Source organism: Lagopus leucura, unplaced genomic scaffold, assembly GCF_019238085.1.
Source record: "Lagopus leucura isolate 7727_CA_CO unplaced genomic scaffold, USGS_WTPT01 Super-Scaffold_100157, whole genome shotgun sequence".
Taxonomy (NCBI): Eukaryota; Metazoa; Chordata; class Aves; order Galliformes; family Phasianidae; genus Lagopus; species Lagopus leucura.
The window spans coordinates 23,607,057-23,679,145 of record NW_024962334.1 but is presented as its reverse complement, the minus strand read 5'-3'; the positions used below and the strand labels follow the sequence as shown (position 1 = coordinate 23,679,145).

The 72,089-nt window shown below is 35.6% G+C and overlaps 1 long non-coding RNA gene across 1 annotated transcript; it reads right to left on the bottom strand.

Annotated features, from left to right (window-relative positions):
• Positions 1–25,630: 25,630 nt before the first annotated feature.
• LOC122189612 lies at positions 25,631–54,079 on the bottom strand. The gene is made up of 5 exons (XR_006181884.1): positions 54,061–54,079; positions 41,515–41,660; positions 39,701–39,754; positions 28,269–28,354; positions 25,631–25,967 (listed from the first exon to the last, which is right to left on the bottom strand). It is a non-coding gene; the product is annotated as an uncharacterized LOC122189612 (long non-coding RNA).
• Between the last annotated feature and the right edge of the window lie 18,010 nt (positions 54,080–72,089).

The following is a 72,089-nucleotide window of genomic DNA, read 5'->3' as shown; positions in this document are numbered from 1 at the left end:
GTGAAATTGCTCATGTTTTCTTGTTTATAAGGAAATATTTCTACAAAGAAAAAGATTGTTTACTATATCATGAATTAATTCAACAGCCAAGGGCTGCATAGAGTAGCCAGAATTCATTTACTTCAAAGAAATATTGTAGTGACTTATAGCAAAATAGTTCTCAAGTGACAAACCGCACGGATAATGTTGGTAAGGATAACAGATTCTCCCCACAGTTGCTCTGGTATCACCATACTATAACAAGCAGTACTAATAGAATGAATATATCTTCCTTAAACTCCGCAGCTGATGCACTACTATTGTTGTGTGTTAAGCATATAATGAGTTTTACACTGTTCCTTGCAGTGAATTTCCATCCACAGCACTGTATAATAAATATGGCTGGCTTATAGTTTTTTTATTTATTTTTAAATGATCTTTTCAATTTTTTTCAAGCTCAGTGAAGAAAGCAAACACTTTAACAACAGCTATCCAACTTGTGCTAACATGACATATCTCTCCTGTATATCAGTTTTTCTACACAATTCTCTAGTCAGATGTTATTCAAGACTAATTATAACAAAATGGAATGTGAAGAGTGTGAAAAAGATCCTGCATGGGAAGAGAAAAAGCCCTTGGACTCTTCACCAAGATATTCAGAGCTACTTCTAATAATAAGTTTAATGCAGACTGTTCCACATCTCTTAAACCGTCTGATACAATTTAACCTTAGTAAGCTGCTATGCAGCACACAGCCACACGTTCACTCATTCACCCTTCCCACCTGGATGGGAGGGTGAGGAGGGAAACAGAAGGACAAAAGTTAGAAACCTTGTTGATGGAGAGAATGAAAGCAAACAAGTGTCACAGAAACCATCTGCTCACCTGCCCGGCCAGCTCCTGAGCAATTGCCTCAGCCAACTTCCCCATTTTATTATACATCATATGGTATGGGATATCTCTTTGGGTCACTAGTTCTGGCTCTTTCCCCTCTCAGCTTCATCTGTGCCCCCAAGCCCCTTACTAGCAGTCAGCTTAAGAAACAAAAAAATCTGTAAGCACTCAGCAACAACTGAAACACTGGTTCATTATAAGCACTGTTTTTATTACAAATCCGAAACACAGCACTCCATGAGCTACTATGAAGAAAATTAATTCTATCTCCGCCAAACCAAGACAGGAAATCAGTGCTCTCAAGTATCCAACCAAAGCATCTCCAAAACAGAGGTTACTGCTTGGTAACAGAATTACCAGACTAGTTCCAGTATTTGAATTTAATTCAACAGTTTATTATGAAATGAGTAATCATTCTGTAGATATTGGTTAAAAGTTATACTTTTACCACAGAAGATTCAGTTCACTATTTAGAAAAATGGTACTGCTGACCTCATGAGGGTTAATTTAACTTTTTAATTCTTTCCACAGCATGGGTGGTGTTTTCATTGGGTAAGTATGGTTATACTAGCTTCTATTGCCCTCACTTTGAAGTGTTGCCTGTATTGATATCTATGGGATTCTACAGATGAATCAGTTGGTTCAATAGTAGTGATAAATACAACTCACCTTTATTTATTGTGACAGACTTTTGTGTTTTTTCCTATCTATATTTTAATTTGGTTTAGGTCATTTTTAGTCCATTCATGATGTCTTGTTGCTTGGTACCAGTGTTGCCTTTTCTATTATGAAAGGGCTTACCTAGACAAGTGTTCCAGCAAGATTCCATTCTATAATCTGGATATTGCATGACTAAACTGGTTGGATTTTTGCTCCTGCTATAAGACATATTTAATAAAAAGTACAATCCCTCTAGCCCTAGCATGACTGGAATGTTTTCTGCTAATTTGACCTTACTGCTCACTATTAGTTTATTGATCAAGTGAAAGATCAGAGTGACTAATACTAAAGTATGCAAAAATGGACGGCTACCAGTTCTCTAGCTGTGATGGCTCTGCTAACTTCATTGCCTCCTTTTGAGGATCAATGGATATAGTGCCAAGAGCTCTACATATGTGGGTACAAGGAGAGTTCAGGATGCATATCTCAGACTGTAATGATCATCCTGAGAACATCTGATGCTGACAAGTCATGCTATGTTGAGGCAGGCAGGTTGAGACACTGGAAAGAGACACTACTGACAGGCATTGTAATGCAAGACATTGTTTTGAATTATCATCTTTTACAGCGGACTGAAGTCCAAAATCCTGATGGTCAAGCATATATAATGAAAAACTGTAAGAAATATACTCCAAATAGAAGGTTTGCTGTGTTCCCTTTCTGTTGTTTTGTTAAAGCTTGAATAATAAATGCATGTACAGATCACACTGGTGATTGATTTTCCTGCCATAAACACAGATTGTAACCCATCACTCCATACTTTCAATCAGAATCATATGCTAGACACGACAAATTCTTCAATTCCAGTTTTGGTACTGGAGTTGGCAATGAATTTAAATTCTACCTCTTTTATGTTCTGATGGCCATACTCCAACTATCACAAGACATATTTTCTCTACTCTGTTGAACAACTTCATTTATTTTTTAAATATCATTTAGATTTTAATTAACTTTGTATCATTTAAAATTATCTTGTCATTTCATCTGTGTTGTTTTAGTAAATGTGCACATATAAAGAAATCTAGGCTATGATTTCTCTCATCTTCCCAATGTATTTCACAAAACAGCCCCTATCCTTTTGTAAAAAGAATTCTCGGCTAGAAAAACCTACGTTCTTCAGAATCATAGAGATCACTTAAGTGATATTTTCTTATCTCCAACATCTTCCATTACACAGCTTAATTTTGTTGACACTGATTCTATATTTTTGTTTTAAAATCTATCTTACTCTCTTTCATTGCAACTGCAATGCTCCTTTAGCTCTGCAAACAGACCTTTCAAATTCAGAATAAGAAGCAAAAGTGATAATTTTGCTGAAAAGTTCTGTTTGTTTGTTTGTTTTACTAAAATTTATTGTTATGCTTAACTCCAAAGTGATCTTTTCCTCGCCTTCCTAGAATATTTATTGAAATAGAATATATTCTCTGGATAGGAGAAACTAAAAATGTTTTCAAGATTTTTATCTTCTCAAAATTAACTTCTTTTTTAAAGAAAACGTTTCAGATTTCTGCATAAAATATCTATGAAAGTCTGGAAATTGATCTAGTCATACAATTATAAATCAAGCCAGAAAATCAAGGAAATCGAGCCTCAGCCTTCCTAGGTGACTGGACAGAGTGATGACAGATAGCAATTGAGGTAATACAGTCAATAAATGATAGTGGACTGAGGCTGAATGTCTTAAATGGCTACATAACTGTCGGTTACATAAAGCACAATATCCTACAGTGACCATGAAAACAAACTAGATGTAGTAAAAAAAGGAAATAAACCCGAGATTAATATGTTAGTCAGTATTATCATTCTCAATCTCCCTCTACATTTTTCTTCACAACTTCAACAAATATTGCAGTAAAAAATATTTCAGGTAGACAACTGTTATTAAACACAGGAATAAAACCCTTTCATGTCAGGAGGTAATTAAATATATCTAGACTGTATATTTTAAAAATATGATGCATAACAGAACATAAGAAAAAAGTAGATGCTTAAAATGAATTAAGAGGATATCCCACTGACACACAAGTTCAGAAGTAGAATGCATAGAATACGTGACTTCAGAAGAGATTTTGCAATTGGAAAAAAAACAGTATATATAATAAGAACAAGCATACTCCATTAGCTACAGTGAAATTCAGGAGGAAACTGCTTCAATTTTGCTTCAGTTCTTATCATAGAAACCAGAATTCCTTCCTGAGTTAGAAGGAATCCACAAACAACACCAGGTCCAACTCCTGGATCCACATAGAAACACCTCAAAATCAGACTATGTGTCTGAGAGCACTGCCCAACTGCTCCTTGAACTCTAGCAGCTTGGTGCCATGACCACTCCTCTGGGAAGCCTATTCTAGGGTCCAATGACCTCCTGGTGAACAACTTTTTTCTAACTCCTTACTCCATCTTTGATGCTCTTCTTGGTACACTGTTTACTCAGATTCAACTTGCCATTGTCCAGAATCCCCATATCACTTCCCAAAGGGCTACTCACCAGTCTCTTGTCTGCAAATCTATACATTCGTTCTGGATTTTCCAGTCCCAAATGCAGAATCTGTCACTTCATTTGTTAAATTTCATGCAGTTGGTGATTGACCGGTCCTCTAGTTTGTAAAGACCTCTCTGCAAGGCCTCCCTATCTTTGATAAAGTCAACTCCTTTGATAAAGCTCCTCCCAGTTTAGCATCATCTGCAAACTTAGTTATTCTAAATTTGAGTCCTGAATCCAAGTAATTCATGAAAACATTAAAGAGAACTGGCCCTAAAATGCGGCCCTGTGAAACCTCACTACTAACTGGCAACCAATAACATGTAAGCTCATGTTCTATAACCCTTTGAGTAATTCTTAATTACTTGAAGCATTTTTCTATTTTGTAGTACACTGTAATTTCTTTTTAAGTAGCCAGTGCTGTCAATAATGAAACATAGTTATTTTTGGTACAATAAAACATGTTATGTCTTTGGTTGCTATAGTTTCTCACCTAAAAAAATACAGTTCCAAATTGCAGTGAGTTCTATGATTTAGGTACTCAAGAAACACATGATCTATTCACATATGTTTATAAAAGAACTCCCTCAGAATGTGACTTATGAAATTGTACTAAACAAATAATCTCTTGTAAAGAGAAAAAGACTGCCTCATTTAGTGTTCCTCTTCATGATTGCACTGACAAATATATCACAGTAGAGAACAAAGAGATGAAATTAGCTCTTTTTCTCCATCATACAATGAAAACACAAAGAGAATACCCTTTCTGAGATACCAGGATATGCACTTGATGGAAGATATTTGAGGTTGGTAGAAGACACATAAAGCTTGGGACAGAAGGCATTGGTTTGTTTTTGTCACAGGGGTCTCTTTAGCCAAAGTTATAGCAAGATCACCTTAACCAAGAGGTTAACGTAAGCCACGTACTGGAAATGCACACTGTGTGACTACAATGGATCACTGTTCTTCTTGTCTTTACGTAGAAAGCATATACAAGGATACACAGCCATCTAGTGAGTGCTGTAGGATGCTGGTGCAAATTGGCAGATGGTCAGAGCAGTTTAGTTTGCCGATGAGAGTTAATTAATCCCAGATCTTGAAGTCAGTAACTTTGTGCACCCTCACATTTTGTATGTATAATACTTTATGATATCTTTAGACATAAGTATATTATGGGAGAGTATTATGAGGATGAAAAAAAGCAATCAAATTCTCTTTCAAACATTTCCTCATATGAAAACGTTTCTGAGGAGGTTATGCTGTTTTTCATATCGAAATTTTGTTGCTATCACACCTAAGTACTAATCAGTATAAGTATCATTTTCACTTTATGTATGTAGGACACCTGGTTTATGAGCAGCTGCAAAAATAATGCAAAGACACCACTCATGCAGATACCCTTTAAAATTTACAATAGCTTTCAGCAATATTTGAGAACTACAAAACAAAAGCAAAATTAAATAGGACTGAACTTAGCAACTTTGAAAGAATTCATAATAGGCCTTTGGAAGTTCAGAAAGGCATCTTCTCACTGGTAACATGATATGTTGTCTTCAACAAATCTAAAGTAAAATGATTCATTTACAGAATGAGGTGACAGGCTCATAGCTTATTCAGGCAGCAGATCACAGCAGCTTCATTAGTGAACTATTTACTGAGTCGTATTTAATCACTGAGACTCAGGTTTTTCCTCTCCAGCCCTGTGTCAGAATTGGTTGAAATTTCTGGTGCAAAGACATATCTAAATATTTAGCAACATACATTCTGGTCTAGTCTGGATGAGCGTAATGGTTAATATTTCAAAACCGGTGAAATCATCTTAGCAGTCACTGAGCAAATTTTTAAGCTGTAATGTCTTGTTGAATCAAATTCCTCACTGAACTTGTCTTGACTTTGATTCCGCTCAATATTTTTACTGACAGAATGGTGATAAAAACTTCTGCATGATCCAATATCTTGGTTAATAAAATGTAAAAATAGGTATATATTTCTCAAATTGGCAGACAATACCATACAAAGAGAATCCTAAGACTTGTTGTAGCATGTTTTTAAGGCATAAAAAAAAAAAAAAGGAAAAAAATATTGAAAGCATGATTTGAACAATTAGAAAGTAGTTGTAGCATACATAAGGATACACAGCCATCACTCAGCGCTCCTAGTCATGACTGTACTGATAGATCCACCACAGTAGAGACAATAATGATCAAATAGATGTAAATAGCTACTTGTGAAATGTTCTGGAAGTAGAACTATATGCTACAGATTAAGGTAAGCATGGTTAACTTCATGTATTCTAAACTATATAAAGTTTACCTTCTTCCAATTGCTTAGCTTTAAGAACCACAAATAAAACCACTGGCTACTCTCCACTATTTAAGACAGTGGAACTATTTCTCAATACAGTTTCTAGCCCTTCCAAAAAGCAGATGCTGGGACGCTTCTCTAAAGGTACATTAAGATCAACAAAGTAGCTCTTTCTTCAGTGCAGCTAATTTAATTCAGCAAAATCTGCTATCGTGAACTTTAATTGCATATTAACACCTCTGATTTGAGCTGATAGCCATATTCTTCTGAGACACAGTGCTAGCCATGAATAATTCCTGACCTTTAACTATTGAATTAACGACAAATTTTTAATTAGTGAGCAGTTAAGCCAAAACTGTTCCTAACGAAGTTGCTTATGAGACTACTGTTTGGCTCATCTACTACAAAATACCCATTCCCTTTGGGAAGGAAATTTCTTTTCCTGAGGCTTTCAAAGTTTAGATCCTGCAGAAGTTACTCTGAAAATAAATAAAATTGTTTTTAAAGGAAAATATAAAGCCTTGAATATTAAGGAATGCTATTTGAGAAAAAATGTAGAAAGCACTTTTGGTGTTCCAGCTGTAGCTAATTTCTAATGCATCTTTGAGGGAAACAGAACTAGAAAAAGTTTTGTTTTGTTTTGTTATTTAATTGAAACAAGTCACAATTAATTTTGTATTCAAAAATAAGTAATATGAAGTGGTGAAATCCCTAAAGGAAGTACGCAGATTTCATCTTGTAGCCTTGGAGGTAGCACTACCAGAGACGCATTTCACAGATAATCTGAACCACTGAAAGCGTGCGCTTAGCATAATGGAACCAATCCAGAAATCAGTACTAACAAGGTAAGATAAAATCCAGTCACAGAATCAAATAATTGCAGGGATTTGAATGGCCCTCTGCATATCATTTATTCCATCCCTGCATTGCTAAAGCAGGTTTCCTAGAGTAGATTACACAGGAAGATATCCAGGCTGGTTGTGAGTATTTCCAGAAAAGACTCGACAACCTTGAGCTTGCTTCAGTGCTCTGTAACCCCCATTGTAAAGAAATTTTTCCTCATGTTCATTTGAAAGTCTTTGAGTTCTTGTTTGTACCCATTGCCCCTTGTCCTGTTGCTGGGCATCACTGAGAAGAGCCTGGACTTGTCCTCCTGACAACTGCTTTTGAAATAGTTATCAGTATTGATAAGAATACTCTTCAGTATTCTCTTCTCTGGGCTGAAGATTCCCAGGTCTTCAGCCTTTCCTCAGAAGGGAGATGCTCCAGGTCCCTAATCACCTTTGTGGCTCTCTGCTGATCTCTCTCTAAAAGTTCCATCTTTCTTGAATCACAAAGCCCAGAACTGCACATATAACTCCAGATGTGCCCTCACCAGGGCAGAGTAGAGGGAAACGATAACATCCTCTGACCTGCTGACTGTGCTCCCTTTAATGCACTCCAGGATATCATTAACCTTCTTGGCCACAAGAATGCATTGTTTACCGTGGTCAACCTGTTGTCCACCAGGACACTCAAGTTCTTCCCCACAGAGCTCCCTTCCAACAGGTAGTTCCCTAACCTGTACAGATGCATGCAGTTCTTCATCCTCAGACAGTGACTGGAGGGTTGGCACCTTAAGCACAGTGAAAAAAAATGCTGCTATTTTTAGTTTTATGTTTAAAATTTCCCCAGAGGTCATAAGAATATAATGAGGTCTTCAAGATTTTATTTATTTAAGAATCATCATTTTAGAAAACCTGTTGTGCTAATTGTGCTCTTGGCCCAGATCCAGTAACTACAAAAATGAGGCATTTGATACTGGTGAATTTATACTATGTTTTCTTGCGCTGAATTTCTCAGGCAAGAAAGGGAAAAGGGAATGAAAAACACCAACTCAATGTTTCCACTGTGGGAAATGAATCACCTAAAGGCTGAAGCAAATTTGAATCTTTGATTATTTTTTGTGGTATACTACATTACAAAGCTGAGGAATTTTACAGAAATAAGTATGATCTCGAAGTTTTCAAAAATATCCATATATATTCTGTACATTCTGTATATTCTGGTGAACATACATTACATTAAATTATTGTAATGGTGTTAATAAAAGAAGAGATTCCATAGAAATTTATAAAGCAGAAGCACAGAGATGGATGAAAAAGCTAGCAAGACAATGTCATATTATTCCATAAATCACCCCAAAATCACAGCAATTACTGTTTCTCTGACAGCTTATAACACCTGAAATATACTGAAGGTTTTTCTCAACCAATGAATTCCAATATTAAAATGCAGTCAAATACCCAAATATCTAAAGGCGTATGCTGTAGATAATGACTATTCTCAAGTAAATTCATCTGGATATGACAAAATTACCCACATAGCCAAGGCTTAAAAGACAGACTATGAACGTAAATGGTTTTTATGTTTAGTATACAAAAATCTGCAACAAATAAAGACTGATTTCATCTGCTTCAGTTGTGACCTACATAAATGAGTCACAAATCAAAATTAGGATAATCGATTCAATGGTATCTCAGTCTAGAGAAAGACACTTGAAGATAACTTAGTTACTACGACTGTAGGTTCAAAACACCTACATTAATTTGTGGACTTGTTAATGACTCATCCACAGTTCCACAAAAAATAAACACAAGGTTTATTCATTTTACAGCTCAGACTGAATCCTATCACCATATCACTTTGTTTTTTCATTAGCAAGTGAACCACAAACCACACAGATATTGAAAATCGTACTACGGAAATTACTGCTTTCACTTAAAAATAAGTTTTTCATCTACTGCAAATAAAAATAGTAGCTGCATTATTCAAGACAGTTATAGCAATTCTTCAAGCTGTAATATAGCAAATCTCATTCTGAGTCATTTTATTCATCAACTCTATCATCTCAGAGCTTATTAAAATGATGTAGGAAAAAAAGAAAAATAGGCCTAGTTTACACTCCCTTCCTTTTCATTTTTCCTCCACTTCAGAACAATTTACAAATATCTAGGTGGATAGGATTCTGTCAGCTATTTCCCTTCATACTTGTTCTCCACTCTCATCACACACTTTGTTTTCATCAGTCTCTCTGCCCTTCTCTGGCTGCGTTAACTTGATTTTTCTAGCTTCAATATCCTACCACAGACGTGCCCCAGGTACTTATTACATTTGTTCACATGTATTTCTTAAACATCAGCATATTGGGTTGAAGCCTGGACAACACATAAGAGATTTACCAAGCATCTTCTCTGCTTCCTATTTAAAATAATTGATGTCCTGTTTCTGGTCATAAAGATTTTAAGAAATTCCTCTTCGATTAAACAAGGATGTGAAAACATTCCTTAAGTGTAGTTTTTCAGACTTCAAAGTGTTAAAAGAAATTGAGGCAAAGTGTTCCTGCCATCTTTCTGCCTTCAACAAGTTTAGTCTAACAGCTTCTATGTATACCCTCAGCAAGGCTTCAAATTTCTTAATCTGGCTCAAGAGTTAAAAGCTGCTGGACAGCAATACACAAAGCTGGGGAGTGACACGTCCATGCTGAGTACTTTTACTTGCCTTCCTGTCTGCAGCCCTCTCCCCCACCCAGTGTTGTCATTAGTAGTGAAACACCTTTATTTTTCACAAGTCAATTCTTAATACTATTGATAAAATAGTGAGGGATTTAGCAGGACTGAAAATGTCCTGAAAACAGGACTCAACTCTGGATGTGAGGAATATGACACTAATCCCATGCAGAATCTGTTTATGTCCTAGAAGTTCCAGACAATTTGTCAATAGAGGAATAACAACTGTAACTGCCTGAAGGCAGAAGAATGGAGCTGAGAATCTTTTATTAATGCTGCTCCCTGTATTCATTACGTCCCCTTTGCTCAGTCAACGTCATGTTGGTAACAACGAACTGCTGCCTGACTGGTATAATGCACAGATTTTATTATCATAACATGCTAATATAAATACTTTTTAGACTGTCTTCCTAAGAGAGATTTGTATTATAATGTATGAATACATATTTATTTTTCCTTTCCTCCCAGCTGAATTTGCAGCTGATTTACCCCAATTTCTCAAGGAAATACAAACTCTAATAGTTTTATATCCTTAAAAATTTTGTGAAAAAAACGTGATTGAGTGGAGGAGGAGAAACTCAGTGATGCATCCCACTGAGCTAAATTCTTATTAGAAAATAGAAAAGATATGAAAACTCCAGTCATGGCACAGGTGGTGACGGGTGACTAGGACATCCTTTGAATGATAACTTTGACTATATTAAGCACGAGAGAATTCAGACAGGCAATTCATTACACTGCCAACAGAAGTCCTGTTGCTTTCTCTGTGCTGTGTCACTTAACACAGAAAAATGCTTCTGTCACAGTGATGGGTGCTTCAGCCTGTCCTGGGCTTCCTGACAAATATTGTCTATACAATGCTAATACTTCATGTATTAGCTAATACTTCAGCTCTTTGAAATCAAATTTCTGGTTAAGAACAACTCCAGAGGAAAGAGAAAGCTGAATAAAAGAGCTTAGTGAATGAAAATATGAAGATAAAGAGGGAAAAAGAAGATTAAAATAAAGAAAACCAGTAACTAGTAAACTGCCATTAAGAACTGTGATTTTCTTCAGTGAAGAAAACTCGAGGTGTAGAAAAAAAATTTAGTGTTTTGAGGCTACTCAACTATATATATAATTATATAAAATTAAGCAAAACTGTTTTTTTTTTTAATGAAGTAGAAATACTCCTTTTAAACATAAAATCTCAGTGTTATTTAATGTGGAGGTACTATTTTTACTTGTAATTGTAACTAAAGTTTTAAATTTACTTGTAATTATAATTAAATTGTAAAAATTGTAATTTACTTGTAATTATAATTTAAAAAAAAGTATGCAAATTGGACTGGATGATCTTAGAGGTCTTTTACAACCTTGGTGATTCTATAATAAATGATTTCTTAACAAAGTTCAGAGATTTAGTTAGGCCTCACTATTTAATAAACAACGTAGCATTCTATTTTTGTTACAGCTTTGAAGATCTGAATGTACTTCATATGACTTTAGTAGTAAAAAAAATGTGTTTGGACAGATAAACAAAGTCTTCACTTCCAAGTACAATATGGATTAAATTTTAATCTGATTAGATTTACCATATAATTCATGCAAATACATACTAGAAATTTTATCCTGACATTTTATTAAGGATCATGACTTGTTTTCCTCATATCTTTAAGACTGGCCTCTAATTTATTTGACTAAGTATGATTCATTTTATTTTTTCAGCACTTCAAAATGTGTGAAACATTTGCCTATGCAGATGTCTGAACATATTGCTGTACAAATGCAGTACAGCATAACAATATGGTACTGTTTTTTTCAGAGAAACATTTAAATAATGACATTTTTCTGGATATGTTATCATGTAACTGGTATAAATTACCTATACTCAGAGCAGTGCTAAATACTACTAAAGAAATCTGTGACTGTATTGTGAGTCTATCATCATGTAATTAGTATGCCTTACACTGTGTGTGTATATATATACATATATATAAATGTACGTGTATTTACGCTGGTTCATGTAACATAAAAGGAAGAAAAACAATGTGAAACTGCAAAAGGTAAAGCAGGAAGCTGGTAACAGTTAAATGAAGAATAACAGTGAAGGAAAAGGAAAGAAGAAAAGAGATTGGAGAACAAAAAAAGCATAGAAAGCGAAATATAACTTTGTCTAATATTTTTTACAAGGTTATATGTATATACACAAATATACTAGTAACTATCCTTACAATATTCATCTGCAGTGGATATTTGCTTCAGGAGATAAAATTGATTGGAAATGCTATGCATCTGAAAGAACATATAAAGGTATTAACACTCCTACCTGGTATTTCCAGGGACAATTTGAAGCAATAGATGAAGTGGACCATGTTGTTTCACTTGGCAAACCACTAAGAAAGCACCCCAGACTGAGTCTAGAGACAGCAGTAAGAGACTAAAATTATTCCAAATCAAAGCTACCTGGCATTCTGTCTGCCTTCAAGTACTGTTATTATTTCCTGTCACTTCAAACCCACGACAGGTCTCCAGTTCCTTCAGATGCCACACACAGCTTTATCTCTTCTTCCTACCATCAAGAGGATTTTCAGAAGAGATGTCATCATATATCATACCAATCTTCTTATTTGCTATTGGAATTTAAGCTTGATAAAACAAATCCAAGTCTACAGAGCTATGCAAAATCTTAATCCAAAAATCAAGGAAGCTAAGCTGCTTGGTTTAAAAAAGAAAACAAACAACTCTTCCATTGTGATTATTTTATGTCCACTTTTTAATTTCTTCACCTTGATTTGTAAAATGACAAATCTGTGATCTACAATACTATTGATGATGTTAAATTGTGAAAATTTGGTGATTAAAGCTTAGAAAACAGAATAACCTTACCACCAATAATTCTTGGTTTAATTGACTTCTTAAATATCTTAATACGGTAACAAGTCTTCTTACAAGTAATCTTCTACATGGATTATCACCTGAATCACTCCAGCATTTTTCTTCAGTAAATAGCCATATGAGATGCAATTTTTCTTTTTTTCTTTTTCTTTTTTGTAAAAGCTGTCCTTAATAACAAAAACAAGGACATTAAAGGAAAAGATTCAATTAGAGTTTTTCACTCCTTAAATACGATGTTATCTGTGAGTACAGAAGACTTGAGAGCAAAGACAACTTCCACGGCAAGCTGTGTTACCAAAGGAAAAGTTTAATAAGAGAGACTGAAAAACATGACCTAGCTGTTTCATTTTAATTTAATACAAGTCTCAATGATATTTTGTCATTCAGCTTTTACAGAAAAAGAGACAGACTACAGCAGAATTCGGTTCCTTTCCGTATTCTCTGATGGCAGATATTATGAAAGACTGAGTATACCTATTTGTATCACAACTCCCAGCTTGACAGTTAAGAATAAATGATGCCTGCCTGTGCTATCTAAATGGTATAAAAAGAGATTGCATCTAGTTTTAGTTCAAATAACCAGAAAAAAGTAGTTGATGGTTGCAGTAAGAGTTATTTCTTGCCCTTGTGGCTTAGGCAAGAGTAGCAATATAGTTTAGCATATGTTGTTTAACAGTGAATTACTATCTGATATGCTTTGGTAACAGTGTAAGTTTTAGAGTGAATTGCTTGTCTTCTACAGCAGTCTTTAGTCCTGCAGGGCTCCCAAAAGAGTAGGCATCCACCCAAGAATTTTCCCATTAATAGGAACTCATTCAGCATTACTTGGAGAAGACACTTTTTGGCAGCATTAAAATCAGACCAATGTTGTCACCAGACAGTGATGCATTTCAGAATTGAAGAAAGATATCTTCACCCTGCACCCCATCAGTATTACTAAAAGACTGAATGTTGTAACTATGAAAACAAAGGTGTGATAACATAAGCAACATAGAAGTCTTAGCACCACAATCCTACAGAAAAGCATAATTACTAATCTGAAGCGAACAGTTTTTGTTCAGTGTGTGTTTTGTTCTCCCTGTTCTTTCACTCCCCAACAGCTGAGCTCCTCATTGTAGCTCACAACCAATCTTTGCTTTTCTTCTTAAAGAGACACACAGGCAGTAACAGTAATTAATATATAGGCATAAACAATGCTACTGCCATTATAGGTTGTAAGAATTCAGTGTATGCTAGTTCCTTGCTGATGCTATTGCCCAGTTATTTACACAGGAAGTGAGAGTGAAGTGAAAGACACAAAAGTTAAGCACGTCACTTGTAATGATTCACAAATGTCTGTCAGAGAGCACTGCAACTGGCATCACCACTTGGAAAAGGTTACATATAAAATACATCCTCTCTACTTCTTCTGCAAATGTAGCAGTACCTAAGATTGTACCACCAGTAAACTCACTGGAACAGTGTAGGCATTAATTTCTAACACCAAAATAAGCACAAGAGTAGGTACTGTATTAAGTGATTATTTCACTGAAGATTCAGCTATAAAAGAAGTGTGAAACCTAATTATCAAGTGTAATTCACATACTGGTTGAACAAAATAAGTATTAGCGAAATGCTTGTCCTGCAATTAATCTTGGTGTTAATTTCCTGACTGAGTTGATATGAAATAATTGTATATGCAAACAATTAGAAGGACAAAAATAAAGTGAAATGTAATTAGAAATAATGTTATTTAGCATCCAAATATGTTTTAAAATGTTCTTATCAATTTTATAACAGACTATTTTCCTGTTACAGTCAAATCCTCTCACCAATAAAAATAATAATAATATTCCTATTGTCAAGTTAGGAAGGGAAAATTCATAAATTTCCCTCAGACATCATCACTAGCTGAGGCCAATAGAGAACCAGCATTATTTAGTTCAATTTTCATCCAGATGACTCAAATATAATTCACTTACACCTCTGAGACACTCTGAGATGTAAAATATATTTGGTGTTAAATATTTGATAACTGTGGCTTGCTCTTCTTTCTCCTTACCCAGGATTTTTAAGAGAACAAATCCTGTCTTGTATGATTAAAATTCTATCAGAGTTGCTGTCCATATTTTATATACTTGGGGCTAAAGGTTAAGAACTTTAAGAAGAAATAGCCTTAAATTCTAGGCTGTACTTGCAGATTTTAAATGCAAATTCTTTCCATCACAGATTTACTTAGTATCCAGCTTTTGAAATACACTGAGTGAAAGCAATCTTTTTTTTTTTTTTTTTCTTCTTTTTTTTTCTCCCCTCATTTTCTCCCCCCATTTGATCTGAGCCTCTGCACTCCAGGAATACAAAAGGCTGGGCTGTGTTACTTCCTCCCGCCCCCCTTCTTCCCTTTTCTTCTGTATCTCTCTGATTGATCAAAATCCCTGGAATTTTTTTTTTTTTTTTTCTGTGATTTGGGCATGTTTGCTTTCAGTGCAGTTTTTGCATTTTATTTCAAAGGGAAAAGGAGAATTAAAAAAAAATGAAAAAAAAAACCAACCCCACAAACAACAAACATTCCCTCAATATACTGTTGTCCAAATATCACCAATCACAAGAGCCCTTGTTCAGTAGTTAAGCAAGGAGGACTGAATTGAAGAAGAGATGCTTGCTTTCTCACTGAGCCAAATAGATCCATATGCCTTGCTGTAGTATAACCTAGCTTCAGCAGGAACAAAGGAATAACTTTGCCTATTCTTATTTTGCATCTTTGATAGCTCTCAGGACATAGGACCTCTAGGTTCAAGCCCATGCATTTAAACAAATCTAGAAATGAAGACTTGCGTTCATGAATGCCACAAGCCACAGATAGGGCAAAAGAGTATCAAATATTTCCTCCTCTGACACACTCTCAGAAGAGTGTGTATTAGCTCAGTATTAAGACTAAAGGAAGAGATTTGGAAAAGGGAATCCCCTAGAAATACTTATAACTGCCGTGGTCTACCACATGCCTTCAGGCTGCTTCTCACTTGGACACAGAAAGTCATTTTCCAGGGGAATTCTAGCTCTCTCCCTCTCCCATGAAAGAAATAAATGGTAACTTATTTCTGTGCTCTGAAAGCCTCTCTCCAGTCACTTGTGATGAATCTATTCTCTTAATCCAGGTTCACAGTGTTCAAAGGCAATTCAATCATCTTAATTTCTGATCAGCTGTAAGAATAACCGCTGTCAAATTGGCAACATCTTCCTTGTCCAAATGATCACGAAAGCCTCTAAGGTGAACTGAACATATCAAGCTTGGGATGAAAGACAATCTGTGTCTATCAGTTTCTAAATTACATTTATCTGCTCAGTTTTTCTATTCTCTGAAGTTTGTTCCCTGAACTGTCTTACTGTTAAATTAGATTAATAACCATGCAGTGTGTGAATGGCAGTCTTGAGTTCCAAAGTTAATGGCGCTTATTTCAGGCCTCATGTTATTCTGTATTTTACTTTGCTCCACATTCTTAAGAGACGCTTATCTAGAACCCTTGCTTGAAGAAATCAAGTCCTGTGAATTTAATACTCTATCCACAAAACCCACCTCTAATTCCATGTTCAGCAAAACTACCCGTAACATAATCCTGAAGTAAAACAAATGAGATCTTTCAATATGCTTGCTTACATTTGCTAGAAATGTACAAAGTGTCAATCAGTCATGGTATTTTACAATTTCAATTATTAGTAGTCAGCTGAGATTAAAAAAAATTAATAGTCAAAACAATTAATGAAGATACTGTAAGAAAAATGTGGAAAATTTGCTAAAGATGGTTTTCTCTCATTTCATGCCTTTTAATTTGAAGCTTCAGTGCCAAAACAATTTAGAGGCAGTGAACCACATGCTTTTTTCTCTTTAGCATTAGGCTTATGCTGAATATTCATACTTCTCAACTGCCTGAGATTAATCCACATTATGTCATTACACATCACTTATACCTCTGAAAATAATGAAAACAAAATATCTAGCATTTCTTAGGCCTTTAAATTTAATATTAAATTAAAAAAAAAAACAAAAACAAAAACAAAAACGTTGAGGGCTGCAGTTATACCAGATAATTTTTTTTCTTTTTAGAAACCCATTTCTTTATAGGTCATGGAATAAATCCTGAATAATTTCCTTTTAAACAGAGAAACAGTACCTGTGGCAGACATTTTTTCTTCTTTAAACTTAAAGATGTAATAAAAAGTAAAACTAGCAGTATTTACATTTTCACATTGCCCTGAATATGGCCCCACATGGAACTGTAATACAATTGGATGTATAAGAATAAAAAGAATAATAACTAATAAAGCAATAATACAAAAACAGGATTCAGACCCAGCAAAAATGCTAGAAAAAAGTGACAATTGAGTTTAAAATAAACAATTCACTGCCATATGAGTAGTAGGCCAAAGGATTGCTGCACAATCCTTTTTACCCTAATTTTATCTTCAACTCTATATACAAACTTCAAACAGTATATCTGCTACAAGGTATAAGGTATTTATTTCTTTGGAAGTTACTAGAAGTCTATAAAATAGATCATGCCTTTTATTAATCACAAAAGCATGCAAATACTATGACTGATAAAAAAATAAAAAATAAATAATAACAGAAAAAAAAAATTAGTCAAGGTTTTTAATACATAGATTCCTATATCTCATTTCTGAAAAGAAAAAAAAAAAAAAAAAAACCAACCAAATAATGAGTAACTCAATTTTGATTCCAATTTTTTGTGAGAAGGTTCTCATCACTGAAAAAAACAAACAAATATCACCTAATCAAAACAATAAGTGACAAGCGTACAGGTCCAAAATCCCTGAAGCATAAATAAAGTCTTCAGAGTGAGCTTCCCCTCGAGGAAACAGAATTAGATAATTATTTAGGAGATAACACTACTGAAAACAATTATAATTGAATAAAAGTGAAGATGGACTGACTACAGCAGGCAGCAACAATTTGTTTTGTTTGGTTGTTTAGAGCACATTGAGAACATTTGGAAATTGAGTTAAAAAATGAAAACCATTGGTAGAACAGTCTTATAAGCACTTTAAAAGGAAAATGAGCTTTATTATGAATAACGTGAGTCATCTCAAATGAAAAACAAACAAACAAAACAAAAAGCAGCAACAACAAAAACCCCACAGTTCCATTCTCCCACGACTAAAGACTAAAAGCAGAATCATTATTTCCTTGTGAGTAAAGAAACATTTATCAGTTGCTCCAACAAATTTAGCTTAATATATTAAAGCTGCAATATTTTGTTTACAGCACAAGATGAAGATGGTAAGTGAACTTAAGTCATCAAAGACAAAAGAGGGCAAGTATTAATCTATGTGCTCTTCTGCTTGATCTTGACATTTTAATCTACTCAAATTTCATACTTTCATTTTTTAATATGGAATTTCTTTACTAAGGACTTGCTGGTCTTTAGCAAAGCCAAGAGGTAAGAGAAAGGCCTTGGGGATGAGTCAGGGAAAAATAATGTATATCTGTTTCAATGAAAACTAAGATTTCCTTACAATTACAGTACAGAAGTCCTTTACATTTTATTATTTTTGTTCTACATGAAATGCCAATGTACAGAAATTGTACAGAATTTTAAAGCACAAGTGTAATAATATACATCTATGCCTAAATGTTTCTGATGAATATTTTTACTTAATTAATAGCTGTCACATGATGTAAAAATGTGTAGAATTGCCCACCACTGTTAGCTAGGATACATACTATCACAACATTCATGACCAGAAGTCTTCCTACAATTTTTCACTATAGGAAAAGTAGAATTTTTACATTATGTATCTCACAAGCCTCAAATAGTGGGATTCTCTAGTTCAGATAAGCGTGAAATTAGTACACCCGGAGTAATTGTAAACATCATCCCTTCTTCACAAAAAATGAATTCAGTCACATGCCATTTCTTTTATCCATAATGACGGCCAGTGGTGAAAACTTACATTGAGCCTGTATTATTTAATATAAAAAGAAAAAAATATTTGACTTGTGTTCTTTTTACCAGTTCAGAACTTTATCTAATCACGCTATGTACAAAGCTGAATCACATCACAAGAATATTTTTTTAATGGTTGTCTCTTCCTCTCAATGTCAGGTGATGGAAGGAATCTAACCTGAATTAAGCAAAGGATCAGACAGGGAAGGTGAACAAGAAGTGTCAGCAGTGCTTCTATTCAGTAAAGTTCCATGGCAACTGTAGTTAGCTTATACAACAAAATGCCAAAGTTGAGTATTCCTGCATTAAAAATCCAATCTTCAGCAAGTAAATACAAGCAGTTTGCAGACGCCTGTCAGGAATAACATGGCTGGACAAACAGTCATACTCTCAGTGCTAAGAAGGCATCTCAAATGACATAGATCAATGTTTCTTAAATTCTACTACATATATTTGGATTGAAAGTAAGAGTTAGAATATAATCCTTCCCACATCTGCACACACCACGAATGCAGTTATAAGCATGTCCTTTAGTTAGAACAAAATTCAAAGTTACTAGGAATTCTGGAACCCAGAATTCTCCTGGATTTTTACGTCTACTATGTCTCCACATAATCCAAAAATGTTAAGCTTCCTATATTCAGACCACACCCAAGTTTTATTATGGTCTTTTATGGTCCCACAGATTTTTCAAAATCACACTAATGGTAAGATACTAATTGACCATCATAAAATAATAGCTTCTACTGCAAGTACTGAATTAGCCAACTAGGAAAGATGTTTGAGAATAGAGAAGGCTTTTGGGGATCAGATAGGTGGCTGCAGTGACCATGTAATAGCTGAGTTCAAAATTCTGGGCATAAAGAGAAAAATCTCAACAGCATTTCCACCCAGGATTTGAAGACAACAAGCTCCTCAGAGATCTAGTTAGCAGCATCCCTTGGAAATCAGCTCAAGAATGTTTATGTATCCATGAGAATCAAACACTTTTCAGAAATCACCTTTTAAAAGCCCAGGAACAAACCATCTTTTCATCATTTAAGTAAGCAGGGCAGATGACCAGCTTGGCTGAACAGGGAACTCTACCTGGAACTAGGATAGGAAAAGAAAAAGCATAGTCTCTGGAAGCAAGGTCTGGCTTCACAAACCTAGTACAGAGCTACAGTTTGCAACTGTAATGAGAAAACAAGAAAAGCTGACACTGGTCAATGTGGTGTCAGACGAGACAAAGGACAATGATAGCATCATACTGTTGCTTGAGGTAGATGGCTACCTAACAAGCAAGGAGGGGGAAAAGCTGAAGGCATTTAATGCCTTTTTAGACTCAAGCTTTAATAATAACTCTTGGGCTGCTCAATCTTCAGAGTTGGAGGATCATGATTTGGGGGCATCAACTTCTCATGTGTGGTCACTGAATCTGTATGGCAACAGCTGCTCAATGTTCGTAAGTCCATGGCGTATGACAAGATTCACTTCAGAGCACTGATGCTGTTAACAGACATTATAACTGGAGCTCTCTCAGCAGTTTACTAAAGTTTCTGGGAGTTTGGGGATGTTCTAGCTGACAGTAAGCTAGCCAACTGTATACTCATCTTCAGAAAGGGCATGAAAGAAGATCCGGGACACTTAGTCTAACCTCAGTTATGGAGAAGATTATCCCAGAGGCTACTGAAAGTCAGTCAGAGCAAAGCTATTGTTGAGGATAGTCAACATGGGCTCATGAAAGGCAAGACCCCCTTAGAAATTTGATCTAATTCTCTGATAAGATCATCTCATGTTGGACAATGGAAAAGCAATGGATCTTTCTGAATTTTGGTAAGGTCTTTGATGCTGTGTGCCACAGCATCTCTCTGGAAATTCTGTCAACAGGTTGATGCTATGCTGGGTGATAAACCAGCTCAAAAATAGAGCTCAAAGCACTGCAGTAAATGAGATTACATCTGGCTGATGACTGACCATTATCAATATTCCCAAGGGTTCAACTCTAGAGCCAGTTCTGTCCAACATTTTTATAAGTGAACTAGATCCAGGAATGGAATACATCCTCAGCAAGTTTGCTGTTGATCACAGAATAGCCTGGGTTGAAAAGGACCAGAATGATCATTTAGTTTCAACCCCCTGCCACAGGCAGGGTCACCGACCAGTAGACCAGGCTGCGATACTAAACAGGGAAGTACTGTTGACACTCTGAAAGGACAAGATACCTCACAGAGGGATCCTGGTACATTGAAGCACTGGGCAGTCATCAGTTTCATGAAGTTCAACAAAGATAAATGCTAGATTTTACAATCGGGAAGGAGTAATACCAAAGGTACAGATAGGGAGACAAGAGGCTGGAGAACAGCTCAGCAGGAAAGCACCTGAGGGTGCTGGTGAAATCAGATTCTGCATTGCGCCTTGATAGCCAAGAGGACAAATTACATTTGAGATGCATTAAACATAACACATATAGTTGACAAAAAAAAAAAAAAAGTGATTCTCCTGCTATATTTACCAGTAATGTAGCCTCACCTTAAGTATTCTGTGCACCACAACACAAAAAGAAGCCTCCAGCTTCTTTTTTACAGCCTCCAGATGAGAGTAACAAAGCTAGTAACACTTTGGGTTGCTCTGTCTGGAGATGAGATTGAAAGGCGACTTCATTGTTCTGTAACTTCTTGAAGGGGGGAAGTGGAGAAAGAAGTGCTGGTTTGTTCTTTTTGTTAACTAACAATAGAATACATGGGAATCACAAAAAAAGAAACCAAAACCAAAAACCCCGTACCACAACAGTAGTGGTACAGTAGTACAATAGTCAAACAGCAGAAGAGGCCTTGAAGAGAGGCTTTGAAGATCTGAGGCTGATACCTCAGATCTGTCAGATCACATTTGAACAATGACATCATGCTTCAACACTGTTAGCCCTCAAGTAGTCAGGCAATTGGAATGATGATCTTCTGAAGATCTTCCCATTGTTCTATTCTCTGTGGCAAGGTACTTTCAAAAACTTCCAGGCTCATCTTCAAGAATATCAGTAATATTCTTGATTATCTTTACCCTATGCAACATAAAGCTGTAAAGTGGAATTTTAAACACTGTATTTTAACATAAATCCATTCAGAATTTGCCAGATTGAATTTTACAATAACTGCATGCTGAATGATGAATTGAGCTACTGTATTTCTAAAGAATTGAATGTCGTCGCTCTATGAATCATAATTCCTTCGCACTTTCCATTTTTCTCAGGATGAAGTAAACTGTCTTCACTGTTATCTCAACATTCTCCATCATCTCAGTGAAAGATTTGGCCTTTATTACAATAATTTACATTGTCATACTGCTTCTCAAAGATGACACAAAAGGATTCTTAAAAGCACATCATCCTCATATTAGAGCACAAATAATTCAAATTGTGTAACAATGGTGTGGTTGCCAGCATACCAGAATTTGTAGCAGAAAACGTGAAATTGGCATTTCAGGAGTTTGCCTGGTCTTTAACTTCTTGAAAACACAGAAAAGCAATTTCATGCAACCCATCCAACCTGTGCTATCAAAAATTACTGAAACATTAAAATTACTGAAGAGTTAACATGATTTCTGAAGATTATGTTCATAGGCAAAGCCAAAAATTAGGTTCCATAGTTCTTACCTGCAATGCGTGCAACCTCAAGAAACAAAAGTAATACTCTTTAAAATTATTAAAATAATCAGTTCTTAAAATTTTGCCTTAAAATTCTTGTCCAGCTTATACAGCTTGAGTTGAAGGTGCAATTGTTACCAAACTTATAGACTCTCAAGTTTAGAGGATAATTGTCTTTTGTATATCAGTCCTTTTTCTCCTTATATCCCTGACAGAAAAAAAAAAAATAATAAAAAAAAAAAAAAAAAAAAATCATTTTGTTGTTTGGGGCCAACTCACAATCATCTTTAACAGGAGAAAAAAAAAGTAGTATTTACCACATTAGTGGACTCTTCTGAATGTTTCAATACACATTAAATTACTTAAATAAGTGAGAGGTCATTTTAAAATCTTTGGAATACAAAAATAGCATCCATTACAATTCTTGAAACCTGAGGTGCTAACTGAAGTCATGCCCTATTTAACAGTATTCAAGGTTTCTCTACCTTAAATTGGTAAGCCAGGTGCTGTCTTTGCCTACTGATTCAGAATTCTAAGGTTCATCTTTGTGAACTCTCCAGAATTAATGTGCTTTGAATGTTTTGCATAGTTCTGTGCACCAAGTACTTTACTAAACCAAATTTAACATAAACAGTATTTGTTTTTCCTATTCTTTTGCTTCAGTATTTTTTGTCAGATACAATACTCCCTTACCTCTTTGTTTCCTTCCAGGGAAATGATCAGTTGTATATTAAAGGGTTACACAGCCTTACCTTTCCTATGTTATGCTGTTACACACGACTATCGCTCCCAGAAGAAATTAACAGTCTAAAGTTCTCAATTGGACCAGTAAAGACTAAGCATAGTTTAAATTGTAGATGCTGGAAAATATTAGTGTTATTTATTCTGAGAGATTTGTAATTTAATGAATGGAAGTAATTTTATCAGTCTGTAGCCACACATACAATTCACCTTCTGTAGAATGACAGTCCCTAGCAGCAATCACAGTAAAGTGAAATGTTCATAAAAATCTCTGTATTATTCTTGCCAGAAAGTAGACATTAAGCTAACATCAAAGCAGTAACTTAAAGGGCCAAAGAGTTTTCTGTATAATTTTCTACCAACTTAAACATTGCTTGAACCATAATACATTTTTTTCTTAATTGAGATTAGTGACATTTAAGTGTAATGTTTCTGCACTTTAGCAATTATTAATGCTACTAGGTCCCAGGAGCAAGGGCTAGGAAAGAGAAGTTGGTGGAGGTGGCAAAACTACAACTTTAGAAAATAAACTAATCTTTCCAGTGAAAGATTTTTGGCAGCAAAGATGAAGAAGTCAGATTTGCTTTATTTCAACTTATTGGTTGATCCCACTTTTTAACTTGAACAGTTTATCTCAGAATACGGGCATGGAGGAATATATTACTACTTACACAAGGAGAAAACAACAAAATAGCTTACAAAGTTACTCTTTAAAGAATAAGTATATCTTAGTGAGGGCTAGGAATTGGCACAGATTGCTTGCTAGAAATTCTGTGACAGGTATGTTACTTTACCCAAAAAATTACAGAACTTTAGAATTTTTAGAACCTATGCTCAGAGGTGCTTCACAAACAAAGGAATACACATTTGAAGTAGTGTCTCCAGTTGTAATATGCTATATTGTATGATATTGTACTATGTCTGCAAACATAGTTGCTGGGACATTAATATCAAGAATTTGTGACAAAAGCAGCAGGCACTTTCTAAAAAACTTAACTTTTAGGCTTGATTAATATTTTCAGACATCACCTCTATTTCTTCATCACATACACAAAAGATGGCCTTTTCTTTTACATTATTAGCATACCTACTTATGCATTTAAAAAAAAAAAAAAAAAACCCAGTTAGTGTTATTTGGTGCATAAATTATATATTTCTTAGTCCACAGTTCTTGGATGTGGGAAAAGCATTCTTTGCCCTATAGTTCATAATCAATTCTTGTCAGTATGCCTTTGATATTTTGGCCATTTTTTTTGAAGAGCTTAAGGGTAAAGTAGATATCAATAATAGAAGAAATTAAAGACACCACACGCACAATTCCACAACAAACTAAATCAAGACTACAGGCAAAAGAAATTGTTTACCTAGGATCTGACAAATTAAGTGTAGTTTCAGTCACCTGCAGATGATCAATTCTCTTGTAAAATACAGAGTGGAACAGATTTGCTTTGTACTCTCCTTTGAGACAGTTCAGCACAAAATAATGCCCTTTACACATAAAGCTTTGCTTTTTACAGGTTCTGAGAACTTAATCTTACATTCACACTATTTAGAACTTAAATATCCAAATTGGTATCCTATAGGATAATATAGAAAGAGCATCGGTGAGCTTATGATAGAAATCAGCAGATTTATCATCTTAGAATTACAGCTTATCTCTGCTGTTTAAGATTTTAGTGGCAAAGTATTCAATACGTCCAGTAGGTTAAAGTTAACACCTTTATCCTGTCCAGTAAGCCAGTGAATTTTATGAGCATCCACACCATGTATTCTCAGCATGAAATTCCTTCTAATAAGCAGGCAGACATATGTACCAGTTTAAAACAACAGAAGGACACACTTCCTTGTATCGTGAGAAAATTCAGCTGCTGACAGCTAATGTGACAGAGATGAGGTCTTAATTTGAGTGAGAGTCTTTCCCTCCTCCTTCTCCTCACCATAGGGCCCTTGCAACCACAAGCTGAAAACACTAGTTTAATCATTTTTAATATGAAAAATACCCATTTAAAAATATTGTTTATGTGAAAACTCCATTTATGACACATAAGAGTAACTTTCAGATATTTTTTTGTTATAGGTCCCACACATACACCATCAAACATATTCATCTTTATATTCATCTTTCTACATTTTGAATGCTTATCTCATAAAAAGCCTCCCGCTTTTTATATTTTAACCTTACCTGGAAATTCCTACAGTATAAAAGCATGCATACTTTCTTTTGTGCAAACCACAAACTTCAATTTCCTGGGCTAAGGTAATCACTAAACAAGATGATGTTTAATACAGAACCTAATCTTGAGGATGAGTGCTCAATGCATGACTGACTGTGTGTATACTCTGGCTTCTTGGAGACCTGCAAAAAAAAAAAAAAAACAAAAAAACAAAAAAACAACCAACCAACATTTTACTAATTCAGCCTAGGCATTCTGATGTAACTGAAGTCATTACTAGTGGTCAAAACTTTTATACTGATTTTATTTCACAGTCCCCAGACAATAAGACATCACAATAAACAAGCACCTTCTGTACAGAATAACCACAGATAATAATAGCTCAAATAAAACCTTTGCCAAATTCTTATTCTTTGTGATATTCTCCATGACAGGGATTGTAGCATTTAACTAATGGAAGAGCTATGTTCAGTAATACAGATAGGAGACAGCACAGAAACCTCAAACAGAAGAGCTGGTAACTGTGGAAACTGCCCTATCAAAAAATAGGATGAAGGCAATGTCCATAGAAGGCTACTTGGAACAGCTCTGTGCTCCTGCACGAAGATTTATTTTGACCGTCTGTCAAGTTGGTTCTCAATTGTCCCAGGGACCTTTATCCACTGAGTCTCAGTTTTCAGTTCTTGCCTAACAGGAGAAAGGTCACAATAAATGACCAATCAGTTATATGTACTACATTTCCTAGAAGAATCAAGATTAAAAAAAAAGTTAAGTTTCCCTTCCAGAAGTTGTACATGAGAAACTACACTGAATTTAATTTTCCAAAATGTTTTATGAAAAAAATAAACAAAACCAAACCTTTTGTGTCAAGGTTACAGCACTTCTTTCAAACATGCTTGAACTGCTGTGGCCCCGGGAGCATAATTCAAGTAATTAAATTTGGAGCATGCAACTACAGAGGAATTGTTCTATGACAGAGCTTGCAGGCTTAGAGTGAGAGAAGTTAGCACATTCAGCAAGGCTAAAGTAGAAGACAATGCCAAATATTGAAGAAAGATAGGTATAAACAGAGCAGTAAGCAATTTCCACAGAATATGCCTGCTTTTTTTGCTGTTCCAACAGAACATAATTACTTCAAAAATACTTTTAAAGTGGAAAGGCAAAGAAAGATTTATTGGAAGCTCTTCTCCCGAGCCACTGTTAAGCCGTACTGCAGCCTTCCTTTCTCTTTAACATTGCCTTCCTCAAGGGATTTGGTAATGCAAACGCTTTGGTGCAATTTCCTTTGACTGTTAGAGATCTTACAGTTTTCAAGTAATTGTAGATAACGACTGAGCACATTCTGAAGAGCTCCTGAATCTCTAACTGCAGTCTCAAAGGTCCAAGTCCTTTAGCAGCTGGCTCAGGATCACAGGCTCTTAAGCTTGATTTTGGCAGTTACATGATGTTAAGTGTGTTGAATGACTGGATGCTTTTTCAACAGTAATAGCCATCCACAAGTTCTACAGTCATTTTTTATCTCAACAATCTACCTAATCTCTTCTTTAAAACTATAAATTCAATCTATAAAAATGAGAATTATGTTCATCCATTATAGAAAAGTTACCCTAAAACTGTATACTTATGGTTCATAAACATAGGCATTGTTAAACTTCAGCTGTATAATACACTGTTTTGAGACTAATGTGTGACATCAGCAGCAGATGAGTTAATTAGTGGCCAAGATACACTGCAAAGTGAAGTATTTATTGAAGCAATACAAATACACAACAGTATAATTTAATTGATTTGTAGTGTAACATTGTAGATCGATATAAACTAAATTTTCAGATAAATTGGTTATAATTTCCTTCTATAGACATGTTTAAAACATGAACCAAAGAACAAACCTAGAAATTTGTTTAGAAAATAGGTAGAGGAATCATCAGCAAGTGTTCCATCAGAGTAACAGCTGGCAAAAGAAATAAGTCTAAAATCTCATTTTGCAGCAAGCACTTTTTATCAGATATTGCATGATATACACAAAATGTTTAATATTTAAGTACATCTGAATTGCATGCTCTTGATAGGTTCTGAGAGTATGCCTTCTGCTTTGCTTTTAAAGGCATCTAGAACGTGAAACATACCCATCTCTTTACTTCTTCCAACCCTACTCACTAACAGTTAAATTTATCTCACTTTTTCACTGAAAAGAATGTGCCAATTCCATGTTGCTTTGTGTTCTTCTAGCACTGAGCTCAACCAGCAACCATGAAAGGCAATGAATTCAGACTGCGCTCCTGCATTTGTTCTCAAGTTAGTTTTGTCATCTTTGCAATTCTAGATTCAGACCTCTTTTTCCTTTCACTTTTCACCACCATCTTTGGTTGCCTCCTTTTCCCCCTCAGTAAATTCTGACATGAAAAGGTACATTTATGTCCAGAAAAAATGTTTAGTGGCAGTTTAGTGGCAAACAAGATCAGATTTATTTAACAGGTTTCCTGATGTCTCCTAGACATATCTCCTTTATCTAGGAATACATTTATGATATCCTTTACTCTCACTGTGCCTCCCAAATTTATTTTGCTACTTTGCAGTTCTCAAAGTAGTAAGGAAATAGTAAGGGAGCTGTTGTAATTAAATTATATGAATCCTTTAAAAAACAGTACCTCCACAATTTCATGTTAACTTCATAATTATTCCTGCACAAGCCAAGATACAAAAGCATTGCTCAAGCAGTTAAAATTGAAAAACAGCTGTTTCCTCCCTCATAGTCAGTGTAGAAATCTGACAAAGTAATAAAGAAATCATATTTTTAAAACATTTTTTGCACTCCTCCAAAAAACCAAAAAACAAACAAACAAAATCAGCCATATATAATGAAAAACTAAAATAAATAAAATTAAAAATTGAGATCAAAATTGATACAGCATTTTTTAAATTACTATTAGATTTGCCTCAAAAGTCTCTGATTTAGAAGAAGACCTCAATAAACTGTAAGAACAGTACCTGATGTTTCTAGAAGATAAGTCATACACCTTCACATCTGCAGCTGATGATCACACCCAAAAGTACAAGATGGTCACATCAACTCCCTAATCAGAAAAAAGACACAATCAGGTCCAAGAAATCTGGAAATGCCAATACCCATGTTAGCCACAAAGCTCCCCAAACCATAGCTGATACACTGGACTTAATATTTCTACCAGAAATAACACTCTATTATTCCTCAACTGACAAAAATTCTTGAATTTGCTTATGTTTTGGAAATGAACAGCACCAGTTCACGTAGCTCACCTTCCCTGAACCAAAGATCAAAATCCAAATCAGACATCCAGTAAGCATTCCTCCCTCTTCCTTTAAGTTTATTCCCTTCTCCACAGGAACCTCCTCTTCATGATATTCCTCAGCTGGATCCAGAACCCCCCCCCCCCCCAGCAGCAGCTGATACCAAAGGCACAGAAGGGCATCATTAAGCTTTTCTTTAACCAGGTTATTTCTATCCAGCTACTTTTTCTTAAAGGAACAGTCCAATGGATAAGGATGTAATATGCAACTTTCCAAATCTCGCAGTATCAAATATGATTTTTCATTTGCTCTTAAGTGCTGTTCAGAATAATAAAAAAAAGTGATAACATTTCATCAAAATGATTTAAAATTTCACCACAGTGAATGTAAATACTACTTAACTGTTTCTTTTTCACGTATGAATTCTTTGTGAGACTAAAAACTGATTCTTACATGCTTATGAAAATACAAAAGTCTTAGAAAAGGATATAAGCTCCCATATGCATTCTAAATACCCACATTAAACTGTATGAGAATAAAAGGGAATACCTCAGACTATTATGTGTCTTTGTCTTCAATATTAAAATAATATATTCAGCAGTGACAAAAGACTTACATAGCGAACTGTAAGTTTTCCACTGCTAATAGAGCTGTCTTCAGTACAAGGTGTCAGCTCTGCATGGGGCCTTTTGCTGTATCCTTAGGTTTCTTTATCTTTTAGATGAATACTAAACTGGTTACTGGCTATAATCCACTTCTGTGGCCCAAACTTTTATTATCGTTACACTACATATTTTTATTCATGTTCTAATCAAATTTTTATTGAAATCTTAAAGGAGACTAGCAAGATTTTTCTTTTCAATCTTCTTCAGCAATTACAACCATCTTTTCTCAGGATTGCTCGGGTGTTATGTTTCCTGGTTAAAACAATGGCTGGTTAGGAAAGTTTCTTCGTTAGTGATATTATTTTTGTAAAACCCAAGTCTCTCGAAGTTTTCTAAGGCAAATGAGAGAAAGGTAGCTCAAGTTCTGTATACAAAGTGCCAAGAAATCCATCTGAGCTGAAACCCTTCTGTCTGAATTATTCACTCATTTTAACTGCTTATTGAAGAAAAGCTGAGTGTGAACAGCCACCAGGTGTGTAATGGTTTCCATTGGAAGGAAAGCAAGGGTGCACAGGAAAATAAATTAGGAAGATACATTGCAATATCAGGGGATCAGTACTCCAATGTGCATTGTGAAAGGAAGTAACACCACTGTGGGGACAAGGTCTATCCTATGTTTATGCAGGACTACCTCCAGTTTGTACATTTAGAAATATATATCAGAATTTCCCAGAGACATGACAAGACATATTTCAGTATGTTTCATCAAGTCAAGTGCAAAAGCTTATGTGAAACTTATTGTGTTACAGAAATAATAAAAATTTTTACATAACTGACAAAATTATAGCAATAATTGCAAGATTATTGCAATGAGAAGGTTACCATTAATAATTGCTAAATGTCAACAGCACTAGACAGTAAGGCCTGAGACATGTAATATATGTTGGTTACTCCAAAATTAATGCCACTTATCTATTTCCATGGAAACTACAACTATGAAGAGCACAATAACACTATTTGATAGAGCAAATTCTTCAAGCACCAGCATTAACTATTCATTTTTGCCATCAAAAAACAACAGCCTGCATGCTGTGCTTGTAAAAATCTGTACCACTGGAGGTGACCCACTGTTTCACAGCTGCTATGATTATCTCAATGCCAGGAAAATGTTGCCCATACTGTTTATCTCTCATCAACCTGATCATATGGAAGTCAGACGGCACCAAATCTAGACTATGAAGTGGGTGTAATAGGACAGTCCAGGCAACACTGGCAATGCGCTTCATATTCTTAAAACTTATCAGGTCCTGGTGTTATCATGTTGCAAAAAAAAGGTTGTCCTCTTCTCTGCCTGATTCTGGAAGTTCAAGCCCTCAACTTAGTTAGCACTGCAGCGTAGGAGTCAGAGTTAATGGCTTGTCCATGTTCCAGGAGATGTAGAAGAATCACCCTTTTCCTATCCTCCCCAAAATAGCGCACATCTCTTTACCCGCTGATGGCTGTGTCTTGAAGATTTTCTTCGATATTCACATGTTGTCACTCCATGGACTGCTGTTTTGACTCTTCATTTATTAAGGAAGCTGCCTTAAGCATTTCTACGGCTATATCCAGCCTAAAGCTGGACTTTGTTGACTTTGACTTTGTTTACACACCTTTTAGTAATAGATAAATTAACCAAAATTTGCCACAGACTACATTTTCTTGTTTCCTATCTAACAGCCTGGTTATCAATTCATCAGACTTTGAAGATACTTACAACTCATGACTGCCATACTCTCAAAACTTTAGTAGTTCTTATTTCCATTATGAATCCTAGCCTTAAACTTTTCCTGTGGTCCATTTAAGATTAAGGAAATCCCAGAGAAAATACATTAAACTAATCCAAAGGGAAATTTCAGCTGGACAAGTTAAGGGCGCTGCTATTGGGCTTAAAAACTAGGAAACATACAAAGAGATAGGTGTCACAGAGGAATCAAATCCACTAATAACAATTTTGTATGTCTCCTAGACCAATGTTTGACTTTGTGCAAGCACATGTCCACAACAATGAACAAGAAAGGAGCTATCAGAGTGCATATTTAAATCCTAAATACCCAGTTAACATATGCTACAACAATAATTTGATTTTATGAAATATTAATACATATGTTAAACATATCCTTGCCCTCTATCATCAACAAAGTTGTAAATCAATATTTTTTATCAATTTTCATATTTTTATTGTACACGTATTTTGTTCAGAACGTTTCAGTTTCACTGTTCTAGGAATTCCACATCATCATTTCTTTAAATGAGATTATTTTGACGGACATGAGAGTGCTGCTTGGATGGTTTTAAAATTTTTCAGGGCAGTGAATAATCCCAAAACAAGAGAGACTCAAGCTGAAATCCAAAGACAGTGAATAGAATACCTACATCTGCACCAAGAAAATAATAATAATAAAGGGATTGTAATTCACTGACAACCAATTGGAGACACATTCTGACTAGCATGCTGCATATAAGAAAGTTCAGAAAAGACTTACAGATCAAATGCATTGACCTGTGCACTTTTGACATGAGGAAAAATAAAGGGAATTGATGCACAGGTTAGCCAGATATCAAATATTATGGTTTAAGAGAATGCCTTACACTTTCATGAAATGTGAAGTCTTGAGGTATTCAAGTGCTTATAACTCATAGTTAACACAGTTTCTTACATATGCAAGCTCTATTATGAGACATTTTCTATTATTTTGCTTACAATTCCTAGTTTCAAACCAGAATCCCCTTAATTAGATGCCGTAAAAAGAAATTAAAAACAAAGTCTACCCCAAAGAACTTACAGGCCAACCATAAGAGAAAACAGATGGGCAGAGACAGATGGTGGAACAGAAGGAAATAATGAGACTCCTACAGTAGATATAAGAGATGTAATTAGGCTGATCATTTACCCATGCATGGTAAAGTTTACTATGAATGAAACACTGCAGTGAGTATTCATGGAACTTCTGCATAACAGCCCTTTTCTCTCTCCTACTGTAACAACGACAAACCTGAAATAAAATTTTGCAATTCAAGAGTAGTTCATTGCTCAGGTTCTTACTCATCTATGTTTTGCTTAAGGGTCTCTTGGAAATTAGCCATCTTCTAAGCCCTTTCACAGTAGAGAGGTCAAGCAGATACAGTGTTTAAAGCTTTGCTATTATTCTGTTTTGCTAAAGAAGCATCTTTATTTTGCCAACACTGTAAGAGACATCTTTCCTAACCAAGGAACAAGAAATTGTCTAAAAATAATACTTTAAAATTGAGATATTATTATTTCATAAGTCATTTTCTACTCCCCCCACAATTTTACACTATAAGTAGGAGATACAAAATTAACTCTTGATTTAAATGTCTTTATTCATGTTTGGATGTTCATTTTTATTTTTTTTTTTAACATATTTGCAAAACTGAGGATTGAATACATTTTATGTAGTGTAGTAGAGGGAAGATATAGGAAATCTTAATAACACCTCTGGCTCTGGGTATGAAACAATTTAAGCTCTACAACAGAAAGTTGAACAAAATATATTCGTCTTGTTTGTTTCGTTCTACTTGTACAGGACATCTGCTCATCTAGAAAACAGACTGCATGATTTTCAGAGGTCAAAAAATACACAACAAAATATCAAAAGTATTATATTATGTCTTATTGTTAAGTAGGAAGACATTTTTCTTGTCAAACATAGGCATACGGACCTGTACTATGAATACTGTGAGTGAAATCAATGGTTAGCACATATCTCCCTAGAATTCAGATGAGCTATTATAATGTCACTTTGAACTTAAATGTATCAAATACTCTCTTTACTTCCAAGAAATACTAAAACCAACAGAAATATTTCAGTAAAACATAAAGGACATGGATCGTTCTTCCTCTAATCAGAGGCATTCTATATTAAACTATCTAGTAATTCTTTTGCAACTTCTTATCTGGAGGATAAGAAAACTCATCTGATCCTCTGATTTTAAGCAAGGATCAATTCACACTGAAAGCAAAATTTTATTAACTTTGCTCAATTATGACTGGAATGCAATATTTCATTACCTTCAGTGCAGGGTGAATAATTGTTGTCTTTTTTTTCCCACTGTGCCAGTTTCTTCTTCTGTACAGTTCTGCTTGCCACCCCTTACCCCATTCTTCTCACCGTCATAAACACCATATATTGATGCACTTTTTTCCTCCTCTGACAGAAGTTTTTAAATAGAATTATAGATGACCTCTATGTGGGTTGCCTACTGATTAGTAAAAGCCTTATTTCCATTGAATCAAAAAAATGTCTATAGAAAAGGAAATGTCAGACCTTAATAATATTGCTACTTTGCTGAGTTACAGTAAGTTTCTTGTCTTTGAGAAAAAATTGGTAACACAAAAATAAGAATTTTTTCAACATTATTAATTAGGTCACTCCACGCGATACCTCCTTCTCACTTCCACTCTTGGTGCCAAACATGTCGGATAAGTCTGTCGTATGAATGTCTCACACAAGCATAAAATGCTTAGCAAACAGCTTTCTTTATGTGCTTTCAGCCCTTTGGTACTGATACTTAGGAAACTGCAATTACTCAGAACTTTCCAACTGACCTTCCTAGCCTTTTAAAAAATACCTAGGGACTCTCAAGTTATTTAGCAGATTTTTTTTTTCTTCTTCCACACAAAGAGGTTTAAAAGATTAACTAGAGGAAAAACAAAAACAAAATCAGAGCCTTTTTACAGTTTCTGTAATTAGAAGCTCTGAGACTCAAGACAGCAATATATAATGGAAAATACAATACCACAGTTTTATTAATGCTACACTTCACTGTTTGATTCATGTCAGAATTACATAGCATTCAGAGCAGTATAGTCCGATATAGCATTAAGCATTCACAAATTCTGAACTATTCTAATCTCACAAGACACAAAATATCAACGTTCCTTGCTTTTTATAACTATTCAAATCAATAATATACGATGTCATTTTCAAAGAGCTTTGAAATCATGATTGGGTTGATTTTCACAGATTACTGGAGACCTGGTATACAGTGAGGAAAGGCAAAAAGAAATTTTTAAACACCCTAATGCTTTCAAAGTGCCTACTGTTTTAAGAGTCTTTGTAGACATTTGAAAGGTTACCAGATTTTAATAACTGAATTACTAGAGAGATTTATTTTAAGTCAGAATGTAACTTGCAATATTTATAACCAGTTCCATTTATCTTCTGATTTTATAAGTACTATCCAGCTGTGTTATGTAGGACATAAATTGCTCCAAACGTTTCATGAAATCTAATAAAAATTGAGTTGTTTCAAAGGAAAAGTAGATCTTACAAATTTGTCATCTAGCTAACCTTAAGCCTCTAAATGTTTCACATTCTGAACTGCTTACTCCTACAAAACTGAAAGCAAACATAATGCCAGTAAGATTGGCATCCATATGACAAAAACCTTGAAATTAGGCTTATATTAAAAACAAACTGTGTTTTTTTTTTTTTTTTTTTTTTTTTTTTTTTTTGAGTGCTCAGTGAAGACAACAGTGAGGATCACAAAAGGTGTAAAATTGTGAGCCAGCAAATCCATATGATAAATCTTTGGAAGACAATTAAAGGTCTTCTAATTCAGAGTCAAGTTATAAGACATTTTTTATAGCAAAATTGTATACATGACTAATCCCTTATGGTCATATATACAAGCAAACTTGTTTGTAGGCTGGATAAATCAGTACAGGCTTATAATGAAGTCCCATTATCTGACTGGGAATGTTCATCAGGAGTAAGATTTCAGTCTCTTTTTTACAGTGCTTGAAGAATTCAGTCACTCAGATGAAAACTGCTTGAGTAGTCATCCTGGCAGTAAGGAAGAAAGCATTGACAAGAGCACAAGAGTACTTACCACCTAAAAATATATATATACCTATTTCACCCTGAGACTTTTTGAATACTGGATTTAATTTGTGCCTGCTTCATTAATGTGAGAATGATGACTAGAGTATGCAAATAATACTCCAAACTTAGTTAAAGATTACGTAAGTATACTTTTTCCATGCTTACCACATGGCAAGAAATCCTAATGAAGAACTGTCTGAGTAAAATAGCCAGTAGAGAAAAGTAGGAAAACAAAATGGACAGAAATATCTGGTAAAAAAAACAGTGGTGAGAATCAGTGTCAGCAGGTAATCCACATGAAGAGAGAATGCGATTAGTGCTACAGAAAAAAAAAAAAAAAAAAAAAAAAAAAAAAAAAAAAGAAGAAGAGAGAGAGAGAAGGTGGCTTCCTTTTTCCTTTTCTATTATACTTCTGTTGTCTTACCCTATTCTATTGTCATCTCGAGATTTTCTTTTTTAATTGCTTTCTATGGTGGAATTTTAATTTTCGTTCATAATTTACTTAAATCGGATGTTTTCCCTGTTTTTGCATTCTACTTCAAATGCACCTGAGTCTTGGTTAGGAGTGACGTACTACATTTTTTAAACATCAGAATCTCACATTTACTCTTCCATATAAAAGATCTCACATTGAAAATATTGCCTTGTATAATACTGAAGACATTTCTGTAAAGAGTCAGTGTTTTGAACGTATAGATCCATGCCATGTCTAAAAGTATGCTTGTCATGAAAAGAATTAAAAGTAAGGGAATGACATATTGTGAAAAGAATAAATTATGTATTTGAAGATCAATGTCATAATATATTAATAGAAATGTGAGTGACTGTTTCTAGCTAGCAGTTATAGAGCTCACAATTTATAATATATTCAGAAATTATAGAAAAGCACCGTGGACAATAACAAATGAGTGCCTGAAACACAAAGCTGCAGAGAAACAAGGTTCATATGTTACCACGTTTCATCACTTCACACATTTGAGAGAACTGAATGATTCAGGATATACTGAAGCTTTTTCATCTATTATGATTTATCTAATAACATTTAAAATCATAAGTGAAACATCTTATTTTTTCCATATAATTTATTTTTGGTTTATCTTCTGCTCATAAAATCTCACAGAATCACAGAATGGCCAGGGTTGGAAGGGACCTCGAGGATCATGAATCTCCAACCCCCCTGCCACATGCAGGGCCACCAACCTCCACGTTTAATGCTAAACCAGGCTGCCGAGGGCCACATCCAATCTGGCCTTCAACACCTCCAGCGACGGGGCATCCACAACCTCTCTGGGCAGCCTGTTCCAGCACCTCACCACTCTCTGGGTGAAGAATTTCCCCCTGACAGCCAACCTAAATCTTCCCTCCCTAAACATAAAACCATTTCCCCATGTCCTACACATATCTCAATCGACTTTATTTGTTTGTGCTTTTGATATCTACTCATGCTGTCTCTTAAAAATCATTTAAAAATCTACCTACTTATCTTCAGTTCACATTGAGCTTGTTTCCTGATGAATGTCAAATTTCATCAACACAAGGCAACCTGAGAAGAAAATGTTTCTAAGCTGTAATTTCTTTACTTTTGACAAACTCAAACTTTCCTAACCATTTTCAACTAGATAGAAACAGTTTACTGAAAATAAAGTCATTTCAAAAATTGACCAGTAACTCAACTCTGAAACAAGGCCTTGATAATGTGTTTTTAATGAAAGGAGGTAGATGAAATTTGTTTAAAATGTGTAGCTAAGAAAATATCTGTGGAATACGCAAAATATCCTCATTATATTCCACTCACATATCTGAACTGCTGTCATACCTGATGTAGATTACTTGTTTTGAATGCAAGTGGAAAAGCCACTCTGTAGTACATTGACTCCAATATTTGGACAGACAATTAGTCTGCAACTAAATAATAGCAAAGCTGACAATTGGGAACCTCCCAGTATAAAAAGAACATAGTTGACTCCTATCACGTCAGTTCATACCAAGTAATACAAGGAAGAAGATGATTAAGGCTCTGCCAATCTTATTCATCAAGAATGACCTGCAAAGACTAATACGATTGTTTACGAATTGAGTCCGTAAAAACAATGAAACAGAGAAAAACATTACATTCATCTCTTCAGGAATTGAAACAACTCTGACGTATTCAATATCATCTTCTTCAAAATACTTCTGATTTTAAAATCACTCTGTTATCCCATAAAATCAATTGTTTTTAGTATTTCTTTTTAGTTTTATATTTTGTAACACTGAATAAATCACTGAAGTACTTTCACCACAATATTTTGCATGTATACAGCTGTTCACTGACAGATTAAAAACAAGTGGAACATCAAGCTGAGCAATCAAGTTTGATTTCATACGCTACTAGCTAGCTTGAAAACAAAAAGCCCTCAATCAGTTGTGATTTTCCTGTAGTTTCAGTTAGAGTCCTTGGAATTCATATCAATATACTGCATTTTCAGTGTTGCATACTTTAGTTTAAAAGTTGTAGATCAACATATTTAATTACTTAGAGACTTGTAGACTATTATCTGACATCTACAGAATCTATGCTTGCTGTAATTCTTTTGGGAATTATTCGCATTTACTTTTCAAAATAAAAGCTGTAGGCTTACTTGTAGCTCTATTGTTTTAGGATATAACCATAATCTTGTATATATTCATATACATCATGATAAAACAAACACTGGCTGTTGGATTAGAGACAGTGAACTCCTTATATGGTTGAATTTAGCTTCTGCCAGGGAAAAGGGAATCTTTATAGTCAATATTTTGTGGTAATGTAGAGCAACCACTAAAAAAAGAAAAAGAAATAATAATAAAAATCAACCCTTTTGTTTCTATGAAATGCTTCCTCTGTAAACTGTGATTACTTCTCTGTGTTGCATATTAAAAAAAAAAAAAAAAAAAAAAATTGCTACTTGGCCCTGCATATTTCTTAGTGCCACAGTGAAAACAATCACTGGGAGATATTATTTCTGCAAACTGGCCGCTGTAGATCTCTTCTGAAGCCACAGAAGCTGAAGTCCTTGCTCTCAATAAGAAGAGTTTGCACTTCTGAGAAAGGTCTGAGCTGGAGATTAATTGGTCATGCTCAACAGTTGCATCTGAGCTATTTCTAGTATAAAATGGGCCAGGCAGGCTAAGATGTGAAAGGAAAAAAAGTGCTTGCTGAGGTGTTATCTTAGAAGCAGCACTGCTGTATGTAGCTTGCACAGCTGGTGAATGAAATCTTGCAAAAAGAACAAACAAACCAAAAAGCAACCATCACCCTGAAAGTGAATAAAATTAGGAAAAAAAGGAAAGAAAAAAAAAAAAAAAGGATTATTTACAGGCAGTATATGGAAACATCATTCATTAGGAAGAGGTACTGTGTTACTATGTCTCCTCATTTTCTATTACTGATCTTTATATGGAATTTATGTAGGGTAAATGGAGGATAATGAAATTTGATGAAATTTAAAGTGTTTCGTTTTGTTCCTCATAACTCATAAGATTCACACGGATATAACTACATCAGGTTATAATGTGCAGTGTTGTGCCCTTGCACTGTCCTCACTTGAAAAAAACAGTCAATAATTACTTAAATAATACGATTTTTATGTCACTTTCACAAAATTGTACAGAAACCTGACAATCCAGGTGTTTGTGTTTTTTCTTTTTTTCATTTTGCCCCTCTTTCACTCTTTTTTTTTTTTTTTTTTTTTAATGTGGAACAAGCCTTGTTAGTTAATGTTTCTTTATGCAGTCAGAAAGACAGATTAGATTGCATGTATCAGCCTAATCATGCTGTACTCGGTTACTTCAAGCACAGATTCAGATGAGTCATTAAGAATTTCAGAGTAAAAAGAAAATAAGGAGGAATACTACATAAAATTCTATAGTATTCATAAAGTTAAGTTCCAAATAATCCATGCTATCCTTAAATTTTATGACTACTTGCATCATTTTACTCAGAAACTGCTAGGGAAAATATGTACTTTATTTTTTATAAGTGACTCTATGACAACTGAAAAGAGAAGTATTTGGCTTTAACCCTTGTACTAAGCTTACCACTGAGAAGCATAAGCATTATTTCACCACTCTTTTTATTTCATTGAAACTATCTTCATCATGTTAGAATTGCTTAAGAAGTACCACCACAGCATGGCTTTAAAATGAATCTGTTCTCCCTGTGCAAAACTTAAGTGCTTGATATAAGTTAACTTTTCTATAGAGAAAAATCACTAATTTGGATGTAAAAGCAGTACTAATATTTCTGTTTGAGCATCTTGGAACAACAGCAATTCAATTCTTACATTGTTTCTTTCTATACTCTCTGCTATTTTGAGATTTGAAGAGTTGCAGTACATTTTTTTGTGACAGCTTAGTTCACAGCATCATATTTTGCCACAGAAATTTAGGACTAGAGCCAAAATGGAGGCAGTGAAAAGGTTCCCATTGACGTCAGTGGGCTCTGGATCAGGCCCCAGATGGCTAAGGACTAGGACTGTTAACTTACAATTAATGCCTATCTACACTGACCCATATATAGTTCAGGCAGGAAATTCCTCTTTTGTTTTTTAAAATTGTTTTTAGCTGTCTTTCTGGTATTTTTGAGAAGACACTAATAAAAGAAGATTAAAAAAAAAACAATAATAATAACAAAAATTACCTTCAGGTACTCCAGGGTAAGCTCGAGCCTCTATGCAAGCTGCTATCTGCTGATCTATAATAAAACAATGGAAACATAACATTTGGTATGTAGTACTGATAGACAGAAAAGTTATTTTCCTTCACATTTCAAGTTTGTTAAAGTTCAGTATCTGAAGAATCTCATTTAGACTGATTGGAACATCTAAAAGGAAAGGTGGAGTCCAAATCTTATCACTGAGTTGTAACTACGAGACAAAATACACATTTTAATTTATAAAAGAGAGATGTTTCTGATGTTTAAATGTCCTTACAAGTATTTTTTCAGGACTGAAAAAGCTTAGTAATACAATGTGCATGTTAGAGAGAGAGAGAGAGAATGCCCAGCTAATACTGAAGCAAACAAGTGCAACAGAACTAAGGTAAATAATGACAATATTTATTCTTCCTCTTCTTTGTTGCCTCCATATTCCAAGCCTTGCCAACCCACTTCCAAATAGTAATGTTTGAGCTTTGTAATTCACAGTTTGAACTTCCATTTAAATTTTGTTATTGCAGTTATGCTGGGTCGCATATTTTGTTTCTCAAAAATGCTTATTTTTGTTTCTCAAAAAATGAAGGCTCATTTTTCAGTTAATTAAATATTATTTCTTTATGTGGAAGAGGAGTTTTTTTAATGGATCACAACTCATACACCACTAATATTCACAGCAGAGATTAATTATAATTACTTCAGAATAATATGACGTAACTAGTGTTAACTGTTGGGAAGGATTACTTCACAGATTTTACTTTATTGAAATATTCTAAGCATTACTGACAGGGTCTAATATTTTATTAGTTTTTCACACACTTATCAAATGAAAAATAGCCACTATTGAATAAATATCAAAAACATAGTAGGAAGAGTGATGGGATAAGCAATTATTCATGATTTTGCATAAACAAGCTAATAAACACTGGAGCCATTTTAAGACTGCAACAGAACACTTAATTTGAAGGAATAAATCTCCTCTAAACACTCATTACTTATTTTAAATAAAAGGCAATTTTATTTTCCTGTGTTGCATAGAAATAGTACTGGTGGTCATAGCCATTTCAAAGAAATGGCTTGTTTGTAAATCTTTTATTTACACTGTAGAAAGAAGGAACATTTTCGTACAATGTTTTAAGCATCTGCTCCAAAGAAAATATTTTCCTTCTGAAATGCAGACTGTTTAGAACTTACTCATATGCATTTCATTGCTGTACGAGATAATAAGTCATAAAAATCACAGTGTAACTTAGCAAAAAATAGTTTGACTTATTTTTTGGAGTACAGAAATGTAAATGAAAAAAAAAGTAAATGGAACAAAATTAGGTAACGTCAGAAATACTCAGCAATACATCTCTACACCCATTCCAGTAATACAAGACATATGTTATATCAATGAATTCAGCTACAAATTCTTCCAAAATGTAATGCAGAGCTATTCAGCTACTCTGATCTCTTGGTCTGTTGATGACTAACCTAACTTCTAACTCTAAAAGTAGTTTTAAGTAGATACAACCAAAGACTGCTGGAATTAATACATTTTTATAGAAGTATAAAATTGAGGAGACAAGTTCTTGAATCTGAGCAGTGTCACGAAAAAAAATACCATCCTAAAAGACCATCACACAGAAAAGAAGCAAACAGGTAGTTGTTTATAATATCCTTTTTTAAAAAAAAATTGTTAACATTAAAAATATATACTTCAACTTAAATACGGTTTTGTTTATAAACTGCTTTTAACTCCAAAAGTATTAGGAATGTACCCACTGAATACACCTACTCATTCTTAAGACAACTACTACCTTAAAGATATTTGCACCTTCTTCACCTTGCAATGCAAAGCCACTGAACCAAAATTTCCATTATTTGCACAAGTCTTCCTTACAGTTTCTTCAAAGACTGTTCTGTCCGGAAGTGGAATGATCATGCCTCCATTACTTAAGCTGAACTGAAATAACAAGGTAGTGAATGGTTGGATATTGTCTTCTGTAAAACTTCTTATCTCTCTTGAGGAAAGAAATAAAAATCTGGATGTTTTTGGAACAGTTCGTACCAACATAAATACAGAAACAGAATGTTCACTCTCGTGCTCATCCTTTTCTTTTACTCTTTCTATCTTTATACTTAAGATATATGGAAAATTGATTTCATGTTAGAATTAGCACAGTGCCTTTGAATATAACCAACGATATTTTCATAAATAAATACATACATATGAAAGGACACCAATAAGCAGAATTTATAGAAGTGTGATAATTAGGAAACAAAGCTGTTTTATCATTGTACAATAAAAAGTGAAAAAAAAAAAAAACAAAAACAGCATGTAAGCTGCTGAAATATCTCTATATCTGACTTTATAAGATATTAAATGCAGAGAAATTAGAAACAGATTATCTTTAAGGTCCCTTCCAACTCAAGACATTCTACGATTCTGTGATCAAGAAAGGCAGTAAAGGATTTCAGGAAAGGAGTTTCAAATGACTCTTTCCCATTTCCAAGGGATTCAATCATGTACTTTCAATGGCTATGACTGCACCAATAGGAAACTACTATCTATTTTGAATTAATTACATGAACTATTTTGTACACTTGTAACAGCTGAGTTTTTCAACAAAATGAGTTGTTCCGCATCTATAGAATAAAATATAACGGATGCAAGTTCACAGTAAAGAAAATGCATTAATATAAAAATAATGTAATCTTAAGAATACACTGACAACAACAACAGAATAGAAAAGAGAGAAGTAGGAATACAGATACCAAATAAAGACTCAGTTAAGTTCAGTTTCTTTTCCTGGTTTCTGCAGGCTTGGCTGTGGTCTTCTCACTGATATTTTGGCCATGGAGTGAGCTAGACTATCATTACACTGAGAATCAGCGTATGGTTCTGTCTTTCAGCTCTCCCACCTCAGCCAACTACCTATATCCCATCTGTAGGTAATGACCTCACAGCTTTGCCAAGCAATGCTGGAGCAGGATGATTGGGCCACAGCCACACCCAGTTCTTCCTTAAGCACCTATTTACACTTCAAGACAGGAGAAACAATGGACATGGAACTCCTCTGGCTATTACTGTTACATCAGACAAGAAATATAAATGATCTTCTCTTAATTACAACAAACTGAAAAAGGAGTAATCATCTCTTAAAGAAGCTGAAGCACAGTGCTTGGTGACAATATCTATTCAATAAAATGAGGCAGGATTTGTAAATGTTCCCATTATTCTTACACCTGAAGAATAATTGTAGTGAAAAGACACGTCCCACCAGGTGTCCAGGTCTGGGCTGCTGAACATTCACTCAGCCTTTTCCTATGCGAATGCATTGGTTATATATTTGAGAAACATTATATAGTCTATAACGAGAGTAGAACTTCAGGAAATAAGATTGAGAAGCTTTTACAAACATGAATGATGTCAGTTTATCTAAAATCTTTCCCCTCTTCTCTATTAATTTTTCAAATTACAATTTCATTCTCCATCAATTTAAAAAAATAATAATTGAAATGTGTCCTCCTAAACTTAAAATTTAAGGTTTTTTGGAACAAAGATAAGTTATTAATAAGTCTTTATATATGTATTTAATAAGTGGTTACACTATTTCATACCTTGAGAATGTTTCTTGCTGGAGATGAGACTGATTTCAGAATTTCTTTTCTAATTGTACAAATTTTCAGAGTAGAACCTGCTCAACAGATTTTAAATTCCCTTAAAAAGTGGTTAAAGATGTTCATAAAACTAGAACTAATCCAATCCCTTTCATTTTAATTTCAAGACATTTCCTGTTTATCTGACATGTTTTATTTCTGTATCTGCTTTTAACAAGTGAAATCATAAAGCCTTGATGTTTGAACTTTTTTAACCTTAGGTCAGCTAAAAACGGCAAATCAGGGAAAGGAAATGAAGAAAATAAACAGGTAGGATTCCAGCTTTTTTAGTTTGTTGTAGTGCATTCTTAAAGAACCAAAAAAACTAACATGGTTATAAGCATTCTATTTGAATTTTTTTTTTTCTTTTCTCTTTGTTTTAGTTAAAAATGATGGTTTAGTATAACTGGAATCATCATAAATATTGAAAAAACAACTTCTGTTCACTTGGAAAAGAACTGAAGGAGATTAGATTGTAAAAAACAAAAATATTTCCTTGAAAGAAGAAATATATATCATTTTGACACTTGCTGAAAGAGTGACTATCGTAACCGTTTCAAAAGGGAATTAACTGAGCACTGTGGGTTGACTTCTAGAGACTAACACTTGCAAATATTAGAAGCAAGTGATTGTTCAGAGACACATGAGTGTCTCTGAGTGAGTACAGTATCCTGGGAGAGGAAATAGTAGTAGCGTGTCGTGTCAGGAAATGACTTAAGATGTGCTTTGAATATTGTATTTTTTAGTTTATTAAATGGCACTGAAGATCCAAGAAGCAATACATTCTTAACCACTTACTGATTATGGGTGGTTTGGGCTTTGTTTTTTTGTATGTTTTTGCATAGACTGGAGAAGACCCACTACACTGTCAAAACTTCAACCACATCAGGTTGAAAATCTCAGCTTCAGGTCCAAATCTTCAGTTTTGGGATGCTCAGTTGCCTTTTAAAGCTTGAACCCTGATCACTTCACCTAGACTTATTGTGATCCTGACATAGACCATCACTGAGTAAGAATTTGAATCCATCTGCAAAAAGATTCTTGTAGAAGTTAAAAAGAATCGACTGAAGGCGTTTACAGAACTCCATCATGCAACTCTTGTGCTGCTGTTTATTTCATAGAAAGGTTGGCTAAAGTAATCCAAGGCCACTGTTCTGAAAGAGAATGCTCATACAGAGTTTAATGCAGCCTATCTTCATTCCTTAACTAATTTCTCCTAATTATCCAAGAGTGTCTGTGTATAAAAATATCTTGGAGGCACACCAATCTTTGAGCTTGCTACGAAAGCTTTGACTATAGTACAGAATTGGCTACATGCCTAGAACTTCTGTTCTCTTTCATCTGGCACTTCTCCTAATATTCCAGACAAGTAAAGTCCAGATGTTATCTTCTGTTCAAGAAAGCCACTAGAAATAGCGCTAAGGATTCAGTTTTCTACTAGAAGAAAACATCAAATCTTGGTCAATTTCAGAAGAGGTTACAATTTGTCTTTACATTTCTATTTAAAATAATAATTACTGCATAATACCTTAGGGCTTAGTAGTTTTTTTTAATGCCTTTAAATACAATAGGGTCCCAAATTACCATGTTCTTCATCACCGTTTTTTATTTCTAGAGCATTCGGTGCTTGAAACGGTTGAACTGCTCTTCTTGATGAGCAGATTAAAAAATATATACCCATAAGCTGACTATCTGTTCTGCAAACATAGGGACAAATCTGTTACATTAAAAATAAAATCATGTCCCTATTTTCTTGAAAATTTCTACTCTATGATTTCTCAGTTATGCTGTTCGAAACATGTTTCTCCCTTGGAAATAAAATTGATAAAAGTGATTATAGTACTGTGACAGCATTATATTTACTCCTTAACTTTCTTCCCAGCTGTTGTCATACATTCTTAGTCAGATCTAGGCTGAATTTCCTAAGACATTTCTTGAATAAATACTGAGGTTATTTTCCACTCTTAAATATTTATAAACCTTGTGTTCATCAGTGAATACCAGTAGCTCTTTTAATCCTACCAAATACATTTATTAAACAGAAAAGAAGAAATACTGTTACCACTATGCCAACACTGTAATTCAATAACTCCTTCCCCTGTTTTTTCTCTGCTCATACCCATTAGCAACCACCTAAGGAAACTGTAGATAATTATCCTCAAAACTTCTACTGTTTCTAACACACTTTTATTTCAGATTGGCTAATGAAAATATGTCCTTTGAACTCCAATTTCAATGAGTCTGTGATTTGTGAATTTTCTGGATTGGGCCAATAATCAAAAAGATGCACAATCTCCCCAAATGGTAGGATGCACTGCATTGTAGTGAACATTGCTCATGGTCTAGAGAACTGACCAAAGCATTGTCCTCAATACAGTGGGTAGGTTCTCTTTGCTCTCTCCTTCAGATTTTTCTGAACAAACAGGTGTAAATCAGACAATCATAGGGGAAGACAGAATTGTCATATTCTGCTCATCTCATACTATCTCTTCTTACACTTCCATCCTCAACTTACCCTAGTGCCATAGAATCCTGAGAAAGAACCTAAAATCTGTTAGAAGCTCATAGGCAGGGGTTCCTTCCTAGTTTAGTTACATGCTACTGTGTCTGCTATACACAGCTCTGACAAGTAGATTGTAATTAGCAATGTATTATTGCATATTTTATGTGACAACTTATCTTGTGCCTACCCTTTCAGCAGCTCTAGAATTTCTCTTCATTTTTGTGCTGATTCCATACTGATAGAAGTATAAATGCATGCATGGGAGAAAAGGAAACATTGTTTCCTGTGAACTTACTTGTGACTTACAACACATGCATTACTACCTTGGCAGTGTTAGTCTATTAGGTACTTCTTTCATATGTTATATGCAAGTAAATGAAGCATTTTATGAAAATCCACTATATTCTTTTCTTTCTCACCAAGCCGAAAACCATCATACAACTTTTCACTGTTCAATCTACTTCATTTTTTTTTTTTTTTCCTGAGCCATTTTACTGCCATGCTGCTTTTTAATCCATAGTCACATCTTAATTAGTTGAAAATTAAAGGAAGAGTTAACAGAGCAAGCCTAGGAAAAAGAGCGTAGAAATAAAAAAAATATATATAAAATCTATATACCAACAATAAGAACAGAGAATATGTAATATTCAGGATGCACTGAAATTAAGCAGATAGATATGCTTTCAGATAAACATAATTTAAAATAAAACAAAAATCAATCCGTGCTAGGTTTCTTGAATTGAGGAAGAAACTTCTTATCAAGGTGTTTTCAAGATAATTGTCTGGAAAGAGTTCTTAAAAAAAAAAAAATGAACAGAAAAAGTCAAACCCAAAGAGTGAAGTTAACATATTACCATACTAAAAGTAGAGTATCAGTAAGCAGCAATTAGGTTTAAGGGTTTACTAACCATGATTAACTGTTGTCATTAAGACTGATTTTTTAAAAAGTTACCTTTCCATTTGAGTAGATGACTTGGACACGTCAAAAATACTGGCTGAAATTATAGAGTGATTTTTGTTTGATTTTGTGTGTGTGTTTCATGCAGAAGAATTATAATCATAATTGCCTTCAAAACATCCTGTATTTTCTCTTATGGGTTTCTTACTGGATTTTACCAATAACTATGAGTGCATTTCTAAGTGCCACCAAATTTTAAAATCTAAAACTCAAGGTTTAAATTGTCATGTACATTAAGAGCAACACAAGAAATTCTAATCTAAACACCCCATTGTTCTTAAATTCTATTCTAGCATCCCTAGCTTTGTTGCTGTTCTGCTGTTGTGATGAGACATCATCACAATAAAATAACATATTTTTCAATTCCTGTATTGATATATTTGAAGGTGTATCAGAGAAAAAAATACAAAAAGACACCATTGTTTATTCTGCTGCTGCGAGGGAGTGGATACCGCTAAAATCATGAGGAACACAGATATTCAAGCAGAACTTTTTTTTTTTTTTTTTTTGCCTTAGTGGGTTATTTATGCTCTTCTGAGAGCACTTCCACCGGTCCAATGCAATTTGAAGCTAGGCAGGAACTAAAGGGAATAAAAATCAATATTTCTTACTTCCTTTCCCTTTAAACCTTTTCCTTGACTACATATTGCATGCAGAATTTTGCACGACACTTACACAAACATCCCATTGTCTAAGAGCACAGACATATCTTATTTGAATAGAATATATTCAATTTCAATAGTATATTCTAACTCACTCTAAATGATGTCACAGTTCCCCCTCCCCCCCCCCCCCCGGAATAAACAATGGAACTGTTGGATTGTATCTGTAGTTCTCTAGGAAAGACAATATAGAGAATAAAATGATAATTAAAAAATTCAAACAACCCAAACACTGAAACTCCTAATTTTATTAATTTAAGCATTAGTGAGCCTGAAATAATTTATTTCTATAACAAAGGACCTGGAAAAGCATAAAAAATCCCACAGTACCTCATTTAGAAACACAATTAGACAGCAATATACAATCCCTCAAGAATTACTTTTCTTCCCTTCTTACTACTCCTTCCAAAGCAAACATCTGGCTTTGGAATCGTGTGAAGCTGCTGCCTAAGGAGCACTGGGAAAGGATAAGCAGAAAGCCACTGTGGAATTCTACTGTCAATAAAAAAGCTGAAAAAGCTATCCTCCAGCCCTCAAGAGAACCAGAAAGGTAGTTTTCACAAAGTGGTTTAAAACTAATTCCCTTTTTTTCTTGCTCTGAGTATTTCTGAACTCATACATAGTTTCATCCTGAAAAATTGCAAGCCTCTGCTGTAGAATTTACAGGAATGGATTCTGTTTATCTGTGTCTAGTTGCAAATCCTTCAGAGAATAACTGCTCACTTCCTATTGATATTTTAAAATGTTGTCAAAAGAATAAATAAAGATCATGTTTTATTTACCTATGATTTTTGAACATTTTTAAGTCGATTTTTTTCTTTGATCAATTGAATTTGTTTCATTTGTATTTTACTGAAAGAGAAAGCCTTCTCCCCCTCTTAAAATATCATCAGTTCAGTGACACATCTATGCATCACCAATAAAGGAAGGAAGAATGAAATAGAGTAGTGTATGAGCAAGTAATGTATTTGAAAATAAGTTTTATTTCTTGGTTGTAAGTATCCACAAGCCTTTTATTCAGAACTTCAGTATCTTAAGTCACTAGGGCAGGTATCTTTTATGAACTTGCTTTGTGGACTCCATAGCATTTGCTGCAATTTTTCACTAGTGTATTTGGTCTACTGTGTTCTTCTGTCTTCTGCTAGGTGGTTCCTAATTTTAAGAATTTTTTCTTGCCTTTATCCTTCAAGTATAACACAGCTATATGGATTAAACCAACATCTCCATTATGTTTATAAATATAAACGGCAATTACAGCATATGCATTTTGGAAGGGGAGTAAGAACATCCTATGCTTAGTATGCAACAGCTATTCTACTGCCTTAGCTTCAGTTGGAACAGAATTGTTTTCTTCAGTGTCTGGTAAGATGTTATGTTTTGGTTTTAGGAAAAGTACCCAAAATTGTTAACACACTGACATTTTTAGTTGCTGCTAAACAGTGCTGTGTAGAGCCAAGGCCATTTGCAGCAAAGGGCTCAAAGAGCTGGGAGAGAGGAGAACTAGGACAGCTGACTTACACTGGCCAGAGATATTTCATGCCACACAGCATCATGCAGGAGGAGTTTTGAAGGAAATGTGAGTTCCTATCTTTCTCTTCCAATGCTTGGTGAGCTACCTGGACAGCTGTCAGGTAATTGCCTGTTATATACATATCTTCTATATAGTTATGTATATAAATTTGTACATTGTGTGTGCGTGTATGTCATAATTTCCCCTTCCCTCTCTCTCGCCCCCCCCCCCCCCCCCCAGATTCTTTCACCCAGCCTACTAGGAAGACATGAATAAGCTGTTTGGTGCTGAGTCCCCTGCTAGGTCAAACCAGAACATCTACAATGAGTTATGTTATTAATGTAATTTAAAGCGACTTTGTGTAAATTCACTGTGTATTAGGTTTATTGTGAAGAGAACACCATTTCTTGACATATAAAGTTTTATTTCTTGTATCTGTTCCATATTTTCTCTTCACTTGAAGAGTTACACAACTGAGCTGAAATAAGCTGGATAGAACTGCTATAGTGTTCTACAGCAAACTTGAGACATTGACAGATGGTGACAAAAATGATTTGATTTAGGTCAACTTGTGATGTGATTTGAAATATTAAGCCATAAAAAATTACTTTGTTTCTTTGTCAAAGTGCAAACACATACTTCCTGCACAGCAATATCTGGGGGGAATGTATTTTTTTTCTTTTTTTTCCTATGACACTGAAATTCTTACCTAGTGTAAGTTCCTGTGAGATAGTAGAATTAGTCATATCTAAATCATTCCGGATTGCTATAAACCAATCAGACAGTCGTACCACTGGAAGCTTAAATAGTATAAGTTTAAACAGTTTGTTCTTCATGATCTATTTTCTTGTACTTGGTGCCTAGATCAATTGCTTAAACCTTCCTTATCATAGCATTGGGCTACAGACTAATTCTCATTCATGTTCATAGTGGATAGAAAACTTTGTGGATAACATTAAAACACTGAAAGTCTTCCTTCACTCTGTATACTGTTCTCTAAACAAAACATCCATTTCTTTTAATCTTATTACATAGTTCAAGATTTCAATATTTGCAATAAATTTCATTGCATAACTTTATAGTAACTCCAATGGCATTTATGTGATATTCTGAAATAGAGCAAAATATTCTAGCCATCTAACACTTTGGTACCAAGTAAAATGGAAACATCATATAACATATATTACAGTATAGTGACATTCCTGTTTTTTTTTATTATTTTTTTTTTTTTAATTCTTGCTTTAATAGTAAACATATAGTATTTGCTTGCATTCAGTTTGTGATTCACAGTAACTCAATAACTCAAATCCTTTTCTCAGGAACTACTACTATTTGGAAGCACATTCTCAGACAGTTTTTTTGCATTTGATGAATTTTTCCAAAGATAGAGCTGTGCAGATCTATATTATTGTAATTCTTTGTTTTATATTTTAAATATTTCTCCAATTTTCCAGGATAGTTTGAACAGTTCTCTCAATAGAGCTGTTGCAATTCTTACAACTGCTGGGCACTTCAATGAGCATATTAGTCTTTGCTGAAACAAAAAACTTTACCATAACCAGAGTAGAACAATGAAAACATTCAATGAACATATCCTTCTGGCAGGACTTCTTACAGTTAATTATTATTCTTAGTACAGTACACCAACATTGTATTCATCTTAGAACATTGCTCTACAGAAATCCTGTCTTTCCCAGCTTACCTGAAAACCTCTCAGACAAAAAAAAGAAGGCTTAAGAAGGAAGCAGAATGTAACTTATTAATTACTATGGGATTTTATTGTGTATGTTCAACTATCAAATTTAACTTACTAATTGCAATATAAAAATAAGATTAGTTCACATTAGTGGGGAAAGTGGTTGGAAAACCATAAGACTTTTTTCTAGTTTTATACTGATTTGAAAGGGGAGAGACAGAAATGACTTAACAACTAGATATTCTCATTAAGAGATTCCAGAATGCATTTCATAGTATAAAGAAAAAAACTTTTAAGAAAACAGAATATAGAAAAGTGCTCCAATTTACCAGATAGGTTACCAGAATTTTATAATCAAATTTTAATGTTATATGACTTAGAATACAAACAAAAATAAATAGTAGAATAAGACTTAAATTGCTTTAAAAAAAAAAAAACAAAAACAAAAACAGAATGATCTCACCTAGTTTTCCATGACTATTTCTTCATGTAGAAGTAAACAAGGTGACATTAAGTTTAGAAGCAGGGGAAAAAAAAAAACAAAAACTGCAAGCTGAAGGACATAAGGCAGCTCTGGAAAAAGAATGGACAATTTTTGTCTTCTTTTTCAATACTGAAGGCAGATTAGGTGCCTACCTCAGTGCACTGATGTTAGATAACTGAGATCACTCAGTCACAACAAAGCATATATGGGGGACACACTGTGGGTTTTCCAAGATAGTGCTAATATCAAAAAACCTTCTAATCCTTTCAGTTCATATGTCTCAAAAACCTCACAATATCTACTGTGTGACTTTGTTATATATATTTAATCTTTGTCAGAGGGACTCCTTCCCTCATTTAAAAAGAGGAATTATCTTTGAATTCATTTACTGTAATTATGAAATTGTATGAAGAACAATTACTAGAATAAGCTTCACAAGCACTGAAAGTTTAGAATGCAAAGATAAACTTACAAGAATTGTGTAATTGAGAAAGTAAAATTTCACATTGGAAATTAGTTTTGAGTGACTCGGAAATGCATTTCTTATATTATGGTTTATATTGAAAAGATATGGATTTGAAGAATGTTTTCAGTGAATGAGAAATTAGTTGGATTATCTCAAAGGATCATGGTCAAAGGCGGAGGCCAGTGGTGAGTGGTGCCACCAAGAGGTCCATCTTGGGATGTATTCATCATCTTCATCAATGACCTAAATAGTGGGATCCGAGTGCACCCTCAGCAAGTTTGCTGATCATATTAAGCTGAATGGTGGAGTTGATACAACACAAGAAAGGGATGCCATCCAAGAGACAGACTCGGTAAGTGGGCCCACAGAAGCTAGTGAGGTTCAGCAAGGCCAAGCGGCACATTTGAATTGGAGCAATCCCAGACATGCCTACAGAATGGAAGAAGAATTCACTGGGAGCAGCCCTGCAGAGAAGGACTTGGGGGTTCTGATGGATAAAGAGCTTGACGCAAGCCAACAGTGTGTGCTTGCAGTCCACAAAGCCTACTGTCTCCCGAGCTGCATCAATAAAGGGGTGGCCAGCAAGGTGAGGGAAATGTTTGCCTCCTGCTCTGCCCTTGAGTGGCTCCAGGTACTGTGCTCAGGTCTGCAGCCCCCAGCACAGGAAAGACATAGAGCTGTAGATTATCAGAGAGGGCTGGATCATCTCTCCTATGAGGAATTGTTGAGAGATCTGGGCAGGTTCAGTTTGAAGAACAGAAGTCTCTGGCAAGACTCCAGTGAATGGAGTTCACAAATGTGAGGAAGACTGAGTTTTCACATGACTTGATAGTGGTGGGACAAGGAAGAATTGTTTTAAACTAAAAGAGGGAAGATTTAGGTTAGATATTAGGCAGATTTTTTTTTCATTTTTCAGACAGAGGTAAGACACTTGAACAGGTTACCCCATTCCTAGAGGCATTCTAGGTGATGCTGGATCAGGTCCTGGGCAGCCTGACCTAGTGGTTGGCAATCCTGCCCACAGCAGGGGGGTTAGAACCAGATGGTTCTAACCATTCTATGATTTTGTCTTTTAAAAATGTATTCTATGGAACAGAATTAGCATCCTACTTGTGTCACTTCGAAACTGAATCCTCTTCAGAAACAATAAAAAAAAGTTTTAAATTAACATTTCTTTCTTATTTCTGCAAGAAATATATTCCAAAAAGCTCTTTGTAAAATTAGTCAAGGAAACCAACCAGCAAAATGAGGTGCCTAAGGATTTTGGAAGAAATACAAGTTCTGTGCTTTGCCAGAAAGGACGCGTGTAATTGGCCTGAGCATACACAGCTACTAGAGAGGAGCTCCCTATGAAGATCTGCAGAACCACCTCTTTCTTACTCCATATGCAAACATGCAAAATCCTCTGAAGTGCCAAAGCCTGTTTCCAGTGCCAAACAGCCCTCCAGCTGACACTGGCAGATTGATAGCACCTCTTTTCATTTTGTTCCTGCAATAGTCTCTACTCTTTACTAATCTGTCCGCCAGTGCTGTGAAACAGAGACTTTTTGGTTCTATAACTGTATACTTTGCAGCATTGAGGAATCTTGGTCTTGAATGTGGCTCCAAAGAGTCACTGTAGTAGAAATAATCATACAGAAGAAAAATAGAACAGGATGATCTTAGAGCTTTATCTTTGCCTAGGGCCACAAAGACAAACTAGGAAGAACTATTCATTATGACTGCTGAGTTATAAATTGCCAAGTCTTTTGCAGAAGGTTGATAATCATGATAATTCTCATTTTACATAGGGCATAGACCAGAAAGGTGTGCTGTGATTTGGCTAATTTGGTTTCTTCTACAATAGTAATAAACTACATGTGAGGAAAACAAAACACCTTCTACTGCACTTTTGAAGACAGTAATCTACTTATTTCATTACTACCTTAAGTTTCACTCCTGACACATAAAAAAATACATCAGTAACCAAGTCTTATCAGTAGTTTCCTGAATTCTGAGGAATTTGAGAAACTTCCCCTACAAGGTTTTAAAAGATTAAAAGATTAAATTATTAAATTAAAAGATTTTCTTGATAAATATGAAGAAGATGACTCTCAAAATTCGGAGTAAATCTTTCAACTTAAGAAAACATTAGTTTCATTTTAAAATACATTAGAGATTAGTTTACAGAAATATCTTTGAAACTACATTAATTCCAGTATACTTTTTACGTAACAGCACAGTACAGAGCAGATGCACCACTCATTACTTTAAGTCATTCGCATTCTGTACATGTAAAAGCAAATAACCCACTTCATAAGATGAGGAAAAATCTCAGTTGATAACTGTATAATCAATGAATATACAGATGCTATAATTAAGAAATATACAAGAGAGTTTGGCTAAGCAGGTTATTACACCAAAACGAGGAGATAGAAGGCTTACCCTTATCCTGGGCTTGCTGGAAAGCTCCAAAAAGAAGGAACTCCAGAAAGAGATCCTCTCCCACTGGTAGTCAGCTCTTAAATGGGGTCTAGGAGAGGTGGAGCCAAGCTCCACCCCTTCCAGCAGCACAGGTGAATTACCTTCACCTGTGCTCCCAGGGCTGATTCATTGCTCGCCTCAGGTGATCAATCAGAGATTCAGGCCATGATTCAGCAGTTCCCATACAATAACCAAAGGAAAATGGAAAATAACTGAAGTCAAAGCTGAAGGGAAAATAAGAAATCCTGAATTGAACTAACAAAACAAACCAAACAATAACAACAACAAAACAAAACAACCACACCTACAGTTTTCCAGCTCAAGCAAGATTTATCAGCTGCCAAAATCTAACACTGGGCTGGAAAAAATCTACGGATGAGGTTTTCTTTCTTTCCCTTTTTTTTTTTTTTTTTTTTTTTTTTTTTAATCTTTCTTCAGTAAGAATAATAAAACACAGAATCAAAGAACAGCCCAAGCTGGGAAGGACTGAGCATGAGGATCTCTGAGTCCACCCCTTGGCTCTCCTGAGGACCACCCAAAAATCAGATCATATGCCTGAGAGCATTTTTCAAATGCTCCTTAACTTCAGCAGGCTGGTATCATGACCACAGCCCTGAGAAGTCTGTTCATTGCCTGACCACCCCCTCTTGAAGAACCTTTTCCTGATATCCAGACTCACCCTTCCCACTGCAGCTCTATGCCATTCCCTTGCACTCTGTCTCTTACCAGAGAGGACAGCCCAGTGCTGTCTCTCCTCTCCCTCTGAGAGCTTCAGCCTCCATGTGGCATCCCCTCAGTTCCTCTGCTCTGGGCTGAACAAACCCCTGCTGCTCATACACCTTTTCCTCTAGACCCTTCATCATCCTTGTAGCCCTAAATAAACAAATGAAAGCTCTTTGTGGGTCAACCTATTCTAAGGAAAAGTGAAAGAACAATCAACCAAATACATCTTTTTTTTCCATTAAAAGACATTTTGGTGCAGTGTAGGATACCTATGGCTTCCCATATCTGTTTCAGTGATAAACTGGTTGAAGAGTTTAACATGAGCCACTTCATTATATCGCTATCTTTTTATAAGAATGATTTGGTTATAATTAATATAAGAAAATGTTACCCAAAAGTTAATTTAAGGACTGGAATATAGAATGCTCATGGTTCCTATTCATTTACTCTTAAAGTTGAAATTCCTGCAATATTGAACTTATGAAACGTGTTCTTAAAGACTCCAATCCATACTAAAATTGAAATAATCAATTCCCATATTTGGCACAAAATCTGGAACACCAGCCAAGTGTAAGAGCTTTTCTGAAACTGAGCTTGATTTCAATCATATGTGAGTGAACAATGTTATAAGATGCTCTTAGTTCAAGACTGTTCCCAGTTCATAAGAAAAACATTTGCAATTTTATGAAGATATCTCATTATTATCTCTTCCAGAGCCTCATCAGCTCTAGAGAACAAATCTGTCTCAGCCAAACTGGTACTAAATGGAAGATGTTCATTTAGTCTAACTTAATCTTTTTTCCTCCCAACATCAGGCATAAGGACTTCTGTTTCCATGGTTACAAAGATATTTCCTTTGAACTTTTTCCAGGAAACTTTTATCTCTTCCACATGCACTGACACATTACCTTACGAAGAATGTATACATTTCTGAAACCCTTTCTCCTTCACCACCAACTCCTTACCGGACATAACAGAAGAAATTTAATCCATTGTTAGAATCAAGTTTGACTTGCTAATTTAGGAATTTTAATATTTAGTGATGTATTACTATAAATTGACTGCAGAGTACTACAAGTGATAATTTAAAGCACTTTTTTTCCCCCCTGAGGTTGCTATTCAGCAAAGCAAATTCCTTATTATTAGGTATTTTTATTCAGTATAGTTGAATGCTTTAAATAAAGAAAGTGTCATTCTGAAAATAGAATATGGTGTTTTTGTTTTTCTAAATTGGAATGAATATCTATATATAGAACTGGGGAAAGATAGTTTTTGTTTTTGTTTTTTTTTTTTAAATAAAGATAAAAAATTCTGGCAAGCTGACTTGCTAGTTCCCACCCCTGACCTCCCCCTTGAAAATGTTTATGACTATTATTTTTTTTTCTCTTTTGTTTGTTCTAATTATTACTGCATTAGTCTTCAGGATGGAATAATTTTCAGTATTTCTCCATAATCATCCCCTTTCAATTCACAAAAGCAGCTTTTCATTAAACAAAAAATATCAACATCTACTCTAAACTGATGTTGCCAATAAAAATAAACAAATGAATACTGAGGTACTTTTTTGCTTAAAAGATTTTTTTAAAAAGATATGGAAAGATATACAATCAAGTCCATGGTTCAAATCAGTGCTCCTTAAAGTGTAGTTCTTTAAACATAAATGATTCCTAAGGCACTAAGAAGTGAGCCGCTCTTGTAGTACATGATGCTCAGATACCTTCCTCTTAATCCGAGCTATAATGCTCCACATGCTGCTTGACATACAACTGTTTTTATTACTGCCTGAGTAGTTAACTAAAATGGCTGGAAACTGTCAATACTGGGAACTCTTCAGCACCAGATACCTCCAGTGGTATGAAAGTCATGCCAAAGTGGTGCCAATTGGGCTAACATCTGGTTTGTAAAGAGGGGGAGGCAACAAAGAGCCTTCTCTTAGCAATAAGAGTTGCCACTTCATTTGAAGAGAACAGAGCTTAGCCAGTAGCGTGCCTCTCCCTCACACAGCAAAAGGACAGAAGTTGCTTTAATTACTCTCACCATAACTCTACAGAAGTCCATTTTGTTTGAGAAACTAACATTTGAACAAAATTGAATACCAAAATAAGTTCTCACAAAAGCAACAAAAGTTATTTCAAATGTTGTTTTCACTTGTGTGGGAAAACACAAACATATTCAACAGATAAATCTAGTGTATAAATCATTCCATTCAAGGATTATAAGATGACACAAAAGTCTGTGCAGAAGAGAACAGAGTTCCCATATGCTAATGTACAAAATTCTCACTACCCCACCTTTAAATGAGAAATCTCATTTATGTATGTTTTTGTAAAACTATACTAAATGATAGGTTTTCTGTCTGAAGTTGTTTCAGGACTGTATTACACCTCGTGCTACCATAAAAGAGTGTTAGCAATCAATAATCTGTTAGTAGAGCAATTACTCTTCTATATGCAGTTAAAATATCGTTGATGCTTTTTATTTGCAATTGTCTATAAATAGTTGCCTAAATATTGGATGGACAACAAAGCAGACCAATCATTTACTCAGTGAATGTGGGTGTTCTTAAACACGTCATTAACAGCTCAAGAAAGACGTATATGATAGTATGTCTCTTTCTGATGGGAAAATTAATTACAGGAAGGGAGGGTTTGCTGTTGTTTAAAGTTTATTTATTTATTCTTTTTTCTTGTTTGTTTACCTCTTTGAAAAAATAATAAAGCAATCACAATACAGACTTATTTAAAGATTTTTCTGAATTCACTCACTGCCTGATATCCCAAAATCTTACAACCATTGTTAACCATAGAGAGAATGTAAATCATAGGGACAGAGATTCAAGGTCATTCTCAATTCTATTGACTCAAAACTAATGAATAAGCATTTAGTCTAATTGTCTACTGACTCATCTATAACAGCAGCTACACAAACTTTGCTGAAGAAGTCCGTCTATTTCTGTTAGTAATGATCTAGTAAAAGGTTTAGTAGGAGTTTCCCAGCTGTGTGTTAACTATGTACATCCCAGTTAAGTGGGGGAGTTACAAAGCAGAGAATAGATAAGACAAATGAAATCTAGTGTGAGTACAGTGAGAGTGGAATCTTTAATGCTTCTTTATAGTGGTATTTCTTTTGCTTTTGCCCCAGTAGAATTCCAAAGAGGATCATAATTTGGCTTTAAATAGTCATTTAAAGCCAACTAAACCTTAAGACAGATCCTAACATATCTTTTATATCTATTTATTAAAATGAAGGCAATGTTTATCAGAAAGTACCACTTCATTCCCAGATGGAGTAAGAGCTGCTCTCTGCAGTCAGAGACATTCAGCAGGTAAGATGTGGCACTGACACAGCTGCAGGCCCTGGCAATTTCACATGGCTCTGCTCTTCTCTTCCTCCCTCTTCTATCTCAAAATCTAGGGGAAATACTGAATGCTTTCTCACCTGACCTATCTGTTTCTGTGCTCCAGTCACAAGATTGTTGCTGCTTGATGTAGATTTGGCTATTATACTTTCAATAGGGTTTTGAAGTCAAATTAATTCCTGTATGTGAACAAATAGTTGGTTGTTATTATTTTACTAGTTATTTATATATAATTGTATGAAGACAAACGAAGATGAAACAGATGAATTAACTCATACGGGCAAGAGAGAACCATGAAAAATAAATTCATATTGTCTTAGGGTTCTTTCCTTTTTCTAAATATGGAAGCCTAACTAACTCAAACAGCACTGTAAGCAGAGCAGGCGAAGATGACATTAATATTTCAACACTAAGAGCCACTAGGATTATGAAATGTTTTCACTTCAAAATCAACAGTGTTCCACAACTGTTTTGCCTGGAAAAGCACTAGATAAAAATCATCTCTAAGAGCATACATTTCTGAGACACACATCTCTTCCTTTCCTTTTTTATAACCGAGCAAGCATTGGTTTATGACAAATTTGTGCAGCTAAGTTACATAAACAGACTCTGATACTGTTAGATTTGTCCCCAAAGCAAAGTCTGTAATTTTCACTCCTCATTAAAACCACTCCAAATAATTAACATTCTTGTCACAGTTGATTATCTTGGTATAGTTTCCAGCTCCTCCTTCAGGAAACACTTTCACTGTGATTTCACCATGGGAAAAGGGCAGAAGAAAAGTTCTGCTCCTGTACATTTTCAAGTTGTAAATTGGTCCTAAATAGGATCTACCGTAATGGTTGCATTTGAAAAGAATCTTTTTTCCTGCTTTGAAAATTGATGAATTATCTATGATCCACAAGGGAAAAATGCACTAATCTATAGAAAACAAGGCTCAAGGAATAAATAGGGAGCATTTCTAAAAACTTTCCTGGATGTAAACAATAATAACTTCCTTCATTAAGAGTATGCTGACTACTAAATTTTATTTATTTAGATTTTAAAAATTTTCCTTCTATCTCACCTACATTCAACTACTTTTTGTATCCCGTACTTGCAGTAAATTGTCTCTTATTTTATCGGCTATTTCTTTAGAAATCATATGACAATAAAATTTGATTTAGAAACATTTTCAATAGGCTCTAGATGTTATCCAGAGGTACGTCATGTATTTAATAGATAACAGTAGATTACAGTAAATTTATGTATTTTAGACACAATTCCATAAGCTTATTTGTGTAGTGCTTCTTTATTTAGAAAGCAGTTTTTGTTAAACAGTTTTCACTAGCTTCTGAATTCTATAATGAAAAAATTAAATCCATGTTTTCCATATAATTAAAGCAAACGGCTGATACTTTCATAGTGTTCATCAGCACCAGTAATCCTGAAACTCAGTACTGAAGAGAAAAAATGCCTCCTTATGGCATCAAGTGAAGATGTCTCTTGTGTGCTCAATTCAGTTATGTCTCGTATGCAGTCAGTGAGAGAATTAGATCACAGAATCACAGAATCATAGGGGTTGGAAGGGACTTCCAGAGATCATCAAGTCCAACCCCCCTGCCAAAGCAGGTTCCCTACACCAGGTCGCACAAGTAGGTGTCCAGGCAGGTCTTGAACATCTCCAGAGAAGGAGATTCCACAGCCTCCCTGGGCAGCCTGTTCCAGTGCTCCGTCACCCTCACTGTAAAGAAGTTCTTGCGCGCATTTGTGCGGAACTTCCTATGCTGCAGTTTCTGGTCGTTTCCCCTTGTCTTGTCTCCACACACTGCTGAAAAGAATCTGGCCTCATCACTCTGCCCCCCACACCTTAGATATTTATAGACTGGATCAGGTCCCCTCTCAGTCTTCTTTTCTCAAGGCTAAACAGACCCAGTTCACTCAGCCTTTCTTCAATAGGGGAGATGCTCCAGGCCTTTCACCATCTTTGTGGCCCTCCGCTGGACTCTTTCCAAGAGATCCCTGACTTTTTTGCACTGGGAAGCCCAGAACTGGCCACAGTATTCCAGATGAGGCCTTACCAGGGCACAGTAGAGGGGGAGGATCACCTCCCTCGACCTGCTGACCACGCTCTTTTTAATGCGCTCTAGAATGCCATTGGCATTTTTGGCCACAAGGGCACACTGCTGGCTCATGGCCAACCTGTCGTCCACCAGGACACCGAGGTCCCTCTCCACAGAGCTCCTCTCCAGCAGGTCATCCCCCAACCTGTACCGTCGCATGCAATTATTCCTCCCTAGATGCAAGACTCTACACTTGCTTTTGTTAAACATCATCTGGTTCCTTACTGCCCAGCTCCCCAGCCTGTCCAGGTCTAATTGAATGGCAGCACAGCCTTAAACCCTTTAAGTTAAAGGTTACTGTTTTGGGCTAGTATTTAGGGTGAAGAGTTACCATATTAGATTAGGATGAAAGGCTTCCCTTTTGTGATGAGTTAATGGTTCCCATTTTGGATTAGAGTCAAGGATTCCCACATGGGGTTATAGTTAAAGGCTACCCTTTTGTGTTAGTATTAAGGGTTGCCCTTTTTAGATTAGGGTTAAGGCTTTCCACATTGCGTTAACAGTAAATGGTTACAGGCTACCCATTTGGTGAGGGTTACATATTACCTGTATAATTTAGAGATAAGATTTCAGGTTTATGCATTTGGATTAGTGATATGAGTCTTTGATAGATGTCTTTGAAGACCTCTGAAAGTCCTTTACAACTAAGGCATTTACTTCCTCCTGTGTTAAGTTCAGAATTTCAAACAATTTGCTAGCCCACATGTTTGCCTGCTGGCACATAAAGAATTTCAAGCACCAATAGGAAAGTCAGTCAATAGTCTCCAGATAGTCATTATTCCACTGATTAGAGCACTACATGATAAGATGCCCTTTCTAGCTTTCACTTAGTTGTAAGGTAATTAAGCGCATGCTGCCCACACCTCAAGCACCCTAAAAATACCCTCTGCTGAAGCTAGGCCAACAAGCAGCCAGCATCAGGGAGTATTAGGGCCAGAACCCACTTCCCTGTGGAAGGAAACAGGAGCAAGAGCAACAACAACAACAAAAAAATTGTCAGCAGGAAATCGAGAATCCCAAACATATCTTTCACACAATATTAATTGAAATTATTCTGATGTCAGTAGCATCTTTCTCCTCTTGCCTTTTGACCCCTAAAGTCTGGTTCTGCTATTCTGTATGCCTGTCTTGACACCGTATTCCACACTCTGGCAGATACCCATTTTCATGAGAAAAAGTTAAACATGATGCTGAAGTCATTTGTCCTGATTAGTCAGAACTAGTTTGTCATTCAAGTCAGTATTCCACTTATGGAACCACAAGGCAAGAACTTCTAAAACTTTCTGCCTCTGCAAATCACTCCAAGGTTCATCTATCTCTATCCATCTACTTTAAATGTAACACAACCATTCCCTCAGGATCCCCAAAAGGACAGAAGCTTCTTACTTGGATTAAGGTGAGAAAAAAACAGGGGGAATTAATTGCCTCAAACCTGAGGGTAGACTCAGGAAAAGGGAGTGGGGGAACCAGAACAGGCTCCCAAAGAAAGTGGTCAAGATCCCAAGCTGCTGGAGTTCAAGAAGTGTCTGGACGACACCCTCAAACAGTTTGATTTTTGGGCAGTCTAGTGTGAAGCCAGGAGTTGGACTTAATGATCCTCATGGTTCCCCTTCCAGCTAGCAATAGTCTGTGATTCTATGATTTACATTAGTGAGAGGAAAGATTACTGTTTCCAATTTCTGACAATGATCTCATCTAGCCTTCACAATCCTTTCAGACTATAAGATTAGCAGGAAAAAAGGATCACCATCTTCTTCTTAATGATCGATTGCAACACAAAAATGTACACTTTCCAAGAGATTTAATCATTTAAATCTCAATCAGAACATGCTGTATGTATTCATCTCCCTATAAAAGCATTAAAAAATTAAATGCATCAATAATTAAAACTGTTCACCTAGGGAATTTTCATACCAAACAGTATGATGTGAAGAGACTTGAAAGACCTAAAGGATTAACATCCTGAATTTGTTTTATGCTTAGAACTCTTATTGGTATTTAAGTAGGATTTAGGGAGACTCAACCACACAATATTTGATTATTTATACTATATATCCATACTCTAAAGATAATAGAAAAAGCAATGTAATTTTCAGAACTCACCCCCCAAAAATGATCAGAGAGAATATGCACTCTGTGTCAATTTTTAGATCTTTTGAAACATCAAGAATAAACGAGGTTCTTATTTAATAGCTGTATTTTAAAAAAAACCTAAATAAAAAAGTGATTTATTTTAACTAGGTTTATTTTAGCAGAAGCAAAACTGCTGTTTTATCTCATGATAATTACAGTTCTAATGCTTCCTGAATAGATCTTGACTTTCAAAAAATCTCTTTACTAAAGCAGTTAAAATACAATCCTAAAAATAGTAATTCAATGGATACTTCTGAATTTTAAATCTTTTTGATTCCTTCTCAAGGCAGTTAACATGCAGGAGAACTCTCCTCTCTGGGGAGAAGATGTACAATGAAGCTGCTCTAAGAAATCTTTTACCTGGATGGAATGTTAATCATCTGCTGCATCTAATGAAAAGAGATGATATAGCTATTTCTCATTCTTTAAAGTCAGAAAAAAGGCTTGAATTAATACTTCCCTGGACATCCTCATCTCAAAACATCTTCTGCCTTTTTTAGTAGGATCTTTAATTTTTAGCATAAGGCACGAATCATCTTCAAAGACATCATTAGCAAAATATTTCCCCAGGTCGAAAATTTCTGTTCTCTCTGCATGTGTCTGTAGAACACAGATTCTACAACTCTCCCTGTATCTTCAGATGGGAGCAGAGAGGTTTAGATTGTGATGAACGCACAGTGTCCTGGACCATGTGTTGTGTCTCAGGATGGGTACTTCACCACAGTTTTTCTGAGTTCTTGGATGCGCTTCTAATATGTCAACACAACAACAACTCCAGCAGTTTAATGAGTGGATAAACTGTTTCTGTACTAGAGACCATATTTATTCAGCTAACCTTGCTGTTTGGGCTTTGTGAGGCGGGTTTCTTCTTCAGGCAATATATCAGGCCTCATGTACTGGGTCTAAATTCTACAAGGATCTACACTTTCAACAGACTGAATATAATGAATTGAAGATATTTGATTCTCAATTTGGTAAGAAAAGAACCACTTACTGACCTGTTGACTGATTTTTTTTTAATTTTTTTTAATTTTTTTTATTATTAGGCAAACATTAAGATTTTTTAATTGGTTTATCTGTTTTACCAACATGATAAATATGTAGTGAAGTTCCAGTCAGAGAATCAACAGAATCATTAAGGTTGGAAAAGACTTCTAAGATCATCTAGTCCAACTATCAGTCCATCACCACTATGCCCACTAAACTATATCCTAAGCACCACATCAACAAGGTTCTTGAATACCTCCAGAAATAGTGGCTCCACTACTTTCCCAGGCAATCCGTTCCAATGCTTGATCACTCTTCCAGAAAATAAATTTTTTCTAACTTCCAAGCTGAATCTCCCCTGGTGCAACTTGAAGCCATTACCTCGCATCCTATCAGCCTTTTATCACAACCACATGCTCCATTTACAACATATCTTTAAATGTGTTTTTTGGTTCTTTTCCAGTCTACATGTCTTGATTTTACAATTATACTGGTGCTTTATATAGATCTCATTTAGTTCTTGATGGACTACAGACATCCTGCTAGCTAGCCTATTATCCAGCTTCTTATCAGTTGCTCTCAAAACCATTATTTCAGTGGCACAAATAGAAGTTAGGTCAACTCTTTCCCTACCTGCACTGTTTAAATCCACCCTTTCTAAAACAACTTTTTCCAAGTAATAGAGGAACCTTTTCTAATTAAAGAAAATAAAATACATTGGGAAGATCACACTGGAAAAGATAAATGAATCAAAAGGTAATATAACAATATCTGAAGCATGTAGAATTGTAACATTCCTTATGTAAGTGCAATGTCTGCATGAAATGGCATTCTAAAACAAGCAAAACTCCTAACCAAACACAACAAAATTCTTTTTTTTTTTTCCTTCAGAATTTCTGCTATTATTTACTTACCATCCTTCCTGTAAAGAGCTTACAACCAATCTAAATCTCTCCTCTTTTAAAACCATTTTCCCTTGTCCTATCACAACTGCTAAAGAGCCTGTCCTCTTCTTTTTGTAGCCTGCCTTTGATTATCTAAGAAGGCTATCAGGTATTCCCACAATCTTCTCTTCTGAAGGTGAAGACTGAACAGCCCCAGCTGTCTCTGCTTGTCCCTGTACAAGTGTTTCATCCCTTGGATCATTTCTGTGGCACTCCTATGGGTGCGCTCCAACAGGTCTACATCTCTCCTGCATTGAGGACTCCCCATCTAGACACAGTACTGCAGGTGAGGTCTAACCAGCATAGAGCAGAGCAGCAGGATCACCTCCTTTGACCTGCTGACCACACTTCTTTTGATGCACCCTAAGTTGACTTTCTGGCTGAGGGCACATATCTGGCTCATGTCCAGCTTGTCATCTATCAGTACCCCCAAGTCATCTTCAGAAGGGCTGTTCTCCATTCTTACATCCCCTAGTTTATACTGATAGCAGATTCTGCCATTACCCAGGTGCCCTTGGATTTATTGAACCTCCTGAGGATCATCTGGGCCCACTGTTAAAGCCTGTTCAGGTCTCTCTGAATGGCATCCCATCCCTTGGGCATGCTGACCACACCACACAACTTGCTGTCATTCACAAACTTGCTGAGATTGCACTCAATCCCACTGTCATTACCACTAATGAAGATACCAAAGCACCAGTCACCCTACTTTTTCCTGAGGGACACCAGTTGTCACTGATTTCCACTCACAATGAGCCTTTGAAAAATCATTCTCTGGGCATGATCTTGTAACCAGTCCCTTGTCCATCAAGCAGTCAACAAGTTGGAGAGAGGGATGATGTGGGTGACCATGTCAAAGGCCTTACTGGAGTCCAGATAGATGAAACCAGTTGTTCTTTCCTTATCTATCAGTCATGCCATCATTAAAAGGGACAAGGATGGTCATGCAGAGCATCCCTTGATGAAGCCATGCTGATCATCTCACATCACCGCCCACTCTTCCATGTGCTATAGCATGGCTTCCAGGAGGATTTGCTCCATGATCTTCTCCAACAATTAGAGCTGAGACTAACAGTTCAGTAGTTTCCTGGCTGTCCTTTCTACCATTCTTAAAAATGGGTGTAGGATCACCTTTTTTTCCAGCCACCAGAAAATTCACCTGTCATGAGTTTTCAAATACTATCAAGAGTGGCTTGGTGACTACATCAGCCAATTCCCTCAGAACTCCAGGATGCATCTCATCGAGACCCATAGACTTAGGAATCCTCAGGTGGTCACAAACTGATCCTCACTGACAGCTGGAAGGGCATAATCCTACAGTTCTCACCTTCTGAACCAAATTCATTTGAATTCACAGAATATTGAGCTCAGATCTCAGTAAAAGACTGTCACTTCATATCTGCCTTGGACTACCAAAGGCTAAGCAGATCAGAAAAACGAATTTAATCAATTTTCCTGATTGAATATTTTGTTCCATTGTTACTTGAAATGGCTTGGAAATATCTTCCAGTATTTGTTGGAAAAGTAATGAGGGGTCAAAGACCCACGAGTAAGGATGCTTCTAAAACTGTCTGATAAGCCCCGTGTCTCAGAGATCTACAAACACAATCATCTATGGATCTTCACAGTGAATAATGAACAGCATAATGAACAGCATCAACTTCAGTAACTTTTCTTTCATTATAAAGAACTGGCTAGAAATTTCTGTGCATTTAACATTTTTCTGCTGCACAATCAATTGCACAGCCTTTTTTTTTTTAAATTGAGTTAAATCGGAAGTCTTGCATTATTTTTTCTGAAATTATTAATTTACACTATCAGTTTCCACAGTATCAAATGTGGACTAACAGTAGATGGCTCACCGGTCTGAGTCATTGTTTTAATTCTCAAATATCACATCCTACTTTCTACTATTATGAGTCAAGCACTCTTGAACTGCACTGATGTGGTATAAGTCACTGCATTTTGACGTATTGTTCTGTACTTGCTTTTTTTTTTTTTTTTTTTTAAATCAAATGTAACTCCTATACCAGCCTATCAACTAAATCTAGGTTATTTTAAGCACACAAATTTTATTACATAGCCCTTTCATCCAGATGTCATGGCTTTGTTGAGGTCCATCCCACAGTGCATTTTGTAACATTTTTTTTTGCCATTTGTTTTGCTTCTTGAAGGATCCTCATACTTTCTTTTCCTCCACTGTGACTTAATGTTATGGCTATAAAAATTTAAGCCTGAATCTAACTGGGTATCATCTGACTTAATAGAACAAGGATTTCTCAACCTAGTAAATTACAAGTGATTTACAAGAGTAAATAAAGCAATGACATTTTCCATCTCACTCTTTGATTTGAAGCTGAACATAGAAGGGGGACACTTTGACACTATGGGGAAAGAAACAGAAAATTAATCTTCCATTGTTTTTATGCCTTTGTTAGCAGTGGGATATGAGGTCACACTTCTGCCTCAGCAACGATTGCTTAGTCTCTTTCACCAAGTCTTGCATTCCTGCAGAGTATGAACAGCACATCGATGAAAGAAATTCTTGAACAACGTTTCTATAAGTGCCTAATTGGCACTGCTAATAAGATATATCAGCTGGAAAAAGGTCCTGTAGATGACTAAAGGCTATTGAACCTTGTAAACCTTGTGAAATTGTTCTCTCCCAAACCTTTTCCTTAGAGTTCACCCATAGACAGGCACAAATGCAGACAGAACTGTAAGTTCTCAGGCTATGATGTTCAAGATGTGAAAACTAAGATTTAATGCTTGCTTTCATTCACCTGTCATGATCCTATAAGATGGAGGACGTAATAGGAGGACAGGAAAGTGCATTGGTGTGGGAGTGTTCCTTAGGTACCTGCAAAGAAAATACAGCCCCTGCTAGCTAACTAAAAAGGCTGGGAAACACTTGGATCCCACTTTTAATGCCACCCTCAAAATTACTTTTATTTCTTATGTGTAGTGCACAGTATGTCTACCTTATCAAGCTGCACTTATGAAAGGTCTGGAGGACAGCAGCTGCGACCATTTGAGATTTATGCAGCCCAAGTTCCTCTTTCTTCGTTTAAGAGGTTTCTTCCACATAGCAACCTCACCACAGAAATGATGTGTCTCTATAGCTAGTAAACACTGTCTAATACTGCCAATTTCCAACACCATCACACTGTAAAAGTTCCAGCTGCTGGGACTTAAGAGCACATCTTGCTGACCGCGTCAGAAAGAAAAAGGGAATAGATGAGACAAATCCATCAGATGTGAATTCCCCCCACAGTCAAGAAAATAGTTATTCTGTTGCTTTTTGCAGCTGGACCAACACAAAAGCAACTATAAATGCAACACAAAAGCCAACATATAAGGAGATAAAAGAACAGAACACTCTAGCTTTCTCTCAGTCTCCAACCCTTCCAGTCTTTCATCTTAAACCCCTCGAGGATCATGCAGTTTCTTTTTGTCACTAAGCTCATGGTGAAGACGTTGATTACTTGCAACTAATATGAGGTCTTAGTTCATTCCTTATTCTATGACAAGGGGTTCTACAGATCAGTTACAGAATAAAAATCTCCTTTAGGCTGCTTTGAATCTGACTGACTACCTAATGCCAGCCTGTTTGGGTTTCTTTTTTTGTTTCCTGCATTAAAAGAAATATCCTCTCAATCATTTTTCCCACAGGCTCTTAGTTAAAAACTTCAACACCTAGATTTTTCACTCTTTGTAACAGATAGTAATGTAGACACAACTCAAATGCAAAAGATAGCAGTGAAAAACACCCTATAACAAGCCACCCTCAAAAGTCCCTAACAACATCCAGACTAGAGTGAAAGTTGATTTAGGAAATCATACATCTTTGTATACACTATTTAATTCTCACAGAAAGCATGATCAAGCTGACACTCAGATTAGCCCTTCTGCTCTAAGCCACGAGTATCATTCTCTACACTTCTCCAATAAAAATAGGACAGGACATTTAGAGGGAATTGTTCTCAGAGCTGATTGTTGCCCATTCCTGTAACAAATGCCTTTAGTCCTTTATCTATAAGGATAAATCAATGAAGTTTCATGCCTCAGAGCACGATCTTTAAGACAAAGATGTTACATTTATATATCAGTTTAAAGGATATAATTATATAAGCAAAATTCAATAATTATGAGTCATGTGGATATGGAAAGAGTAAATCATGTTAGAGAAATCCAGTTACTTCTAAACAAAAAATGAAAAACACTATTGGGTCAGGTAAACCAACAGGCTTGACATAGCTGGACTTTTTTTAAAAGGTTCAGAGGAAATTCAAAATGATTGATCATTGTTATCATTAAGAAATTTTTTATCTGAGTAGAGTAAATCATTGTTTAAAATAGGCTTTAAACTTTTCTCCAATGTCGAGCACCTGTAACCTTGCGTTCACATCTGAAGGTAAACTCTTTCCAGTCCTTGAACATAAGTTATTTGGGGGGCAACTACATTTTCCTATAGAACTGTAACAACTTCAATGGCCTCCACATCTGATGTAGTTTCTTGCCTTCAGAAATCAGAAAAAACAATGTACAAGTCATTACCACACACACAAAAAAAAAAAAAAAAAAAAAAAAAAGCAAAATAGATTGGAGGGAAAACAGAAAGGCAGATGCTGAGAAACAAAATCCCATGGGGCAGAACATGAACACCACTAGATTTTCATATTTTATTCAATGGTCTAGATAAAGCTCTAATAAGTTAGATCATTAAATTTGCAGATGATACTAAAATAAGGGGAGTATTTAAGACTCACATGTAAGAATAATCTTGACATTAACAAAATGGGTTCAGAGGTGAGATAGGAAATTAAATGAATATTCATTTAAACTAATGAAAAATGACACATTTCAGTAAAAATAATGCCCAGGACACATACTGAGACACAACTTAAATTATAGTAAGTTAATTAATAGGCAGAGAGAGAGTTACAATTATATTTATATTAACATTCACATTCATAGTCTTACTTAATAATAAGGTCCCTGCCCTAAAGGGATAAAAAATGAGTAGAGAAGATACACAGTAACACTGCATAATAATCATAGAATAAAATCATAGAATGGGCTGGGTTGAAAAGGTTGAAAAGGACCAAAATGACCATCGAGTTTCAACCTCCCTGCTATGTGCAGGGTCACCAACCACCAGACCAGTCTGCCCAGAGCCACATCTAGCCTGGTCTTGAATGCCTGCAGGGATGGGGCATCCACAACCTCGTTGGGCAACCTGTTCCAGTGTGTCACCACTCTCTGCGTGAAGAACTTCCTCCTAACCTAAACCTCCCCTTAGTTTTAAACCATTCCCCCTTGCTCTATCACTGTCCACCCTCGTTAACAGCAGTTCCCCCTCCTGTTTATATGCTCCCTTCAAGTACTGGAAGGTCACCATGAGGTCTCCCCGAAGCCTTCTCTTCTCCAAGGTAAACAAGCCCAGTTCTCTCAATCTTTCTTCACAGAAGAGGTGCTTCAGCCCTCTGATCATCTTAGTGGCCCTCCTCTGGACCTGCTCCAAGAGCTCCATGTCCTCCCTGTAATGGGGACCCCAGGCTTAGACTCAGTAATGCAGATGGGGCCTCACAAAAGCCAAGTAGTGGGGGACAACCACCTCCCTCTCCCTGCTGGCCACCCCTTTTTTTAATGCAGCCCAGATCACAGTTGGCCTTCTGGGCTGCAAGCATACACTGCTGGCTCATGTCCACCAGGACCCTCAAGTCCTTCTCCGCAGGACTGCTCTCAAGGAGATCCTCCCCCAGTTTGTATAAACCTCAGATTGCCCTAACCCAAGTGCAGCGCCCTGCACTTGACTTACTGAACCTCATTAGGTTTTCATGGGCCCCCTCCTCCAGCCTGTCCAGGTCTCTCTGCACAGCTTCCCTTCCTTCCAATGTATCGACCATATTGTTCAGCTTGGTGTCGTCTGCAAACTTGCTGAGGATGCACTCAATGCCATCATCTATGTCATTGATGAAGATATCGAAGAGCACGAGTCCCAAGATAAACCCCTGAGGAACACCACTTGTCACACGGTCTCCACCCCGGCTCAAAACCATTGATCACAATCCTTTGTCTGTGACTAGCCAGCCAATTCCTAATCCATCAAACAGTCCATCCTTCAAATCCACACCTGTCCAATTTAGAAAGAAGGATGTGGTGAGGGATCATGTCAAACACCTTGCAGAAGTCCAGGGAGATGCTATTCACCGCTCTTCCCCCATCCACCAAAGCTGTCGCTCCAAAGACCACCAGATTGGTCAGGCATGATCTGCCCTTAGTGAAACCATGCTGGCTCTCTCAAATCAGACTTGTTTCTGGGGCATGCTGGCAAACAACGAGGGCTACAGCTGTCTGGACCAGTTGGTCATTAGCAAGAGAAAAAAAATATTCAGTAAACTGTAGAGAGAAGGAGAAAAAGCAAACAAAATCCAAAACCAAAAATAAACCATCAAGAAGGCTAGCGTTTATGGCTCTTAGCTGGAGTTCTCATGCACACACAAAATTTACAGCATTAGAAATACTGAAATAATTCTGTTTACATAGCAGATTGCAAAAGCCAACGTTCTCTATTTATACAACTGCATTAGTATGTCATAATACTTACCTGCAGTGTAGAATACCTTTTTAATGTACCGGTAAAGAGACAGGTGTGAATGGGAAACCCCAGACCTAGTCTACTAATAGTCCAATCAGTTACAAATGTTCAGGTATTGAGTCTTACTAAGACTTACTCTTTGTTACAATTCTAAGAAAGAAATTTTGAAGGAAAACAGCTACAGTGTTAACAGAGAGCAACTGCTAAGGTCATATGATTAATTTATCTAGGAGCTTACCAACAGAATAAATCTGTGAAATACTTTAACAGTGATAAGCCAATGGATTAATGCTGCATCAAGCAACATCTTAAAGGAGATCAAAGTAGTAAATGAAATGCAGTGACAAGAAGGAGAATAGGTTATTCAAATTTTTGACAGTAACAAATACTGAATGAATTTCAAAGACCCCATGTGCTGTAGAGCAATACAAGCAAATGGGGGGAGGAGGGGAGGAAGGAATAATGACAAATTAATAAATTAATAAAAAATAAAATAAATTTACGTCATTCTTTCTTCAAGAAAACATCTTCATTTTTGCTGGTATCTTCCTTAGACAAATGGTAACAGTTCTGTTTATGAAGAGTGTTATTCTGAAGTATTTAAACAAAAGTAGAACAGTTACAGAATAATGAAGTACTATTTAAGATTCCATGAAAATAAATAATTCATCTAGCCTACACTGCAGGGAAGAAAAAAAAAAAAAAGAAAAAATGGAAAACAGTGAAACACTGAATCATACTGGAAACTAAGACTTCTGATTGCAGTTTAGAAAGCATGATTTGATATGTTTGCATAAAGAATACGTTACAGTAAGTGTATCAACATAAATCAATTCAGGGCTTATATATATATAAAGCATTACACCACATAAATAAAGCCCACAGTCTGTGATGTGAGCCAAATAGTTTCTCCTGGAATATCTCAGGTTTTGAGTACTCAAGATAAGGCCTCAGTTAAATACAAATTTATCAGAGAATAAAACTGCTATGAATTAAGGGCACACTAGGGAGAGGATGACAGAATCACTTGCAATCAATATGTATCTGTGTATCATCATTCATTATCTTGCTGCTGAAAGAACGAAATCCCATCTGCAAAAAAAAAACAAAAAGCAAAAAACTTTTACCTTGGTCTCACTTAC